The sequence below is a fragment of the Triticum aestivum genome, chromosome 5D (genome assembly GCF_018294505.1).
Source record: "Triticum aestivum cultivar Chinese Spring chromosome 5D, IWGSC CS RefSeq v2.1, whole genome shotgun sequence".
Lineage (NCBI taxonomy): Eukaryota > Viridiplantae > Streptophyta > Magnoliopsida > Poales > Poaceae > Triticum > Triticum aestivum.
This window is the reverse complement of record NC_057808.1, coordinates 258,142,761-258,214,849: the sequence shown is the minus strand read 5'-3', so window position 1 is coordinate 258,214,849 and position 72,089 is coordinate 258,142,761. Positions and strand designations below refer to the sequence as shown.

The 72,089-nt window shown below is 44.7% G+C and overlaps 1 protein-coding gene across 3 annotated transcripts; it reads right to left on the bottom strand.

The window, feature by feature from the left end:
* Window positions 1-36,175: 36,175 nt before the first annotated feature.
* Window positions 36,176-51,434, bottom strand: LOC123120601 (ABC transporter G family member 41). 3 transcript variants are annotated; one of them, XM_044540607.1, is made up of 24 exons: window positions 46,692-47,728; window positions 45,979-46,045; window positions 45,683-45,768; window positions 45,488-45,572; window positions 45,140-45,299; window positions 44,899-44,975; window positions 44,606-44,659; window positions 44,436-44,526; window positions 43,601-43,902; window positions 42,605-42,886; window positions 41,657-41,970; window positions 41,211-41,371; window positions 40,979-41,082; window positions 40,746-40,899; window positions 40,415-40,546; window positions 40,258-40,331; window positions 39,825-40,157; window positions 39,253-39,543; window positions 38,352-38,435; window positions 37,818-37,951; window positions 37,351-37,584; window positions 37,085-37,256; window positions 36,746-37,000; window positions 36,176-36,653 (listed from the first exon to the last, which is right to left on the bottom strand). In XM_044540607.1, the coding sequence occupies exons 1-24, from the start codon at window positions 47,339-47,341 to the stop codon at window positions 36,384-36,386; spliced, it is 4,566 nt and encodes a 1,521-aa protein (XP_044396542.1). In that variant the 5' UTR covers window positions 47,342-47,728; the 3' UTR covers window positions 36,176-36,383. The 3 variants fall into 3 exon arrangements, with proteins under 3 accessions (XP_044396542.1, XP_044396540.1, XP_044396541.1); XM_044540605.1 differs by lacking the exons at window positions 45,979-46,045; window positions 46,692-47,728 and adding an exon at window positions 50,891-51,434; XM_044540606.1 differs by lacking the exon at window positions 45,979-46,045 and having other exon boundaries at window positions 46,616-46,903.
* Window positions 51,435-72,089: the final 20,655 nt, after the last annotated feature.

The following is a 72,089-nucleotide window of genomic DNA, read 5'->3' as shown; positions in this document are numbered from 1 at the left end:
AGCGCCGCCACCGCTGGCGACGTTCGTGTGGAGACGCATGGCGGTCAGCTTCTCCCACGGTACGCACATTCTAGACTGAGGCCCCGTGCATGTCGGTGTAGCGCTGAATGTTAGCTGATAGACGATGTTAATCTCACTGTTTGCCGAAGTAGTTTACAGTCAATATGCTCTGCTTAAGAAGCTTCCTTGCCCTGTTCTGCACTCAATCTGCTTAGCTGAGATGGCATGCCAAGGCCGATTAGTTGCTAAAATATCCTGCCATATATGTATTGTGACGTAGATTGCCATGGTCTAGTAGCCAATCTGTTAGGTGAAATAGCTCTACACCGTTTTATACTCAATCTTTGTTGCTACGATGGCCTTCGATAGTTTGATGGCTGTGTGCTCGGCCTCATTGACTCCTGAAACAGCCTGCCATAATTTAGCACTCAAATCTGTTTGCTGAATTAGCTTTACATATATTTCGTTACTTAGATCTGCTCGTCCAAATATCTTGCCATAGCTTTAGACATCGACCTAGGTATTTTCTTCTGGACTTCATAAAAAAGCATATATGTTTTTCCTGTAATATCTAGTAGAAGCTAATTTGTATGTCTAACAGATGGATAGGACTTGGATAACTTCTGCTCGAAGATTCTCCGCTGCATATGTCGAGGGGATTGAAAACTTCATGAACTTTAGCAGAGCTGAGTACGGTGGTCCGAAATCAGATGTGCTCTGCCCGTGTAGCAGTTGTATGAATTCGGTTAGAAGACCCTAGTCAACTGTGCAAAACCATCTACACTTGTATGGGATGTCGGTCACATATACTAGGTGGGTTCATCATGGTGAAGCTGTGAACGTCAATGTTATTGACTACGTGGAAGCAGCAGATCACCATCTTGATCTGCCTGATGGTCAGGTGGAAGAGGAGGAGGTGGTGGCGGAGCCAGTGAGTTTGACCAACATTGAAACAATGCTACGAAATGCTCATGCATTCCGTGAACTTTTGTTGGTGTGGAACGACACCTATGGGATCACAAGAATCCCTACTACGGTTTCCGGGGCGCAGGGTTGCAAGAAGAGCAGGATCAGTAGTCAGCACAAGGATCGTTTACCCAGGTTTGGGCCGCGAGGATGCGTAAAACCCTAGTCCTGCTTTGGTGGGTATATTTCAGAGAGTTCTTGAGCTCTCGAACTAGCTATAGTGAGCGCGTGGTTTGAAAGAGCCGAATCCTCCTCCAGTATGCCATGGGCCTCCTTTTATAGGCGAAAGGGGCCGCCACAGTGGCATACAGGAGGTGGAAAGGCATACAGTATTGCGAGCTTATCGCTCGTATTACAGGACAAGTCGCATATAATGCGCCGCTGAGGTGTCCCCTAGCTTTATCGGGGACGGGGGCGAGGCCCGTCCCGTCCGTCGCCGCTCCTCCTTGCTTCGACACGCGCCTTGGCCAGTGATGCGTGTGACACCATGTAGGCAGGCAGGCAGCTGAGGTGGCGCGGTGGTAGGGTCTTCACGAAGATCTGCATGCTGCCACCCAGGTGCCTGCTGAGTTGGCCTGGAAGCTGCATGTTGCCACGCACGTGCCTGCCCAGCTGGTTTGGGCTGGCAGCTGCATGCGAACGGCGGTGGAGACTTGGCTGGTGCGGGTCTGGCAGTGGCCCCGCTGGCGACTTCGGCGAGAGCCTTGCCGGGGGGGGGCAACAAGGGTCTTGCCGTGGCGCGCTGTCGTCCCGGGCAAGAATCTTGCCGGGGGTCTCGTGGCTCTCCTCGGCAAGGATCTTGTCGAGGATCGTTGTCTTCTAATCCTCATCCGATCTTGAATATGTCTTCACAAAGATCTGCATGCCACCACGGAGGTGCCTCCCGAGCCCTGGCCCCACGTGGCTGATGGTGTTGGGGACGTGGGCTCAAGGGTGTCTCGCCCTGTTGGTGTTTGGGCGCGCTGCCCCGGCAAGGGTCTTGCCGGGGCTGCTGAGGCAGTCCCCGGCATGGGTCTTGCCGGGGGAAACTGCTCCGCCCCTCTGCTTCTTTGCGTTCTTGGTCTTGGCGTTGCCCTGGCTGTTTTGGGCTTCGGTTTTGCCTTGGTTCACCTCCCCTGCTCTGCTTGGTGTGGCCGTGGGCGCGGCTCCGACTGCCCGTGCACAGGTAAAGGGGTACAAAGGTGTGCCCCTTCTTTTGTACACCGACAACTTTCACCTGCAGAAGAAAAATGGTGGGCCCGCATGTTGGAAAAATGCAACGTGGCTGTCACCCTAGGAAATAAGCTGTCAGTATTCTCAGCTATGGTCACCTTTCTTCAGGTGAAGACATCTGAGCGGATGACCAACAAATCATTCGATGCGATGTTGGCTGCTTTCCGCAAAGCTTTCCTAGATGCGTTTGAGCTGCCACACACAGTAAAATGAAGAATTTCCTTCGTGCAGTTGGAATTGGATATGATATGATCCATGTTTGTAAGAATAATTGTGTTCTGTTCCGGAAGGATTATGCCAACTTAAGTGAATGCCCGAAATGCAAATCATCAAGATGGAAAGATGGCGATGCTGTGAAGAGGATTCCTCATAATGTTCTGAGACATTTTCCAATTACACCAAGATTGCAGAGGTTGTTTCATGATGCTGAAACAAGAGAGGATGTACTGTGGCATTCTAGGAACCAGGAGTACAGAGATCAGAATGTAATGAGCCATCCATCACATGGTAGTGAGTGGAAAAGCTTCAATCAGAAACACGAAAAGTTTGCTGCTGACCCAAGAAACATTAGACTTGGCTTAGCTTCAGATGGATTTAACCCATTTGGCCACCAGAGCGCCACATATAGCATGTGGCCAGTGCTTGTTATCCCTTACAACATGCCTCCAAATGTCTGCACCAAAGAATCAAACTACATGATGGCCTTGCTCATCCCAGGTCCAAAAAGTCCTGGAAAGGATTTTGATTTGTTCATGGAGCCTCTTGTGGAGGAACTTCAACAACTATGGAGGGGTGTTCTCACTCGAGTCCTATATAGCAGCCCACCAGCTGATTGTTTCTGCGTGCTGTTATAATTTGGTGCATCCATGATTATCCGGCATTGGGCACTATGTCAGGGCGAACGACACATGGTTACAATGCATGTGTTCGCTGTGACAGGAATCCGCTGTCATACGCAATACTTAGCAAGATCTGTTACATTGGAAACTATCGTTTCCTTGCCAAGGACAAGCCGCATCCTAGAAAATACCGAAGACATGTGTTCAATGCAAAGCATGAAAACTGTGATGCGCCAAAGAGGCTCACCGCCGATGAGTTGCAAGTGGAATTAGAGAAGGTCAGGCATATTACACCAGGAAACCATCCTGATAATGGTAGTGGGAAAAGGAAGTGTGGCAGGGCAGAAGAGAGATTATTGTTTACCCGCAGGTCCACTTTGTGGGACTTGCAGTATTGGAAAGATTTGGATCTGCGGCATAATCTTGATGTGATGCACATTGAGAAAAATATATGTGACAGCATTATCGGCACACTTCTTAATATTGAAGGCAAGACGAAAGATACCTTAAAATCTAGGATTGATTTGACACACCTGGGTATCAGACAGGATTTGCAGGTGCAAGATGAAGGTAAACCCCGGGATATGGCACCAGCTGTGTACGTCTTGGACAAGGTAAAAAGAAAAGAATTCTACAAGGTCATGTCACGTGTGAGATTCCCACATGGATTTGCTTCCAACCCTGAAAGGAGAGTCAGTGCAGATGGAAACAAGGTACAAGGGTTGAAAATTCATGACTGCCACGTCCTACTTCAAAGGGTTTTACCTGTTATCCTTAGAGGATTGGGCCACCCTGACTTATACAGAGCAGTTGCAGAGTTGGGACAATTCTTCAGGGAACTCTGCAGTAGAAATATCAAGATAGATGCTTTGGAGCGTCTTAGAGACAAGATACCAACTATCCTATGCGACCTTGAGAAGATATATCCTCCAGCCTTCTTTGATGTGATGGTGCATTTGGCTGTTCATCTACCTGATGAGGCACTACTTAGAGGTCGAGTACAGTATGGCTGGATGTACCCTATTGAAAGGCGGCTAGGCACTTTTCAAGGGCTATGTAATTAGGAACAGAGCTAGACCCGAGGGTTCCATTGCAGAGGCCTACATTGCTACAGAAGCGTTGACATTCTGCTCAAAATACATTGAAACAGCTGATCAGCTTAGCAAAGAGGTGGCTGAAGACAATCCCGGGCTCAATGTTTTTGATTATTCTGTTCGAGTTACAGGGAAGAGTCGACAAGAGGACAAACCTAAAGATTTGGACAAAATGGTTTGGTATGTGTTGAATAACTGTCCTGAGATACTACCTTATATCAAGTAAGTGCTAAGTACTGCAGCTTATACATCGTAATCTACTAAACTTGCAACACATTCTTATATATTTAGATGTTTGACATGATCACTATGTTGTGCAGCATCTACAAAAAGGAGTTCCTGCCGCAAAATCCAAGAAACATTGACAAACTGGTTATGGCAGGATTTGCGAAATGGTTCAAGAGCCATGTAAGCTTTTGAATTGCACCGTCAGTTTTTTAATATATTGAGTACATAAGATGATCAGCTTGTCTATTTTCTAACCATAGGTTAGGAAGATGCGGGAGGATGGGCAGGCAGTTGATGATGCCCTTTACTCACTAGCAATGGGTCCTGATACTCGGGTAAGACATTATGAATCTTGCGTTGCTGGAGATGTGCGCTACAACACCCTTGCACGAGACGAAGGCAGGAAGACACAAAACAGTGCCATCATGAGCACGGATACGTATGACAAAGAGACAACTAAAATGTATGCTAACATAATAGACATTGTTCAGTTGCAGTATATCTACAGTTTCGAGGATCATCGGTGTGTGGTTCTGTTGTGCTGTCGTTGGTATAACCTGTTTTCCAGGATCGCTAAACCCAGAGCTGATGATTATTTCAAATCCATCAATGTCAAGGCGGCGTACCAGACCAACGAGCCTTTTATTTTGGCAAATCAAGCAACACATTTTTCTTGGAAGACACATTTGCATGTAGCGATGACTGGAGAGTATTGCAAAGGTTTGAGCAGAGGAATTCGTTTAATGAAGTTGCACAACAAGATGATGCTTAGACTGCTCCTGATGTACAAGATAACACAGATGTTCCTAATATCTTTGAGAACCATCACGTCAATGACGCCGGCGAAAAGATTGCCTGTCGTGCTGTGGACATACAAGAGTTGATCCAGAAGAAGCCAACGTTCGAGGACGTTGAGGACGAAGAAGAAGATGACACCATGGGGAATTATGATTTAGACTGATACACATGGCGAAGATGTTGACACTGCTACTGAGGATGATGATTACATTGCTTTTGTTGTATTTGCCTGTCAGAAGACGTTTTTTTATCTACTATGTGAAATAGTGTTTGCTATGACAACTAAAACTTGATGAACATGTTGTTTAGTATTTTCCTGTGAGAACATCACTTGTTATGTATGCTGATTTGTGTTTGGTGTTTGTATGACGACTAAAACATGATGCCATTGTTGTTTAGTTGTACTCATATTGGGCTGTGAAACTTGAATTTGATGACATAGTTTGCTGTTGGACTGCAATTTGCTCGACGTCTTCGAATGAGAACAAAGCTGACCCGACAGGGCCTCTGCTAATTTATTTATGTATTACCAAAAGGGCCTCTGCTATTTATTTATTTATGAGCAAAAGGGGATACCCCCTGATTTCCGTTAATAGAAATCTTAGATGTTCACAACACTACGCCCAGCCTGCTACACAGGTTTCATTCATTACTAGTTTCAGCAAAGTGCTCATGTCATAGCCACTGAATACATCACGAGTGCTACATACACTGCAAATAAAGAGACAATCATCCTACAGGGCACATCGATTTTGCCCATTATCTTCACAAGCTCTTTCATGTCCTCATTGCTGTCAAGGCCGTTCAGCAGCTGTTGCTTGGCCATGATCAGAGGAACTGCATCTTTAACCTTCTGCTCTGCATCTTCCTCTTCTGCCGTTCCTTCAGTTACTTGTGCAACACCCCAACCTGCTGGTATTGGGATTCCTCGGCTAACCAAATAATCAGCGTAGTTGCACTCCCCCACATCAACAACTTCCCAGAAATACAAATCACACGAATCTTCCCTTTTCTGCACGAATCAAATTGGAAGATCATCAACCAAACTATTAAAAAATATCAGCAACTGAAAGCAGCAGAACAACACTTAAACATATTATTACCCCATGATTCGGGCATTTGTAGAAGACTCGACCAGGGTTGAGGATTGTGGTTGAGACGCGATGGATGACTCTGCATGATTTGCAGCAATGGCACCACACCAACGGCAGCGGGTTGCGATGAGCAACCGGCTGCGGTGCGCGTGCCGGCGGGGGTCTGATGAGACCCACAGGCGATGGTACGGGTGGCGACTTGGCGCATATTTGGTTGTTGCCTGCTGAAGAGCAGGTGGACGAGCAGCCAGCGGACATGGTTGCTGCGGCCAGAGCTTCTGATGCTAGGCAGAGTAAGTAGAGAAGAGGAGAAGCGAACGTTGGATATGTCAGTTTCATTACTTGCAGAGTAGCATAGCACCATATATAGTGATAGTCTAGGTTTGGATTCGAACCAGCTACAGGAGCACGTCTCTCTTTTTTCTAAAACTCAGCAACGTCTCTTTACTGGTACACTAGCTTGTTCTGTACGCCTTCTCAAGTCTTTGATTCCTCCACCTGACATCTGGGACCCACCGGAAGGGCCTCTGTATTTCGCGAAAAAAACGTGCCCCCCGCTAACAGGTCGGACCCACCAACTATCTTCGCACGCAAGGAAGTGCCTCCTTATTACGCACAAAAAAAATGAATACTCCCCCTTCCAGCTGGAACCCAGCATAGTGGGAGGCTGACTTGTGGGCCTACCAAGTTGACGGGGACGGAGGGCTTTGTCAACATAGTCAATATGAACGATTCTAGCTTCAGTTACCGTACGATGTTCATCCAACGGCAGTAGTGCTTCTTCAACCTCTGGTCTTCTTGCTCCAACCGCCCAAACCAGCGCCGGTCGTGTCGCGTGCTCCTGCCTCCCGTGGACGGCTGTGATGCCGCGGAGGCTTCACCGCCCCCTACTACTCCCACCGCTGGCCAGGGCATCCCTCTACTCACCCACACCCCCTGTTATTCTGCGGCGACGGCAGCCTCACACCGCAGCCGAACCAGTGAACCCTCGTACTCCTCTCCGCATGGGCATCCACTGCCGCGTCTTCCCCGGCTCCGCGTCGTCCCCTTCCTAGGCCTCGTCGTCGTCCACCGCCTTGGTGCTCTCGGCGCGGCGTGGTCAATGTGGTCAGCGACCGACTTCCATCGGAAGAGTACTATACGTGGAGAGGCTGACAGCTGGGTCCACGGCCACAGCCCAGTTTTTTGTGATTTGCCAAGTAAGTCACTTTGTCAGGCCTGTTGGGCTGCAAATCTTTCAAAGACGAGGAGAGCTTCATTCGGCTGGCCGAGAAAATGGCCTATCAGTAATGAGAAATGGGTTGTACATTTTTAAAACACATCAAACCGGCAATTAGTTTCAAATTTCTTTTTTTTTCATTTTGAGATTTTAAATTGCATTGATTTTTATGCGTGGACAATTTGTTGGATTTTATATTGATATACATTTATTTTTAAAATCAGTTTGAATGTGACTCAAAATTTCGGGATTTAAAACAGTTCGGACCGCACTGAATATGCAAAATTTTGTATAATTTTTTAACCGTGGTCACAATATGGGCTGTAATGCTAACAAAAAGAATATGGGCTCCAGAAAAAACCTTAAGAATTAGCAAATGGACTGTAAATTAGTAGAAATAATGGCAGATGGGTTGTATGATGTTTTCCACAGATTTGAGGTTTTCCTAAAAAAAGGTTGACGCACAAGCAGTGACTGTTGGATATCCATCCAACGACCGTCGTGCTTCTTCAATCTCTGCTCTTCCTGCTCCAGCCGCTCAAACAAGTGCCAGCGGGACTGCCTGCTCTCTCCTCCCCGCGGCCGGCTGTGCTTCCGCATAGGCCTCACCGTACTCCCATCGCTGGCCTCCGTGTTATTCTTCGGCGACGGCAGACAATCCAGTAAACCCTCGTACAGTCGTACTCCCCTCCGCGTGGGAAACAACTGCCGAGTCTTCCCTGCCTCCGTGTCGTTCCCTTCCTAGGCCTCGCCGTCGTCCACCGCCCTGGTGCTCTCGGCGTGGCCTGGTCAACGTGGTCAACGACCGACATGCATCTGAAGTGGACTGTACGTGGAGAGGCTGACAGCTGGGTCCACGGCCGCACGCAAGGAAATGCCTCCTTATTATGCGCAAAATAATGATTCCTCCACCTGACATCTGGGACCCACTGAAAGGGCCTCTGTATTTCACGAAAAAAAAACGTTACCGCCGCTGACAGCTTGGACCCACCAGCTATATCTTCGCACGCAAGGAAGTGCCTCCTTATTACGCACAAAAAAATGAATACTCCCCCTGCTAGCTGGGACCCAGTATAGTGGCAGGCTGACTTGTGGGCCTACTAAGTTGACAGGGACGGAGGGCTTTGTCAACTTAGTCAATATGCACGATTCTAGCTCCAGTGACCGTACGATGTCCATCCAACGGCCGTAGTGCTTCTTCAACCTCTGGTCTTCTTGCTCCAGCCGCCCAAACCAGCGTCGGTCGTGCCTCGTGCTCCTGCCTCCCGTGGCCAGCTGCGATGCGGCGGAGGCCTCACCGCCCCCTACTACTCCCACCGCTGGCCAGGCCATCCCTCTACTCACCCACACTCCCTGTTATTCTGCGGCGACGGCAGCCTCACACCAGCGAACCAGTGAACCCTCATACTCCTCTACGCGTGGGCATCCACTGCCGCGTCTTCCCCGGCTCCGCGTCGTCCCCTTCCTAGGCCTCGCCGTCGTCCACCGCCCTGGTGCTCTCGGCTCGGCATGGTCAACATGGTCAAGGAACGGCTTCCATCGGACGTGGACTGTACGTGGAGAGGCTGATAGCTGGGTCCACGGCCGCAGCAAGGAAGTGCCTCCTTATTACGCACAAAATAATTATTCCTCCACCTGACAGCGGGGACCCACTGGACGGGCCACCGTATTTCGCAAAAAAAACATTTCCCCCTGACTGCTGGGACCCACCAGCTACATCTTCACACGCAAGGAAGTGCGTCCGGGCAAAAAAATGATTCGCCCCCTGACTGCTGGGACCCACCAGCTACATCTTCGCACGCAAGGAAGTGCCTGACAGTCGGGACCCACCTGGTCGAAGCGTACGTAGCGTTGTCATTCTGGTCGCGAACGTGTACGTACATACTGATCGATGTAGAGGCGCGCACGTGTCGTAGTAGAGGCGCGCACGTAGCATGTACACATACGTACAGCGGCCAGTGTGCAAGAAAGAAAATACGGCCACGTACGTACATACGGGCAGGGTCTCGAACGCCTACTCGCGCATACGTACGGCCAGGGCTCGTGTACATGGCTGGGTCGGAACGGAGAAACTGCGTCGTCGTCGTGTTCATGGGGAGCCAACCGGCTGGGTCGGAACGGAATGCGTCGTCGTGTTCATCCGGAGGGCTTGGACGGAACAACCGATGGAAACGAGGCCTGGCGTATCGTAGAACGGAGGAAACGGCCTTGTGTTCAACCGGCCACGGTCAAAACGGGATCCTATTCATCGGGAGGGGTCTGGCGTATCACAAAACGGAGGAAACGGACCTCCTACAGTCGAAACGGGGGTCCTGTTGATCGGGAGGGGTGTGGTGTACCGCAAAACGGAGGAAACGGACTTGTGTTGGAGCGCTACGGTCGAAACGGGGGTCCTGTTCATCAGGAGGGGTGTGGCGTACCGCAAAACGGGACTCCACGGGATACTGTTCATCTCCACCGTCGACCCCCTCCAGCCTCCACGGGCTACTGTTCATCCACCGTCGACCTCCTCCAGCCTCGACTTGCGACTGTTCATCCACGGGCTCCTGTTCATCCAGCCTCCACAGCGCGCTACTCCACCGGCTACTGTTCAACCAGCCCTCTCCACGGGCTCCTGTTCAACCACCCCTCCACGGGCTACTGTTCATCCAGCCCTCCACCGTCTACTGTTCATCCAGCCCTCCACGGGGTGGTCCTATTCATCCAGCCCTCCACGGGGTCCTGTTCATCCAGCCCCAACCGGCTCGATCGATCGGGGTCCTGTTCATCCAGAGGCAACACCACGGGGTCCTATTCATCCACCCCCACCGGGAACTGTTCATCCAACCCCCCCCCCCAGCAACGCTCACTATTCATCCAGAGGCAGTATCGATCGGCTTCAGTTAGCAGCAGTAGCGAAGGAAACGCTCAATCGGGTTCATTTAACAGCTATCGATCGACCGCTCGGGTTCAGTAACGCGTAGCCTGCAGTGCAATCGCTCGGGTTCAGTTAGAGCCCCGCTCGGGTTCAGTTAGAGCCCAACGCCTCGCACCCACGCGCGTGCGTGTCTGAGAGAAACGCGCATCGCTCGGCCCCGACCACCCACCGTAACCGGGAACACCCCGCTATTTTCCTCGCCCTCGCTTCTACCACGTTTTTTTCCGTCATGGACGGCCCAAAGAATGTCATGCGGCTGCGTCTCCGGCCCGCCCAGGACGAAAAGCCCATTTTCTGTCATGAGTTTTTGTCATAGAAGTAGGACCCCACCACATCTATGATGATACCGGGTTTTGTCACAATTATCGTCATAGAAGTGTCATAAGTATGACAGACAAAAATTTCGTTCGGCCCAAAATGTCACGGATGTGTCTTTTTGTAGTGTATGCTTCAGTCATAGGTTCTATAAAGTATGCCATGTTGTGTACCACACCTATTGTGAACCTCACCATGAGTTTGGCAAGAGGGTACAATAGTGATCTAGGAGTGGATCACTGGACAACGGTCAAAATTATCCTTAGTGAAATAAGGAGATATTTCTCGGTTATGGAGGTGATAAAGAGTTCGTCGTAAAGAGTTACGCCAATGCAAGCTTTGACACTGATCCGGATGACTCTAAGTCTCAATCTGGATACATATTGAAAGTGGGAGCAATTAGCTAGAGTAGCTCCGTGCAGAGCATTATATACATAGAAATTTGCAAAATACATACGGCTCTGAATGTGACAGACCCATAGGCTAAGCTTCTCTCACAAGCAAAACATGATCACACCTTAGTACTCTTTGGGTGTTCACATAGCGATGTGAACTACATTATTGACTCTAGTAAAACCCTTTGGGTATTAGTCACATGGCGATGTGAACTAATCACATGGTGATGTGAACTATTGGTGTTAAATCACATGGCGATGTGAACTAGATTATTGACTCTAGTGCAAGTGGGAGACTAAAGGAAATATGCCCTAGAGGCAATAATAAAGTTGTTATTTATATTTCCTTATATCATGATAAATGTTTATTATTCATGCTAGAATTGTATTAACAGGAAACTTAGTACATGTGTGAATACATAGACAAACAGAATGTTACTAGTATGCCTCTACTTGACTAACTCGTTAATCAAAGATGGTTAAGTTTCCTAGCCATAGACATAGTTGTCATTTGATCAACGGGATCACATCATTAGAGAATGATGTGATTGACTTGACCCATCCGTTAGCTTAGCACTATGATCATTTGCTATTGCTTTCTTCATAACTTATACATGTTCCTATGACTATGAGATTATGCAGCTCTCGAATACCGGAGGAACACTTAGTGTGCTATCAAATGTCACAACGTAACTGGGTGACTATAAAGATGCTCTACAGGTGTCTCTGATGGTGTTTATTGAGTTGGCATAGATCAAGATTAGGATTTGTCACTCCGATTTTCGGAGAGGTATCTCTGGGCCGTCTCGGTAACGCACATCACTATAAGCCTTGCAAGCAATGTGACTAATGAGTTAGTTGTGCGATGATGCATTACGAAACGAGTAAAGATACTTGCCAGTAACGAGATTGAACTAGGTATTGAGATACCGACGATCGAATCTCGGGCAAGTAACATACCGATGACAAAGGGAACAACATATGTTGTTATGCGATTTGACCGATAAAGATCTTCGTAGAATATGTAGGGACCAATATGAGCATCCAGGTTCCGCTATTGGTTATTGACTGGAGATGAGTCTTGATCATGTCTACATAGTTCTAGAACCCGTAGGGTCCGCACGCTTAACATTCGGTGACGATCGGTATTATGAGTTTATGTGTTTTGATGTACCGAAGGTAGGATATGATCACGGACATGACGAGGAGTCTCGAAATGGTCGAGACATAAAAGATTGATATATTGGATGGCTATGTTCGGACACCGGAAGGGTTCCGGGTGATCTCGGATAAAACTGGAGTGCCGGAGGGTTACCGGAACCCCCCCGGGAAGTTATTGGGCCCTTAGTGGGCTTTAGGGGAGAGAGAGGGCAACAGCCAGGAGGTGGCGCCCCCCTCCGAAGGGAGTCCGAATTGGACTAGGGGAAGGGGGCGTGGCCCCTCTTTCCCTCTCCCTCCCCGTCTCCTTCCTTCCCCCTCCTAGTAGGACTAGGAAAGGAGGATCCTACTCCTACTAGGAGGAGGATTCCTCCTCCCTTGGCGCGCCCCTAGGGCCAGTCGGCCTCCTCCTCCCCTCCTTTATAAACGGGGGAGGGGGCACCCCATAGATAAACAAGTTGATCTCTTAGCCGTGTGCGGTGCCCCCCTCCATAGATTTCCACCTCGGTCATATCGTTGCAGTGCTTAGGCGAAGCCCTGCGTCGGTAACTTCATCATCACCGTCATCACACTGTCGTGCTGACGAAGCTCTCCCTCGACACTCAGCTGGATCTAGAGTTCGTGGGACGTCACCGAGCTGAAGGTGTGCAGATCGCGGAGGTGCCGTATCTTCGGTGCTAGGATTGGTCGGATCGTGAAGACGTACGACTACATCAACCGCGTTGTCATAACGCTTCCGCTTTCGGTCTACGAGGGTGCGTAGACAACACTCTCCCCTCTCGTTGCTATGCATCACCTAGATAGATCTTGCGTGTGCGTAGGAATTTTTTTGAAATTACTACGTTCCCCAAAAATTTGTGAGTAGTTACTTTTGTTCTTGAGGTCACGGGGGAAATCATGTTGCAAGTAATCATGTGAACTTGATATGTGTTCGATATTTTGATAGTATGTAATTGTGATTCCCTTAGTGGTGTCATGTGAACGTCGACTACATGACACTTCACCATATTTGGGCCTAAGGGAATGCATTGTGGAGTAGCAATTAGATGATGGGTTGCGAGAGTGACAGAAGCTTAAACCCCATTTTATGCGCTATTCCGTAAGGGACCGATTGGATCCAAAAGTTTAATGCTATGGTTAGAATTTATTCTTAATACTTTTCTCGTAGTTGCGGATGCTTGCGGGAGGGTTAATCATAATTAGGAGGCTTGTTCAAGTAAGAACAACACCTAAGCACGGTCCACCCACATATCAAATTATCAAAGTACCGAACACAAATTAAACCAACATGATGAAAGTGGCTAGATGAAATTCCCGTGTACCCTCAAGAACACTTTGATTATCATAAGAGACCGTTTTGGCCTGTCCTTTGCCTCAAAAGGATTGGGCTACCTTGCTGCACTTTTGTTACTACTATCATTACTTGCTCGTTACAAATTACCTTGCTATCAAACTACTCTGTTACTTACAATTTCAGCACTTGCAGACATTACCTTGCTGAAAACCACTTGTCATTTCCTTCTGCTGCTCATTGGGTTCGACACTCTTACTTATCGAAAAGAGCTACAATTGATCCCCTATACTTGTGGTCATCATCAACCAAAGTCCATACTTTGTTCTCATACATGGATCCTATCTCAGATTTCATGGCCTCAAGCCATTTTGCGGAATCTGGGCTCATCATCGCTTCCTCATAGTTCATAGGTTCGTCATGGTCTAGTAACTTGACTTCCAGAACAGGATTACCGTACCACTCTGGTGCGAACGTGCTCTGGTTGACCTAGGAGGTTCGGTAGTAACTTGATCCGAAGTTTCATAATCATTATCATTAGCTTCCTCACTAGTTGGTGTAGGCATCACGGGAACGGTTTTCTGTGATGAGCTACTTTCCAATTCGAGAGAAGTTACAATTACCTCATCAAGTTCTAATTTCCTCCCACTCACTTCTTTCGAGAGAAACTCCTTCTCTAGAAATGATCCATTCTTAGCAACGAATATCTTGCCTTCGGATCTGTGATAGAAGGTGTACCCAACAGTTTCTTTTGGGTATCCTATGAAGACGCACTTCTCCGATTTGGGTTCGAGCTTATCAGGCTGAAGCTTTTTCACATAATCATCGCAACCCCAAACTTTAAGAAACGACAACTTAGGTTTCTTACCAAACCACAGTTCATACAGTGTCATCTCAACGGATTTAGATGGTGCCCTATTTAAAGTGAATGCAACTGTCTCTAATGCATAAACCCAAAATGATAGTGGTAAATCGGTAAGAGACATCACAGATCGCACCATATCTAATAAAGTACAGTTACAACGTTCGGACACACCATTATGCTGTGGTGTTCCAGGTGGCGTGAGTTGTGAAACTATTCCACATTGTTTTAAATGAAGGCCAAACTCGTAACTCAAATATTCGCCTCAACGATCAGATTGTAGAAACTTTATTTTCTTGTTACGATGATTCTCCACTTCACTCTGAAATTCTTTGAACTTTTCAAATGTTTCAGACTTGTGTTTCATTAAGTAGATATACCCATATCTGCTCAAATCAGCTGTGAAGGTCAGAAAATAATGATACCCGCTGCGAGCCTCAACACTCATCGGACCGCATACATCGGTATGTATTATTTCCAATAAGTCAGTGGCTCAATCCATTGTTCCTGAGAACGGAGTCTTAGTCATCTTGCCCATGAGGCATGGTTCGCAAGCATCAAATGATTCATAATCAAGTGATTCCAAAAGTCCATCCGCACGGAGTTTCTTCATGCGCTTTACACCAATATGATCTAAATGGCAGTGCCACAAATATGTTGCACTATCATTATCAACTTTGCATCTTTTGGCATCAATATTATGAATATGTGTATCACCATGATCGAGATTCAACAAAAATAGACCACTCTTCAAGGGTGCATGACCATAAAAGATATTACTCATATAAATAGAACAACCATTATTCTCTGATTTAAATGAATAACTGTCTCGCATCAAACAAGATCAAGGTATAATGTTCATGCTCAATGCTGGAACCAAATAACAATTATTTAGGTCTAAAACTAATCCCGAAGGTAGATGTAGAGGTAGCGTGCCGACTGCGATCACATCAACCTTGGAACCATTCCCGATGCACATCGTCACCTCATCCTTAGCCAATCTTCGTTTAATCCGTAGCCCCTGTTTCGAGTTGCAAATATGAGCAACAGAACCAGTATCAAATACCCAGGCGCTACTACGAGCATTAGTAAGGTACACATCAATAACATGTATATCAAATATACCTTTGTTCACTTTGCCATCCTTCTTATCCGCCAAATACTAGGGGCAGTTCCGCTTCCAGTGACCAGTACCTTTGCAGTAGAAGCACCCAGTTTCAGGCTTGGGTCTGGACCTGGGATTCTTCCCGGGAGTGATAACTTGCTTGCCATTCTTCTTGAAGTTCCCCTTCTTTCCCTTGCCCTTTTTCTTGAAAGTAGTGGTCTTGTTAACCATCAACACTTGATGCTCTTTCTTGATTTCTACCTCCGCAGCTTTGAGCATAGCGAATAGCTCGGGAATTGTATTATCCATCCCTTGCATATTATAGTTCATCACGAAGCCTTTGTAGCTTGGTGGCATTGATTGAAAAGCTCTGTCAATAACACTATCATTCGGAAGATTAACTCCCAGCTGAGTCAAGTGGTTATGATACCCAGACATTTTGAGTATGTGTTCACTGACAGAACTATTCTCCTCCATCTTGCAGCTATAGAACTTGTTGGAGACTTCATATCTCTCAACTCGGGCATTTGCTTGAAATATTAACTTCAACTCCTGGAACATCTCATATGGTCCATGATGTTCAAAACGTCTTTGAAGTCCCGATTCTAAGCCGTAGAGCATGGCACGCTGAACTATAGAGTAGTCATCAGACCGCGTCTACATTAGCGGGAGGGGGCTTGTCACCTAGCGGTGCATCAAGGACATAATTCTTTTGTGCAGCAATGAGGACAATCCTCAAGTTACGGACCCAGTCCGTGTAGTTGCTACCATCGTCTTTCAACTTAGCTTTCTCTAGGAACGCATTAAAATTCAAGGGAACGGTAGCACGGACCATTTATCTACAACATAGATATGCAAAAACTATCAGGACTAAGTTCATGATAAATTAAGTTCAATTAATCATATTACTTAAAAACTCCCACTTAGATAGACATCCCTCGAGTCATCTAAATGATCACGTGATCCATATCAACTAAACCATGTCCGATCATCACGTGAGATGGAGTAGTGAACATCTCTATGTTGATCATATCTACTATATGATTCACGTTCGACCTTTCGGTCTCCAGTGTTCCGAGGCCATGTCTGTACATGCTAGGCTCGTCAAGTTTAGCCTGAGTATTCCGCATGTGCAAAACTGTCTTGCACCCGTTGTATGTGAACGTAGAGCTTATCACACCCGATCATCACATGGTGTCTCGGCACGACGAATTGTCGCAACAGTGCATACTCAGGGAGAACACTTATACCTTGAAATTTTAGTGAGGGATCATCTTATAATGCTACCGCCGTACTAAGCTAAATAAGATGCATAAAAGATAAACATCACATGCAATCAAAATATGTGACATGATATGGCCATCATCATCTTGTGCCTTTGATCTCCATCTCCAAAGCACCGTCATGATCTCTATCGTCACCGGCTTGACACCTTGATCTCCATCGTAGCGTCGTGGTCGTCTCGCCAACTATTGCTTCTACAACTATCGCTAATGCATAGTGATAAAGTAAAACAATTACATGGCGCTTACATTTCATACAATAAAGCGACAACCATACGGCTCCTGCCAGTTGCCGATAACTTTTACAAAACATGATCATCTCATACAACGACGTATATCACATATGTCTTGACCATATCACATCACAACATGCCCTGCAAAAACAAGTTAGACGTCCTCTACTTTGTTGTTGCAAGTTTTACGTGGCTGCTACGGGCTTCTAGTAAGAACCGTTCTTACCTACGCATCAAAACCACAACGGTGATTTATCAAGTTTGCTGTTTTAACCTTCAACAAGGACCGGCCATAGTCAAATCCGATTCAACTAAAGTTGGAGAAACAGACACCCGCCAGCCACCTTTCTGCAAAACTAGTTGCATGTCTATCGGTGGAACCGGTCTCATGAACGTGGTCATGTAAGGTTGGTCCAGGCCGCTTCATCCAACAATACCGCCGAATCAAAATAACACATTGGTGGTAAGCAGTATGACGATCACCGCCCACAACTCTTTGTGTTCTACTCGTGCATATCATCTACGCATAGACCTGACTCGGATGCCACTGTTGGGAAACGTAGCATGCAATTTCAAAAAAATTCCTACGCTCACGCAAGATCTATCTAGTAGATGCATAGCAACGAGAGGGGGAGAGTGTGTCCACGTACCCTCGTAGACCGAAAGCGGAAGCGTTTGACAACGCGGTTGATGTAGTCGAACTTCTTCTCGTTCCGACTGATCAAGCACCGAACGTACGACACCTCCGAGTTCTACACACGTTCAGCTCGATGACGTCCCTCGAACTCTTGATCCAGCAAAGTGTCGAGGGAGAGTTTCGTCAGCACGACGGCGTGGTGACGGTGATGGTGAAGTGATCCACGCAGGGCTTCGCCTAAGCACTACGACAATATGACCGGAGGAGTAAACTGTGGAGGGGGGCGCCGCACACGGCTAACAGTTGTTTCTGTGTGTTCTAGGCGCCCCTCCCCACATATATATAGGTTGGAGGGGGGAAGAGGCAGCCAGGGGGCACCCAAGTAGGCCGGATCCTACTTGGGCTCCCACCCCAATTCGTCCCCCCTTACCATCTTCTCCGGAGAAGGAAGGAAAGGGGAGAGAGGAGGGAAGGAAGGGGGAGGCCGAATTGCCTCCCCTTCCTTCTCTCTTCCCCCTTTCCTTTCCCCTTCCTATTCAGCCAGCAAAAGGGGTGTAGCAGCCATGCTGGCTGCTGTGTTTGCTGTCTTGGCCCAATAGGCCCATATAGTTTGCCGGGGGTAGCCCGGAACCCCTTCCGGTGACCCGATACGTACCCGGTACCCCCGGAACACTTCCGGTGTCCAAATACTATCGTCCTATATATGAATCTTTACCTCTCGACCATTTCGAGATTCCTGGTCATGTACGTGATCTCATCCGGGACTCCGAACAACATTCGGTCACCAAATCACATAACTCATATAATACAAATCGTCCTCGAACTTTAAGCGTGCGGACCCTACGGGTTCGAGAACTATGTAGACATGACCGAGACACCTCTCCGGTCAATAACAAATAGCGGAACCTGGATGCTCATATTGTCTCCCACATATTCTACGAAGATCTTTATCGGCCAAACCGTTATGACAACATACATTATTCCCTTTGTCATTGGTATGTTACTTGCCCGAGATTCGATCATCGGTATCTCCATACCTAGTTCAATCTCGTTACCGAAAAGTCTCTTTTAATCGTCCCGTAATGCATCATCCCGCAACTAACTCATTAGTCACATTGCTTGCAAGGCTTATTGTTGTAGGGTGGAACCCTAAGTGGAGATCTTTCACGAATTGGAGGGGGGAATCCCCAAGAACAAGAAGAACACAAGAGAGAAAACACTCAAGAACAAGTCCAATCACACATCCACTAGACTCACAATCACACAAGATCCACAAAGGTACAAGAACAACAAAGGGAAACAAGATACATGGTAGAGTTCATCCCAAATCCAAAGGAGATGAGGTCTTGATGATCCTATGATGGGGATCCTTCTCTAAGAGGAGGGCTTGATCTCCAAAAGGAGCTTCTCCAAGAGGAGGTCTTGTACTCCAATGGAGCCTTCTCTCTCAAGAGGAAACCCACAAGGGGAGGTACATGAGCTAAGCTCTATGATTTGTGTCTATTCTTAGCTCCGTTAGAAAGGAGGTGGAGGTGGTCTATTTATAGTCTAAGCCACGAAGGGGTAAGTGGGAAAGGGATACATGGCCAAAGGCCGCGGCTGCGCACACAGGCGGGGTGGTAGTACCGGACATCGGGCGGTAGTACCGCTTGTAGGCGGTAGTACCGCTTGGTGTGGGCGGTAGTACCGCTCATCCCGGACTTGGCTGATCCGCTTCTTCCGTCTTCTCTTCCATGCTTCCCTCGCGGATGGTGTAGGTGTTCCTTGGCGCTTGCACTCCTCCTCGACGTCCGTAGCGTTTCGACAATACCTATGCATGCACACGAGAGGGGTGTCAAGTAGTATACCATCCTCGAAGGGGTCAAGTGAACACATGTAAAGGAGATGATTCACCTTTATGTGTGTGAAGTAGATGTCGCACGTGTCACTTGCCAAATGGACTCTTGACATGGTGATGTCCGTAGGATGCTCCGCATCACTTATTATGATGTGCATTACCGAGAGGGCCCAAAGATACCTCTCCGATACTCGGAGTGACAAATCCTAATCTCGATTTATGCCAACCCAACAAACACCTTCGGAGATACCTGTAGAGTGTCTTTATAATCACCCAGTTACGTTGTGACATTTGATAGCACACAAGGTATTCCTCCGGTATCCGGGAGTTGCATAATCTCATAGTCAAAGGAATATGTATAAGTCATGAAGGAAGCAATAGCAATAAAACTTAATGACAAGCATGTAAATGTGAGGTAGAGATGCGAATATGTTTGACAAGAGAATAAGCATCTACCTCAAGGTCATAGCAATCATGCATAAAGCGCTCGACAAATGGTCTATGGTAGGCATAAGAATCATTCCCAACACCAAGTAAAATGAAGTGTCTAATCACATGGGACAAGTGCAAGACAATCCAAGCATAATGTGCATAGGGTGTAGTGAAGATAGTATGGCACTCGACACAATAGAAAGAGCAATTGTTCATCATGTGTGAGGCAATCAAGTCGTGCAAACTAGTGGAGTGAAGATGCAACACACTAGATGAAATCATGGCAATCATGTCATGTGAGTAAATAATAGGCATAGACAATGCACAAGACATATCACAAGCACGAACACAAAGCAAGATCATAGTATCATCATAGGCATGGGGCACAAAGCAAACATGGCAATAACAAGTGATATCTCCACCAAGCTTGCAAATACACATACAAGTACTAGAGTCGATCATCATGTGTAATGCAAAGCATGGGTCACAACTGCATGTCAAAGGCATAGGAATGAGCATATCATGCAAAGTGAACATGGCAAGATGGGTATATAACATGTAATGGACAAGAACCCATAGCCAAGTGAGGGACATGTAGAAGAGATGCGCGAAGTCTTTGCGCGAACAGAGCGGTGCGAAAGACAATCCATGGGATCCCGAGTCATCATTGCTCTCTAGAGCTCGTTTTGTCAACTCATGGGATTGTGAGGTTGACAAGTAAGCATGGGTACCTACACAACAAATACACAAGCGAAAGAAATTGTGTGTGTGGTAAATGTACACATCATCCATCATGATGTGCATGTGCATGTGTGAGTTAGCACACGATAAGCATCGCTCAAAGAAATTTGATGCATGGTATAAGAACATGTCATCCATCATGAAAGAATAGTTATTATGTATGACACGATGGGGATGCAAATTGAGCATACAATTATATGGCACATCAATAGCATTTTCATTCATGGGAAGCATATTGTGCACACAAGTATTGGGATCATGCAATGGATAGGATGGATCAAAATCTCCTATAATGTATGAGGAAACTATGGGGGTCTCCTCATGAGCAATAATGGAAACATCATATGGAGAAAATGGACAACATCCAAAACAATGCATATCCGAAGCTAGGTGGTCATGGCATGGCATATGAGATAAATGATGAAAAGGGAGCATATCAATATCATGACAAGAAAAACAAATGCCAATAACCATGGGCTTGTCATCTATGCCATAAGTGCAAATTGGGTTAATTTTAATGGCATATGCATAGTCACTACGATGAGATTGCAAGTAATACATATGGTTAATCTCATTCATAGCATATGACAAGTCAAGCGGATTGTCAAACATGATGTGACCTAAAGAATTGTCACAAGAAATCCTATGTAACATGGCATCATGACTAATAGACTCCACATGGCAATCATCAAACTCATCATAAATGGGTAAATCATCGCATGGGGAAGTCGAACTAGCATGAAGCATGACAATAGGTGGATCAACATCATGCAAGCAATCAATGTCAAGAATGTCCACTAGTGGGACTAGAGCATCACCTTCACCTATGTTACCTTGTTCATTCCACTCAAGTGGTGTAGGTGAGGTGGGAAAGACCAAATGGTGGTCAATATCATCATCTTGATGGAACCATGTGGGGGTGCATCATATTCCACCATGGTCATCGTCTTGTCAAAAGGGGGGACGTAGTCGTCATGAATCGGCGCGTCATCATAGATAGGACCTAGCACCAAATGAGAAGACACAATAGAGGGAGAGGTCAAGTTGTTAGAAATGCAAATGGCCTCACGTGCCCTATCAACTTCCTCACTCTCTCTATGTGGTGGTGGCTCACTCACTCCCTCAAGGTAGGTGCACTCAAAGTCACATATGGTGGAGTCACTCATCTCACTCAAGTGGTGGGGGTTGTGGCTCTCCTCACATGGGAAGTGTGGCAACTCATCATATATGGGGCTAGTGGTGAACTCACTCTCACTCTCAATTTGGTGGCACAAGTCACTCAAGTCATCATACGTCGCCGTGGTCGAAGGGAAAATCCCATGCTCAACCATCTCATCATCGTCGTCGTGGATGAAGGCCGAAGATGTCACATCATCACGCTCGCCTCCAAAGATGGAAGCATCATCCTTGCTCGTCACCATGTCGTTCGCCTCCAAAGCTTGGTCCTTGAATGGCTCCATAGTCGTAGTCGTTGCCGCACCATCTTGAAAAAGAGTCGAAGTAGACTCGGCATCATCAATGCCAGAAAGAGGTATGGCGGTGAAGTCGAACTTGGGAGCGTTGTCTTGGGGCTCATCGGGCTTGGACATCGTGGTGGTACTAGCCTCATGCTTGCCGTGTTGGAGCTTGGTCTTTGAGAAGTGTGCTTGGGGTCGAGAAGCCTTGGCCTTCATGAGTTCTTATTCCGCCTTGAGAGCAGCAATGTAGTTGTCGTCGAGGGACTTGTAGTTCTCGATGAAGATTGTTTTGGAGATGTCGTTGTTCAAACCCATCATGAAGTGGAACTTCATCGAAATGGGGTCATCCACGCCGGCTCGTCGCAAGGCAATCTTCATCTCCTTGAAGTACTCGTCCATGGACTTGGATCCTTGTATGGTGTTCTCCAATTGGCGTAGAAGTTGTTCCATGTAGGTTGGAGGCACGAAATCTTGCCGCAAAGCTCTCTTCTATTGGGGAACGTAGTAATTTCAAAAAAATTCTACGCACAGGCAAGATCATGGTGATGCATAGCAATGAGAGGGGAGAGTGTTGTCCACGTACCCTCATAGACCGAAAGCGGAAGCATTAGCACAACGCGGTTGATGTAGTCGTACGTCTTCACGATCTGACCGATCCAAGTACCGAACGTACGGCACCTCCGAGTTCAGCACACATTCAGCTCGATGACGTCCCTCGAACTCCGACCCAGCCGAGCTTTGAGGGAGAGTTCCATCAGCACGACGGCGTGGTGATGATGATGATGTTCTACCGATGCAGGGCTTCGCCTAAGCACCGCTATGATATTATCGAGGTGGATTATGGTGAAGGGGGCACCGCACATGGCTAAGAGATCAAGAGATTAATTGTTGTGTCTTTGGGGTGCCCCCTGCCCCCGTATATAAAGGAGCGAGGGGGGAGGCCGCCGGCCTAGGAGGAGGGCGCGCCAAGGGGGGAGTCCTACTCCCATCGGGGGAGTAGGACTCCTCCTTTCCTTGTTGGAGTAGGAGAAGGGAAGGGAGGAGGAGAAGGAAGGAAGGGGGCGCCCCACTCCCTAGTCCAATTTGGACTAGTCCATGGGGAGGGGTGCGGCCAACCTTTGGGGCCTTTCTCTCCTTTCCCGTATGGCCCATTAAGGCCCAATACGAATTCCCGTAACTCTCTGGTACTCCGAAAAATACCCGAATCACTCGGAACCTTTCCGATGTCCGAATATAGTCGTCCAATATATCGATCTTTACGTCTTGACCATTTCGAGACTCCTCGTCATGTCTCTGATCTCATACGGGACTCCGAACTCCTTCGGTACATCAAAACACATAAACTCATAATATAACCGTCATCTAACTTTAAGCGTGCGGACCCTACGGGTTCGAGAACTATGTAGACATGACCGAGACACGTCTCCGGTCAATAACCAATAGCCGAACCTGGATGCTCATATTGGCTCCCACATATTCTACGAATATCTTTATCGGTCAAACCGCATAACAACATACGTTGTTCCCTTTGTCATCGGTATGTTACTTGCCCGAGATTCGATCATCGGTATCTCAATACCTAGTTCAATCTCGTTACCGGCAAGTCTCTTTACTCGTTCCGTAATACATCATCCCGCAACTAACTCATTAGTTGCATGCTTGCAAGGTTTTAAGTGATGTGCATTACCAAGTGGGCCCAGAGATACCTCTCCGACAATCGGAGTGACAAATCCTAATCTCGAAATACGCCAACCCGACAAGTACCTTCGGAGACACCTGTAGAGCACCTTTATAATCACCCAGTTACGTTGTGACGTTTGGTAGCACACAAAGTGTTCCTCCGGTAAACGGGAGTTGCATAATCTCATAGTCATAGGAACATGTATAAGTCATGAAGAAATCATTAGCAACATACTAAACAATCGTGTGCTAAGCTAACGGAATGGGTCAAGTCAATCACATCATTCTCCTAATGATGTGATCCCGTTAATCAAATGACAACTCATGTCAATGGCTAGGAAACATAACTATCTTTGATCAACGAGCTAGTCAAGTAGAGGCATACTAGTGACACTCTGTTTGTCTATGTATTCACACATGTATCATGTTTCCGGTTAATACAATTCTAGCATGAATAATAAACATTTATCATGTTTCCTTCAGTCTCCCACTTGCACTAGAGTCAATAATCTAGATTACACAGTAATGATTCTAACACCCATGGAGCCTTGGTGCTGATCATGTTTGCTCGTGGAAGAGGCTTAGTCAACGGGTCTGCAACATTCAGATCCGTATGTATCTTGCAAATTTCTATGTCTCCCACCTGGACTAAATCCCGGATGGAATTGAAGCGTCTCTTGATGTGCTTGGTTCTCTTGTGAAATCTAGATTCCTTCGCCAAGGCAATTGCACCAGTATTGTCACAAAAGATTTTCATTGGACCCGATGCACTAGGTATGACACCTAGATCGGATATGAACTCCTTCATCCAGGCTCCTTCATTTGCTGCTTCCGAAGCAGCTATGTATTCCGCCTCACACGTAGATCCCGCCACGACGCTTTGTTTAGAACTACACCAACTGACAGCTCCACCATTCAATGTAAACATGTATCCTGTTTGCGATTTAGAATCGTCCGGATCAGTGTCAAAGCTTGCATCAACGTAACCATTTACGATGAGCTCTTTGTCACCTCCATAAACGAGAAACATATCCTTAGTCCTTTTCAGGTATTCCAGGATGTTCTTGACCGCTGTCCAGTGATCCACTCCTGGATTACTTTGGTATCTCCCTGCTAGACTTATAGCAAGGTACACATCAGGTCTGGTACGCAGCATTGCATACATGATAGAGCCTATGGCTGAAGCATAGGGAACATCTTTCATCTTCTCTCTATCTTCTGCAGTGGTCGGGCATTGAGTCTTACTCAACTTCACACCTTGTAACACAGGCAAGAACCCTTTCTTTGCTTGATCCATTTTGAACTTCTTCAAAACTTTGTCAAGGTATGTGCTTTGTGAAAGTCCAATTAAGCGTCTTGATCTATCTCTATAGATCTTGATGCCCAATATATACGCAGCTTCACCGAGGTCTTTCATTGAAAAACTCTTATTCAAGTATCCCTTTATGCTATCCAGAAATTCTATATCATTTCCAATCAGCAATATGTCATCCACATATAATATCAGAAATGCTACAGAGCTCCCACTCACTTTCTTGTAAATACAGGCTTCTCCAAAAGTCTGTACAAAACCAAATGCTTTGATCACACTATCAAAGTGTTTATTCCAACTCCGAGAGGCTTGCACCAGTCCATAAATGGATCGCTGGAGCTTGCACACTTTGTTAGCTCCCTTTGGATCAACAAAACCTTCCGGTTGCATCATATACAACTCTTCTTCCAGAAATCCATTCAGGAATGCAGTTGACATCCATTTGCCAAATTTCATAATCATAAAATGCGGCAATTGCTAACATGATTCGGACAGACTTAAGCATCGCTACGGGTGAGAAGGTCTCATCGTAGTCAATACCTTGAACTTGTCGAAAACCTTTTGCAACAAGTCGAGCTTTATAGACAGTAACATTATCGTCAGCGTCAGTCTTTTTTCTTGAAGATCCATTTATTCTCAATTGCTTGCCGATCATCGGGCAAGTCAACCAAAGTCCACACTTTGTTCTCATACATGGATCCCATCTCAGATTTCATGGCCTCAAGCCATTTCGCGGAATCTGGGCTCACCATCGCTTCTTCATAGTTCGTAGGTTCGTCATGGTCCGGGAACATAACTTCCAGAACAGGATTACCGTACCACTCTGGTGCAGATCTTGCTCTGGTTGACCTACGAGGTTCAGTAATAACTTGATCTGAAGTTTCATGATCATCATCATTAACTTCCTCACTAATTGGTGTAGGTGTCGCAGAAACCGGTTTCTGCGATGAACTACTTTCCAATAATGGAGCAGGTACAGTTACCTCATCAAGTTCTACTTTCCTCCCACTCACTTCTTTCGAGAGAAACTCCTTCTCCAGAAAAATTCTGAATTTAGCAACAAAAGTTTTGCCTTCGGATCTGTGATAGAAGGTGTACCCAACAGTCTCCTTTGGGTATCCTATGAAGACACATTTCTCCGATTTGGGTTCGAGCTTATCAGGTTGAAGCTTTTTCACATAAGCATCGCAGCCCCAAACTTTAAGAAACGACAACTTTGGTTTCTTGCCAAACCACGGTTCATAAGGCGTCGTCTCAACGGATTTTGATGGTGCCCTATTTAACGTGAATGCGGCCGTCTCTAAAGCATAACCCCAAAATGATAGCGGTAAATCAGTAAGAGACATCATAGATCGTACCATATCTAGTAGAGTACGATTACGACGTTCGGACACACCATTACGCTGTGGTGTTCCGGGTGGCGTGAGTTGCGAAACTATTCCGCATTGTTTCAAATGAAGACCAAACTCATAACTCAAATATTCTCCTCCACGATCAGATCGTAGAAACTTTATTTTCTTGTTACGATGATTTTCAACTTCACTCTGAAATTCTTTGAACTTTTCAAATGTTTCAGACTTATGTTTCATTAAGTAGATATACCCATATCTGCTCAAATTATCTGTGAAGGTGAGAAAATAACGATATCCGCCACGAGCCTCAATATTCATCGGACCACATACATCTGTATGTATGATTTCCAACAAATCTGTTGCTCTCTCCATAGTTCCGGAGAACGACGTTTTAGTCATCTTGCCCATGAGGCATGGTTCGCAAGTACCAAGTGATTCATAATCAAGTGGTTCCAAAAGTCCATCAGTATGGAGTTTCTTCATGTGCTTTACACCGATATGACCTAAACGGCAGTGCCACAAATAAGTTGCACTATCATTATCAACTCTGCATCTTTTGGCTTCAATATTATGAATATGTGTATCACTACTATCGAGATTCAACAAAAATAGACCACTCTTCAAGGGTGCTTGACCATAAAAGATATTACTCATATAAATAGAACAACCATTATTCTCTGATTTAAATGAATAACCGCCTCGCATCAAACAAGATCCAGATATAATGTTCATGCTTAACGCTGGCACCAAATAACAATTATTTAGGTCTAAAACTAATCCCGAAGGTAGATGTAGAGGTAGCGTGCCGACCGCGATAACATCGACTTTGAAACCATTTCCCACGCGCATCATCACCTCGTCCTTAGCCAATCTTCGCTTAATCCGTAGCCCATGTTTCGAGTTGCAAATATTAGCAACAGAACCAGTATCAAATACCCAGGTGCTACTGCGAGCATTAGTAAGGTACACATCAATAACATGTATATCACATATACCTTTGTTCACCTTGCCATCCTTCTTATCCGCCAAATACTTGGGGCAGTTCCGCTTCCAGTGACCAGTCTGCTTGCAGTAGAAGCACTCAGTCTCGGGCTTAGGTCCAGACTTGGGTTTCTTCTCCTGAGCAGCAACTTGCTTGCTGTTTTTCTTGAAGTTCACCTTCTTCTTCCCTTTGCCCTTTTTCTTGAAACTGGTGGTCTTATTGACCATCAACACTTGATGCTCCTTTTTGATTTCTACCTCTGCAGCCTTTAGCATTGCGAAGAGCTCGGGAATTGTCTTATCCATCCCTTGCATGTTATAGTTCATCACGAAGCTCTTGTAGCTTGGTGGCAGTGATTGGAGAATTCTGTCAATGACGCTATCATCCAGAAGATTAACTCCCAGTTGAATCATGTGATTATTATACCCAGACATTTTGAGTATATGCTCACTGACAAAACTATTCTCCTCCATCTTGCAGCTGTAGAACTTATTGGAGACTTCATATCTCTCAATCCGGGCATTTTTTTGAAATATTACCTTCAACTCCTGGAACATCTCATATGCTCCATGACGTTCAAAACGTCATTGAAGTCCCGGTTCTAAGCCGTAAAGCATGGCACATTGAACTATCGAGTAGTCATCAACACGTGACTGCCAGGCATTCACAATGTCTGCAGTTGCTGGCGCAGGTGGTACACCTAGCGGTGCTTCCAGGACGTAATTCTTCTGTGCAGCAATGAGGATAATCCTCAAGTTACGGACCCAGTCCGTGTAATTGCTACCATCATCTTTCAAATTTGCTTTCTCAAGGAACGCATTAAAATTCAACGGAACAACAGCACGGGCCATCTATCTACAATCAACATAGACAAGCAAGATACTATCAGGTACTAAGTTCATGATAAATTCAAGTTCAATTAATCATATACTTAAGAACTCCCACTTAGATAGACATCCCTCTAATCCTCTAAGTGATCACGTGATCCATATCAACTAAACCATGTCCGATCATCACGTGAGATGGAGTAGTTTCAACGGTGAACATCACTATGTTGATCATATCTACTATATGATTCACGCTCGACCTTTCGATCTCCGTGTTCCGAGGCCATATCTGTTATATGCTAGGCTCGTCAAGCTTAACCTGAGTATTTTTCCGCGTGTGCAACTGTTTTGCACCCGTTGTATTTGAACGTAGAGCCTATCACACCCGATCATCACATGGTGTCTCAGCACGAAGAACTTTCGCAATGGTGCATACTCAGGGAGAACACTTATACTTTGATAATTTAGTGAGGGATCATCTTATAATGCTTCCGTCAATCAAAGCAAGATAAGATGCATAAAAGATAAACATCACATGCAATCAATATAAGTGATATGATATGGCCATCATCATCTTGTGCTTGTGATCTCCATCTCCGAAGCACCGTCATGATCACCATCGTCACCGGCGCGACACCTTGATCTCCATCGTAGCATCGTTGTCGTCTCGCCAATCTTATGCTTCTACGACTATCGCTACCGCTTAGTGATAAAGTAAAGCATTACAGGGCGATTGCATTGCATACAATAAAGCGACAACCATATGGCTCCTGCCAGTTGCCGATAATTCGGTTACAAAACATGATCATCTCATACAATAAAATTTAGCATCATGTCTTGACCATATCACATCACAACATGCCCTGCAAAAACAAGTTAGACGTCCTCTACTTTGTTGTTGCAAGTTTTACGTGGCTGCTATTGGGCTTAGCAAGAACAGTTCTTACCTACGCATCAAAACCACAACGATAGTTTGTCAAGTTGGTGCTGTTTTAACCTTCGCAAGGATCGGGCGTAGCCACACTCGGTTCAACTAAATTTGGAGAAACTGACACCCGCCAGCCACCTATGTGCAAAGCACGTCGGTAGAACCAGTCTCGCGTAACCGTACGCGTAATGTCGGTCCGGGCCGCTTCATCCAACAATACCGCCGAACCAAAGTATGACATGCTGGTAAGCAGTATGACTTATACGCCCACAACTCACTTGTGTTCTACTCGTGCATATGACATCTACGCATAAAACCAGGCTCGGATACCAACGAGAGGGGAGAGTGTTGTCCACGTACCCTCGTAGACCGAAAGCGGAAGCGTTAGCACAACGCGGTTGATGTAGTCGTACGTCTTCATGATCCGACCGATCCAAGTACCGAACGTACGGCACCTCCGAGTTCAGCACACGTTCAGCTCGATGACGTCCCTTGAACTCCGATCTAGCCGAGCTTTGAGGGAGAGTTCCGTCAGCACGACGGCGTGGTGACGATGATGATATTCTACTGACGCAGGGCTTCGCCTAAGCACTTCTATGATATTATCGAGGTGGATTATGGTGGAGGGGGGCACCGCACACGGCTAAGAGATCAAGAGATCAATTATTGTGTCTTTGGGGTGCCCCCTGCCCCCGTATATAAAGGAGCAAGGGCGGAGGCGGCCGGCCTAGGAGGAGGGCGCGCCAAGGGGGGAGTCCTACTCCCACCGGAAGTAGGACTCCTCCTTTCCTTGTTGGAGTAGGAGAAGGGAAGGGAGAAGGAGAAGGAAGGAAGGGGGCGCCCCCCCCCCTCCCTAGTCCAATTCGGACTAGTCCATGGGGAGGGGTGCGGCCAACCTTTGGGGCCTTTCTCTCCTTTCCCGTATGGCCCATTAAGGCCCAATACGAATTCCCGTAACTCTCCGATACTCCGAAAAATACCCGAATCACTCGGAACCTTTCTGATGTCCGAATATAGTCGTCCAATATATCGATCTTTACGTCTCGACCATTTCGAGACTCCTCGTCATGTCCCTGATCTCATCCGGGACTTCGAACTCCTTCGGTACATCAAAACACATAAACTCATAATATAATCGTCATCTAACTTTAAGCGTGCGGACCCTACGGGTTCGAGAACTATGTAGACATGACCGAGACACGTCTCCGGTCAATAACCAATAGCGGAACCTGGATGCTCATATTGGCTCCCACATATTCTACGAAGATCTTTGTCGGTCAAACCGCATAACAACATACGTTGTTCCCTTTGTCATCGGTATGTTACTTGCCCGAGATTCGATCGTCGGTATCTCAATACCTAGTTCAATCTCGTTACTGGCAAGTCTCTTTACTCATTCCGTAATACATCATCCCGCAACTAACTTATTAGTTGCATTGCTTGCAAGGCTTTAAGTGTGCATTACCAAGTGGGCCCAGAGATACCTCTCCGACAATCACAGTGACAAATCCTAATCTCGAAATACGCCAACCCAACAAGTACCTTCGGAGACACCTATAAAGCACCTTTATAATCACCCAGTTACGTTGTGACGTTTGGTAGCACACAAAGTGTTCCTCCGGTAAACGGGAGTTGCATAATCTCATAGTCATAGGAACATGTATAAGTCATGAAGAAATCATTAGCAACATACTAAACGATCGTGTGCTAAGCTAACGGAATGGGTCAAGTCAATCACATCATTCTCCTAATGATGTGATCCCGTTAATCAAATGACAACTCATGTCAATGGCTAGGAAACATAACCATCTTTGATCAACGAGCTAGTCAAGTAGAGGCATACTAGTGACACTCTGTTTGTCTATGTATTCACACATGTATCATGTTTCCGGTTAATACAATTATAGCATGAATAATAAATATTTATCATGATATAAGGAAATAAATAATAATTTTATTATTGCCTCTAGGGCATATTTCCTTCATCTTCGTCTTGGGCCAACTCATGTCGTAGCCCTCCAAAGTTGTGTGAAGCCACCATGTCGAGGCGTAGTCGTGGAAGTTTCTTGAGGCGCACTTCACTTGATCTTCGGGAGGAACTTGATGTAGCGTGAGGTAGTCGTCCATTAGGCGCTCCCACTCGAGATACTCCTCGGGTTCTTGAGTCCCATAGAAAGGAATCGCATGGTTGATGTCGAGGTCATAGTAGCTCGTGGAAGTCGCGGACTTGAGCTTGGGTTGCTTCTCTTGAGCGTAGTCTTGAGGTGCTTGTTGGCGAAGATGTCGTATGTCCATAGGCGAAGATGCCTTGAAGTCGCTTGGCGAAGATGCCAAGGGAAATGGAGAAGTCGTTGAGCGGTTGTTGGTGTTGAGCTCTTGACCTTCACGTTCTTGGTGGTGATGGTGTCGATGCCGATGTGATCTTGCCGGAGATGGTAGCTTGGAAGGGTGTGCACTAGAGCGTCCTCTCGAAGATGAGGAAGATCGCTTGTAGGACTTGAGGAGGGCTTTGATCTCCTCCATTTGAGCTTGCATCTTGGCGTCGAAGTTGTTGTTCTTGGCATCGAACTCGTCGTTGTTGTTGTAGACCAAAGGTGAAATGCCTTTCCTATCCATCACAAGACTCGAGTAGAGGTGAGTAGGAAATGAGATAAACAATACCAAGTTACCTTTTCCCAAAGTTGAGGATGTATCTCGTTTCACTCAATGTGAGATGAAAGAATAGTGGAGTTGGTACCGGACTTGTTCACTCACACCTACAAGCTAAAGCTTATGGAGGATCTCGGTGAGGATAGTGGCACAAAAATTTGATGCAAAATGTTAGCAAGAGTCAATAATGTTGAAAAAGATTCACAAATTCGCAAGTGAAACAAGTAGACCAATAGCAATATGTGGCACACGGAAACACACACACGGATAGATAAATGGGGTCGTGCAACCAAGGAATGAGCTCAAAATGTGGAATCCACGGAAAACGCTCGTGTTGCACAACTCAAGAGAGACGCTAACACGATTGCTCAATAGGCGGATACGACACTTGTGCACAACCTATAAGATGCAAAAATGGATAAACTTTCTATCCCAAGTATGCTATTATGTATGGTTCCCGGTGTTTCTCTCAAGATGATCGGATATGACAATCTTATGCAATGTGGTAAGATGCTATGGCTATTGCTTACAAGCTTCTTTGCTCTTCTCTTTTGCTTAAAAGCTTTATTCTCTTTTTTTTTGGATATGGCCACAATGCGAAATGCACAAACCAAGATAGCAATTGTGTATATGCGGGAACAATCTTGTGACACAAAGGATGATATGATGATACCAAGATGATATGGTATTTATGCAACGGGAGGTGTAGATCGATGATCACTAATGTGCACAAGTAACGTTGCCGGCAATACTCAAAGGCTAGTCTCGATAGGCAAGTGATGCAAAATGGGCTAAGGGGTTAACAATGTAATGGCAAGAATGTACAATGATGGGATACCACGATACCAAGATGATATAGAGGTTACCGGTCTTGCTTACGGTTGGGGTGTCAAATTGGTGAAGTGGTCGATGTCGAAGACGACCTCGTGGCGATGAAGAGTGGCGGTGTTCTTGATGTAGATACCAAGATGATGGAGACACGTCCCTAAGTAGCCGAAACACCTTAGGAAACGGTAAAAACCGCAAACTCAAAATCTCCAAATGCAAATGTCAAATGGTGGTGGTGGAATGCGTTGGTGGTTCCGGAGTTAGCAATGCGGAAGTGGTGGTGGTGGGCGATGACGAAGCGACCGTCCCTAAGTAGCCGAAACACCTTAGGAGACTCAAGTCGCCACTCAAGCAACCACAAATGCTATAAGGAACAAAAATTAGGTTAGGTTGCGGAAAGCTATGGTGGTTTGGCAGATGATATGGTGGATGGCCTATGCAAAGATGCAAAAATGCCAAAAATTTTATGGAGTCCAATGGTGATGGAACCTATCTAGATGGATGGGGGGTGTCAATAGCTACTCAACGAGCTAAAGAACGTCAAAATCGGACTCCGGAAGCGAAAGTTATGGCCGAAATGGTGAAACTCAGAACGCTGAAACTGGGAGGGGCGGAAGTACCGCTTGTAAGCGGTAGTACCGCTTGGAATGGGCGGTAGTACCGCTCGTGTCGGGTTTTTTCACAAAATCTGGCTCTGGGAGGGGCGGTAGTGCCGCTTGGAAGGGCGGTAGTACCGCTTGGAGGTGCTAAGAGGTAGTACCGCTAGGGGGGCGGTAGTACCGCTTGTGTCGGGAAAATTCGCAAATCTGGATCGGGGCGTGATTTTGGGGCGGAAAAGGATGATTTCGGGGGCAAAATTTGACGGATTTCGTGGATGAAAGATGGGGAAACTTGGGGAAATGCTAGATCCACTTGAAACCAAGCAAATCCATGGATCAAAATCAACAAAACATCATCAAACCAACAAATCACAAAAAAAATTGGGGCTATTTTTGGTGGGGATTTTTGAAATTGGGGAAGAACACAACAAAATTAGGCTAGCAAACAAGGGGGGCTCCAATTTCGTGAGAAACCATGGCTCGTGATACCAATATGTTGTAGGGTGGAACCCTAAGTGGAGATCTTTCACGAATTGGAGGGGGGAATCCCCAAGAACAAGAAGAACACAAGAGAGAAAACACTCAAGAACAAGTCCAACACACATCCACTAGACTCACAATCACACAAGATCCACAAAGGTACAAGAACAACAAAGGGAAACAAGATACATGGTAGAGTTCATCCCAAATCCAAAGGAGATGCGGTCTTGATGATCCTATGATGGGGATCCTTCTCCAAGAGGAGGGCTTGATCTCCAAAAGGAGCTTCTCCAAGAGGAGGTCTTGTACTCCAATGGAGCCTTCTCTCTCAAGAGGAATCCCACAAGGGGAGGTACATGAGCTAAGCTCTATGATTTGTGTCTATTCTTAGCTCCGCTAGAAAGGAGGTGGAGGTGGTCTATTTATAGTCTAAGCCACGAAGGGGTAAGTGGGAAAGGGATACATGGCCAAAGGCGGCGGCTGCGCACACAGGCGGGACGGTAGTACCGGACATCGGGCGGTAGTACCACTTGTAGGCGGTAGTACCGCTTGGTGTGGGCGGTAGTACCGCTCATCCCGGACTTGGCTGATCCGCTTCTTCCGTCTTCTCTTCCATGCTTCCCTCGCGGATGGTGTAGGTGTTCCTTGGCGCTTGCACTCCTCCTCGACGTCCGTAGCGTTCCGACAATACCTATGCATGCACACGAGAGGGGTGTCAAGTAGTATACCATCCTCGAAGGGGTCAAGTGAACACGTGTAAAGGAGATGATTCACCTTTATGTGTGTGTGAAGTAGATGTCGCACGTGTCACTTGCCAAATGGACTCTTGACATGGTGATGTCCGTAGGATGCTCTGCATCACTTATTATGATGTGCATTACCGAGAGGGCCCAAAGATACCTCTCCGATACTCGGAGTGACAAATCCTAATCTCGATTTATGCCAACCCAAAAAACACCTTCGGAGATACCTGTAGAGTATCTTTATAATCACCCAGTTACGTTGTGACGTTTGATAGCACACAAGGTATTCCTCCGGTATCCGGGAGTTGCATAATCTCATAGTCAAAGGAATATGTACAAGTCATGAAGGAAGCAATAGCAATAAAACTTAACGATCATTATGCTAAGCTAACAGATGGGTCTTGTCCATCACATCATTCTCCTAATGATGTGATCCTGTTAATCAAATGACAACACATGTCTATGGTTAGGAAACTTAACCATCTTTGATCAACGAGCTAGTCTAGTAGAGGCTTACTAGGGACACGGTGTTTTGTCTATGTATCCACACATGTATCAAGTTTCCGGTTAATACAATTCTAGCATGAATAATAAACACTTATCATGATATAAGGAAATATAAATAACAACTTTATTATTGTCTCTAGGGCATATTTCCTTCATTTGGCACCGAGTTATGTCCTAATAATATCCGGCAAGCTTATGTGTGGTGCTTCGCTTTCTTCCCTGGAGGAGAAGCGTTTTACACAGCTGGGATTGCGGTTGTGTGTTGGCCAATTTGGACTCGTCGCAATAGAGCAACCTTCGAATTCAAGCCTCTAAAATCTCTTTTGAATGTATCTTTTCTGCTTGTGCTTTACTTTGCTACTGGGCAGGGCTACTGAAGCAAGAAGACACTGCAAGCATGAGAGATGGGGCCAAGATGCGGAAGGAAAATGCATCGATGATGATGAGAATCTGTGTTGCAAGTCAGCACGAAGCAGCGCACTGAGGGCGCATTTCGCTTTGGGTGATGATCGTGTTGTCTAGGCACCTGGACTATCTTCGTTTGCTTAAAGTCGTTTCTCTCCCCTGCGTGGGACTTGCCTTTTGATGCTCCTGTGTGAGCGGTTTGGTTGATGTAGGGGCTGTTAGGCCTGGATAAAAATGATACATGGTGTTGTCGGGTTTTTGTCCTATAATGGGTAATCTTGACGGCGAGTACTCACAGTGGGTTTCCCGGTGATGCTTGAACTTGCTATCTCCTCTTCTCCTCCTTTCTGGACTCTTGTATTTTCGTTATGTCGCAGTAACGGAAAGGAGTTATGCCCGGTTAAAAAAAAAATTGTAGGCTGACTGAAAAACCAATACGGACATATGGAGAAGCAAGCCATGCATATATTGAACCAAATTTATTTGTGGAGCAGCTGATGCTAATTCTTTGATATTTTGACTGGTCACTACACATCTTTGATGCATCGACGCTCAAACTGTATGGTTGATAATAGGTTCAGTAAAAACCTTTGCGGAGTAAGTAGCTGGTACCATTTCTATTCTGTTAATGAAAACTGTCTGGGTTGCGCGCTGTGGTTTTTCATTACTACAAGACCGTGAAAGTGCCTAAGAGCCTCTGTAATTACGAATTTATTTATACAGTAATAACAAACAAGACATGCTAACGTGAAAGTGCCAAAGAGCCTCTGTCAACGACAATATTCTCACTACCACTGGAATTCTGTTGCACTATGTGTCACTGACACAAAAATACATACACTGGCATTTTCTTGTTGGTAAGCAAACTCAGGCTTTAAACTTTATAGTACGCAGAGATACGTGTGTGTGGGCGCGCGCGCAAGCAATATCTTTCTATACCGTGCTACTGTTTTACTACTTTGATGAATACATGTGTGTCTATCGCCTTTGGAAATTGAGCTTTGAGATGTTGTAACCGAAGAGAACGGCAAGAAGGATGGGGAATGCCGCCAGAATAACAGCCGCCAGCGGCAGCAGATCACGCCGAAAACCAAAGTAGTCCTTCATGAATGCTGGGACCGATTTGGTCTCTCCAAATACATCAATCATCCTGTCGTCGTAATCCCCAAACTGCGTGGTGAATAAGACCCTTAGCGCCCACGACATCGGGGAGACGTAGTAGAACCATATCCACCATCTCGGTATTTGCTGCCATATGTTTATGAAGTCTTTTTAAGCACCATCATTTTTATCTCTAATTGTAATGGTATGTATACTAGAGTTTAGATGGGTTCACTTACAGGCGCAGGCACGATGAAGCCAGACATGAGGTTTTGTAGGGTGTAGAACATAGATGAAAGTACGGATGCAAATTGGATGTTGGGGGTGAACGACACCACCACCATTCCCATGTAGACGAAGCAGAGCAGTGTGCAAAACATGGTGTACATAAACCAAAAGAACTTCGCTGCTGTCCACGCATACCCTATCATCGGATATGCTATCAACATGAACAGCACCACCTGCATCAGCACATAAGGTATCTCCATGGCAACCTATCTCCAGAAAAAAGATAAGTCAACGTCTGCATGTAGTAGTGATATAATCCATCTGAAAAAACTTAATGTGATTAACAGGACCTGTGCAAAAGAGTAGGCCCAAGGAGAGTACATCCCTGCAAATCTCTCCCTGTAAACGACAGAGCGTTCCATGGAGATAAATGGCATCACCGATTGACAGTTGTTGATGCCAGCGAACAGAGTGATTCCATACATGCACCCCAATATGGTGAAGAGACTTTGCTGGTCGTTTCTACCCTCAAACAAAACAAGCAACTTCAGTCATATGCTTCTCCCATATTTGCATGAGTTAACTAAGATACATAATCAAGAGATGGTTTACATACATGTGGTTGATGTTGCCTTGCTGCCAGAACAGTGCACCAAAGAAAATGCAGGATAATGTTATGAACACAAATCGCACCAGGTTGTAGGAAGGGGTTCTCCAATACGACAAACACTGCTTCCAGAGGCAAGCTTTGAATTGCTCCCGAAACTTCTGTGGAAACCGTGTCGCAAAATGGAGGTCGGTCGTACCTGGAACTGGTACGCTTAACCGCTTTACCACCATGTCCTTGTCCCTTTGATCACCAAATTTACATACTGGTTAGCACAAATATTATGTTACGCATGGCATGGTTATCCGTGCTTATATTCTGTTCTGATCAAACTTTGGGACCCACATGCGTATTTTTGTTTTTCTCAAGTACTATGGAAGGCTGGAAGCACTACGTTCTGTTTGACATGAAACTTTTCTTTGCATAATCGATCGGGTTAGTACTATTGCTGACTGAGCTGGTTCTTTGAAACTTACTTGCACATTGATGATTCCCTGTACAATTGTGCAAAATCTGCTCCCAATTGAACTTCCATAGATGTGGAAGTAACTTCTAGCATCCATGTTGATGGGTTGTAGTTGTCCTTGATCCTGGGAACCCCAGGTATTGCCTAGAAGAATAAAGAACAAATATCATCAGTTAGTATATCACAGCAACTGGGGAGAAAATTCAGGTGGTGGACTTGGTGGTGAATTGAGTATAGCCTCCTCTAATCAAAATATAGTAGTGCAACTATGATTAATATTGTTCACCCCTCCAAGTGCTACGTAGAATGCAAATCATGAGGACTAGATAATGGATTCAGAAATATAAGTAACTTCTTGATTTTTCAGTTAAAAAAAGTATATCTCCTTAAAATAAAGAAAAGGATGAAAACAAAATATTGTTAGGTTTGTTTACTGTAAACAACAGGTTTAAACTGACTTATATCATATACAAATGGGTGATGTAAATCATATGCACATTTACTTAGTCTTTTTGTGCAAGGACGAGTTGAAATCACTAATTACCTGGAAATATTGGATGACCTCACATGAATGGTGTCCAACTGGCCCAGCATAGATCAACTCGCCACCCCTTTTCATCAGCATCAACTACATATATATTACGAGCTAATTAGTGAAATGGTACTCCACTTTATATGACTTATTCTGGTTAAGAAATTTATGATAACAATGTACAGAAAATCAAAGGAACTAAGGTTTAGGCTTTGGTTGAATTGCCCGACAATTATACATTAGAAAATACACATGTATATATTTAAAAGTAGAATTACTTTTGATACAGAACTTCAATACTTATAATGAGAACGTATGCAGCTGTTATCATATACATCTACTTAAGCGGTACTGTTAAACCCAACCAAGATAAGTGTTAATAATACAACCGAGTTCCGTGTCAGAAACCCAACCAGGAGACATATATTCTTCTCTTTTCTTCAATTAATCTGGGAATTTCTACCCCATAAACGAACGTGTCAGCTCTTTTGAACAGAATGCTTGTTAATAATACAACAGAGTTCAGTGTGATTATTTTCAAAAGTCAGAAAATTATTGTTAGCTTCTCGAAAACTTAGAAGAGGTAGACTCTGTCTTGGACTTAATTTGGGTCCTTTAAGTAGCCTGTTAGTGTGGCTTGATTTCAATTCCGGTAGATAAAGTGTCAAGGGTTCTTTCTGAGGTAGCATGCAATTCATTCCATGTCTGATGGTTAATGTCAGATCTTGGCTTTATAATTTCAAGCTGAGGTAGCAATACTTGGTAATTCATGTTACTTCTTCAATATAATCAACTTATAATCTATATTAGATTCTTTTACGCCTTGGAAATCATTATTTAATACGTTCATGTCTTGGCGCCTAGAAAGAGAATTTTGAACAAGGTCAGAAGTATATATATGTAAAGTAATTACCTCATCAAATGCCTCAAATATATCGATACTTGGTTGGTGAATGGTGCACACAACTGTTCGACCTGTATCTGCAACGTTCTTGACTGCACGCATGACAATAGCAGCTGCCCTTGCATCCAAGCCTGATGTTGGCTCATCCATGAATATGATTGAAGGGTTAGACACAAGCTCGACTGCAATAGTGAGCCGTTTCCGTTGCTCTGTCGATAGTCCATTTACCCCTGGTATTCCAACCAAAGAATCTCTAATTTCATCTAACTCAATTGTTTCAAGAACTTCATTTACAAATTCCTGCAAGGGAAAGGAACACAGGTGAGCTCACAGTTTCATTTCAACTGTTCCTAGCACGTAGGAGGCTTGGATACAAGTATGCCACCCTGTACCCTACACTTATAATATATTTTCATACTCCCTCCGCCCCAAAATAAGTGACTCAACTTTGTACTAACTTGTACCAGTGATTAACTTTAGTACAAGTTAGTACAAAGTTGAGTGACTTACTTTGGGACGGAGGAAGTATATGTTTGCGTATTTGTAGCTCTTGTTCCGTTACAGAAACAAATATAGCTCACATTTCTTGCTTTTGAATCAATTTCTGGTGGAAGGCGCAACCAGGCTGAATATGCAACTGATTCACCCACTGTGATTTGTGGGGAATGAACGTCAGTCTGTTCACAGTAGCCTGATATCCTAGCAAAAGTTTGCTGGATCTTAGGATAACCTCCTATTCTTATATCCCCTTCAATAACACCACCCGTTTTCCTTCCAGCAAGAACATCAAGGAGTGTTGTTTTTCCCGCTCCAGTAACCCCCATAAGGGCTGAGAGAACCCCTGGCTGAAATGCTCCTGTGATATTGTGCAGTAGTTGTAGTTTTCTTTCCATATAACCATGCTTCCTCATTTCCTGCAACGAGGAAATACTTAGATATTAATTACCAGCCCTTGCTATGGCTTTAAGCTCTCAGATCATGTGTTCATAGATGTTCAAGCTACATGAGCATTACCGCGGGGGTGTCTACATAGTAGTTGACGTCTTGGAATGATATTGTAAGGGGTGTGAATGGCAATACCATCCTCCCTGCACATTATAAGTTAAATCTTGATTGTATTCCATCGACAGTATTAGTTGTGTTTAGTTGCATCATGTAGAATTCAACTAACCAGTCCTATTAGGTGTCAAAGCGGTTTCTGCTTGTAACTTAGGCATCCCATTTTCCGTATCCTTATCTTGGTTTCTTTCACCAAATGTGGCAAGCTTATTGCGAGAGATAATAGCACGAGAAGATCCTGGAACTGAGAGGTTCAAAGGACATTAGAGCAGATGGCATTTCTAACAAGAGCAAACAGGATGTTTTTTCTGAATGGAAGTACTTTTTCTCCAGCATATGCTTGATTGAGTTCACAATTCATGTGATACTGTTAGAAAGAAAGTAAAGTGTTTTAAGTTACTTAGCCAATTAGCTTAATGCAATTTCAGCCATGTCGCACTTACTATTTTTAATGGTCAAGCCGATGGCAAAGCCTACATTGAACAACAAAGTAAACCCAATCAATGCTCCAACTGAGATCCAGTAGAAGTAGCTGGAGAAGTCTAGCGCTTGATCCATTAGTATCCTCTTTCCAAGTGTTGCACCAGATAACGTGATCTATAAACACAGAAATTTCAGTATCCTTTAGGATTACATGCTTTTACAATTAAGTCATACTTCGTATGCCAAAGTGTACCTCTAACCATCTTGGTGCCAAAAACTCATTTCCAGTTAAGCCTATCTCACCGTAAGACAATGGAGATAGCCAAAACCCCCATTTTAGCCAATTAGGCAAAAGTGCTGTAGCAATATGACACTGAAAATGTTAGTGGTGCTTTTTAATAGTTGAGCACGACCTACATTTGCAATAAATTATGACTCGTCACTTGTTAGCAACACAAAGTCTATGAAATAAGTGAGTGTCTTACCACGAGGAATTATGAAACCTCCAAATAGAAGCATGACTAGAAATGTCAATGTGCCACAGATTGAAGCAACCACCATCGTTTGACAGTATGAGGCAACACACCGGAACTTTGATAATGTTACTGTGTGGATGAGGAAGAGGATGAGGAGCTGAGAAAAAAACCTAAACACAAGAATAATGCATGTTAACACAAAAGGCTGCATCTAAAAACCTAGGCTTTGCGGAAACAATGAAAGAGAAGTAAATATGGTGTTAGATAAGCGAATTTGATGTTTGACTTCGGTACACCAGATCAGTGCAAAACCAGTATAAACAATGTTTTACTTGTACTCTTCACTTGGGTGATTATACTCAACATTTGAATGACTCAGAATGGGTGAATGGTGATACTGAATTACAGAAAATGTTGATGTAGTTGAATTAGTGCCAACAGCATTGCAATTTTACCTAGATGCTTCTGGGGTATAGCCAATCAGGTAGTAGGATATTGATGTCCAAGCTACTGACTCAACTAAAGAGACTGGAATCTTTAGGATAAAAGATGGTATTGCATAAGCCCATGCAGGATAGAAGTAGTAGTCTCTCTGTTTGTAGAAGACTGGCAGTCTGTTAATTGCCATGGCCAGCTCAGGGAAACCATTCACCATCAGCAGCAGAAGCGCATAGAAGAGTGAACTCATATAATAGTTAGCATGAATTCTGTCAACACCCATATGGGTGCGCAGAAATACTGTCCCAGTAATAGCAGCAATTAGTCCAAGCTGCAGCGAAAATATGAAACATGTTGAGAAAATGGTGGTCATGTTGAACCAGGTGCAAACTGACATAGCTGTAAATTCCATCCATATTATTTATAACTAAAGCTGGTCCTTGTTTAGCGACTGATCCTTTTTGGTTCTCTTGTGCCATTGCACCAGTACAAACTTTCTACTCCTAATCTATAATGCATCAGCAGAGCTCCTGCCAGTTACTTAAAAAAAATGAAAGCTGTAAAAGATACTTTAACCAAAAACACTGCAGCTGTGGTGCTGTAGTTTAGGTAATGATATAAGCACACAAGCAGTTGAAGTCCTCAAATCACACCGAGTAGGAACTGAATGCAGAATAAAATGCTGACATCCTGGGCAAGTTCCAGCTGTAGACTTCTATATGGTCCGAGAGTTCAATGTTCTCAGTGTGTAGTCCATGTAACCCTGGGTTAAGCACATAGTCCTAATTCTACAATATTTCGCAATTGAGCACACCTAGGATTGTGCATTTAGAGACTAGAACACATTTTACACTCATAAACACCTAGCACGTGACATTCGAGATAGCACTGTAAAATTAGGCACAAAATCTCCACGCATCAATCACATTTTTTTTCTCCCAAAAAGAGAGCTTCAACATGCCTACCTGAATGGCTTTTGTTATGTAGATGAAGGCATTCCTTTTCATAAGAAGGAGCTCCCGTGCAAAACATGCCTTGACGAGATCCCACTTGGATAACGAGTAGATACTGAAGGACAGTGCATTCTTATGTCCTTTTGATTCGTCATACGGCTTTGAAAGCTCCCCAGCAAGATTCTGACCACTCTGAGATGCTTTGAACTTATCACAGAATTGGTCAACTGTAACAAAATTATATCCTTCTTCGGTGCGGCTCCAGTATTGCCGTTGATCTTTTTTTGATAGGACCTATGCATACATACATTGTTAAGACTGGACTACTTTATGATGGTAAGCAAGAGTACAAAAAAGCATGGCAAACTCAGGTTATCGTAATATATGCCCTATTACTTCATATTCGTAATGTTACTTTCATTGAATGCACATCAAAACTATAGGTGTAACTCTTACACTTTGCAGAAATGTTGAAACCAGAAACATGTCTGTACAAGAGAATTGCTATTTGCATTACTCTAGGCACATAAAATGTCCAGTTCCGTTATTATATATTCAACAAATGATATGCATATGGCAAATGAAATTCAAGATGCCAGATTTGCATTCTGCTTGACTGCACTGACAGAAAGACCCGACTAGATTAAACAAGAACTAGAGAAGCGGGAATTTGAATTTCTGGTGGGGCATATCTTAATTTTATTTAGATAACAGGAGCTTTTATTACCTCAAGCCTCTGCATCATAGATGCATGCAGCCAAACTTATTACAGAGTTAGCATAACTACTCTTTAAACTAATAAGTCTATCACTGGCATGCCACCCAAATCGGGGCATGCCTTAACGTTTAGGTGAAGTCCAGGTTCCATGTGTATTGGATTTGCTTTCCTTAGTCTTGCGAAATAAGCACCATGGCTTGTCAGACAGCAGGGAGAACCATGCTTACATGAACTCAGAGATGCTATTGATGCTTATTTTGACATTTGTAAATTAGTATTTTGCTAAATACCTCTTGAAGGAAGTCAGCATCCCCTTTTCTTCCAGGGCACTTAAAGCCACAAGATTCAAAGAAACTCATAATGCAGCTCTTAGGACCATGGTATACGATTTGTCCTTCAGCCATCAAGATAATATCATCAAAAAGTTGGTAAGTCTCTGGTGCTGGTTGAAGGAGTGAGACCAGTATGGTAGACTCTGATATATGAGCGAGCTGTTGGAGACAAGAAACAATTTGGAAGGTGGTAGAACTGTCCAGCCCAGTTGATATTTCATCCATGAAGAGCGCTTTTGATGGTCCTACTATCATCTCTCCTGCTTGTAAGAAATTTTTACAAGTGAAAAGAAATTAAGCATCCAGTATCGAATTAATTTATACTCCCTCTGTAAACTAATATAATACCTTAGTGATCTAAAAGGTCTTATATTAGTTTACAGAGGGAGTATTATTTATCCTATATAGACCAAAACTGAGGTTGGGATTACATAAACTGAATATAACACATTACTAGCTACATTCTAAAAAGTAGAAATAAATCATGCTAAGTTGATTCGTTCAGGCTCATGTGCTTTCATCACAACAGAAATTTATGGTTTACCATACCCCTGTTCTTAGCTTTATTGTGGCGAGAAATTCATATCAACTCATGGTAATAATAAAGTACAGAAAGCATTGACAAAATCAATTAGCCACCACAAAAGGTGTGTACCTTCCAATATGCAGTTAAGGAATTTTAGTCAATGAATTGCACAGTTATTAATTTATTTATCTTGAAAAAATATCAGTTACAAGATTATAGTTGAGATAATAAACCATCCTGAAAATGTCATATGTATTGTAAATTCACCTGTCGTTAGTCTTTTCTTCTCACCGCCTGAAATACCTCTTCTCATGGCATCTCCTACTAGTACATCAGCGCATATGTCAAGTCCCATTATCTGTGAGCCAAGAATACATTATGCACACGAAAAACATTGTGCGCTGGAACCAATGAATTCTTCTTTGAACATTGTTTACCTTCATAATGTAGTCTGTTTGCATGCTTCTTTCTAAACCATCCACAGATATTGCCTGTAAAAAAGTGCGCAGCAATTGTAAATGTTGCAGCTAAACTGAACTTGTCTGTACAAACATGATACGATTGCTTTTCTTTTTAAGAATCAATAGAAAAGAATCCCACTGAAAAATCATGATGGCACTTGGCAGAAAGATGTTGTTTTAAGGTTTGATTCAATATTATCAGAGAAAGGTGTTCCAATGGGCACACTCAGAAATGTTACAACATTATAGCAAAATAGGTCAGTATTTACCTTCATGTATGTATCTATGTTGGGGTCAGGGATGATCCCAGCCTCCTTCTCCCTTCTAATGACTTCCTTCATGATTTCTATTTTGTACAAGAAATTGAGAGCACTTGGTTTAGTAGATAGAATGGGTAATTAATATTTCCTAAAATCAAGGTATTTATGACTTTGGCACATTTGCTTCGATTAGTTAGTTGCCTGCTGTCCCTAAAAACCTTTAGTTAACCAGGTCCCAGAAAAAAAATACCTGCTCTGCTGCCAACACCCTGGAATCTTGCAGAGAAGTCGAGTGTCTCCCTGACAGTCATCTCAGGGACATGAAGATCGTACTGACCAATGTACGCTGATGTCTTCTCTGGAACAAAATCTTGCAGCTTGACACCATTGTAGTCAATTTCTCCTGTTACCTATGCACCCACACATCCATAGTATGTGAGTTAAAGTACTGAAATGCACGGCATACAGTATTTTCTCTGTTTTCTGTGTGCAATTCCAGACCTACATAGAGCTCATAAGTGGAAGCTAAACTGCGGAGTATATGGCCATTATATGAATTGGAAGGTACACGTGTCGATGGAAAAAAGAGTGGGGATACCTTGAGACTTTTGTTGAGCTTTCCAGCAAGTGCTAGCAAAAGGGTGGTTTTGCCACAGCCTGGGGGTCCAAGGAGAAGGGTCATCCTGCATGTACACACAGATTGATGTTGCATTTGCATACCGATGATGAGGAAGGAAGGAAAGGGGGAAGGTTGATCAGCAAGTAAATGGATATATAGCAGGAGGAAGCTCACCTGGAAGGTTTGAGGATGCCGGTGACATCTTTGAGGATGTGGATCCTTTCTTGGTTACGGTTGAAGCCGAGCATGGTGGTGAGCAGCTGCAGATGGCAACGGTGGCATTTGAGCGAGCAGGTCGCGAGGCGAGTGGTAGGTTTTTGGTATCGAGCGAGAAATTCAAATCCGCGTTTCTCGCTAACCCCGGTAAATGGGCCTTTCGAGCAAATTTTTTTCTGAATTTCTTGAAAATTTTGAATTTAAATGTTCAAAGTGTGGCTAAATATTGTACCATCTCTTGTCCAACGTCATACCTTAGTACTGCAGTGGTTACGCAACCCCACGTTGAAGGTTCGTGTTCCCAGTACTGCATCTTTTCTACTGTTTTGAGTCAATTCCATTTTTACCACCTAATTTCACGTGTGTGACATAATTGCCTGATTTAGTGAAAAAATTCAATTTTCCCAAGTATGTGCCACATTTTATCTCCCCCCCCCCCCCCACACCCCCTAATTTTCCTGTTGACTGTGCATGCCACCCATTGACCCCCATTGCCGCTGCCACCCACCGCCGCCGCCAGCGGTTGCCAGGAGCATTCCTCCTTTGGTTCTGCTCCTCCCCTTGCTGTTATCTTCTGCTGTTGTGCTCCTCCCCTTGCTGTTATCTTCTGCTGCTGTGCTCCTCCCCTTGCTGTTATCTTCTGCTGCTGTGCTCCTCCCTTGCTATCCTACTTTGCTAATGTGCTTCTCCCCGGGATCAACTGACTTCTATTGTATATTGTACTTCGGTATATAATACTCCCTCCGTCTCAAAATAAGTGACTCAACTTTGTGCTAATTTTAATATAAAGTTAGTACAAACTTGAGTCATTTATTTTGGGAAAGGAGGGAGTATATACCAACATACTACTAGGTATTAGTGTTGAGTAATATAAGTTGAGTACCACAGTACCATCAGTGCTGGCCACCTCCTGCTGCTTCATGATGTCAAGCTCGCGGGCTTTGATCCAGAGCAGGCTCTCGCGGACCTTGACGCGGAGCAGCTGCGCTGCTTCAGGATGAGCCTGCGCAGCGTGATGGCAGTGAGGCACTTGGCGACGGTGAGCAGCAGGACGAGCACGAAGGGGTGGGGCTCGTAGGTGAAGGCGGCGAGCGGGTGGGTGAGGCCGCAGAGCCCGATGAAGGCCCCGAACTGGAGGCGGCCGGCGCGGGAGATCCGGGCGAAAAGCGCGGCCGCCGACGAGCCCCAGCACCCGCCCCAGCTGGTAGTAGCCTGGTACCTCCCCTGGAGCACGCCTGTCTTCCCCTCCGCCACATCCTCCACTGACTTCCCCCTCCTCCCTACTCGGTCGAGCCCCGCGAGAGGCCGTCCGGGGCGGGCACTGCCGCCGCTGACGACGTCGAAGCCTCCATGCCGGTCTCCTGACGTCTCTTGCTTGCTCTGGCCGCGGGAGATTAGGCCCGTCGGATGGCAGCGGCTGGCTCTGGTCCCTCGCGTTACCCAGGGCTTGGAGCGCGGCGCGCACGACGTCGGGAGGGAGGGAGAGGACGGAGGAGACGACCGCAGTGGGGCCCGAGAGGAGCACGAAGGTGCCCTGTTGAGCGCGTCGCCGGCGAGGAGATTGCGGAGGAGAGGCAGACCGCGCCCGGGGCCCCGCCGGCTGGTGCCTGGCGTCATACGGCCTGTGGTGGCCGCCGTGCCGGCTGGCTGTGGGCGCTATGCGGGATGAAAGTTCGATATGTTCCTAAGAATAAAAATATGCTAGAGGCCCTCCTCTGGGTCGTTGGGGTTGAGCGGCGCCGCCCCTGTTCTCAGCTGCTGATGATCTTCGGCTATGGTTCCATCGCTGTAACCAAGGCCTAGAAACTCGGCTCCAACTATGACAGGAAATTTGGCATCACCTCTTTCGAATGATGTAAAATACTCCCTCTATAAACAAATATAAATATACGAGTGTATAGACCATTATTTTAATGATCTAAACGCTCTTATATTTCTTTGCAAAGGGAGTACAACACTTAGAGACGCTTGTGGTGATGTAGACGGTCAGTCATGCGCGAACGGTCAACCTCAAATCTGAAAGCTCCACCCACCTACTCCGGTCTACCTTTGCCGCCGGCGATTTTTGCCCGAAAACACCGCCGCCGCCGCCCGTCCATCCATCCCCGACCCCATCGCCCGTCCTCGGCCACACCTCGCTCCCTTTTTCGCCGTCTCCGTCGCCAACCGATTCCGGCCAGCTCTAGCGCCGCCCCCGTCAGCTCCGGCCCCTCCCCTACCCATTCCAGTCCATCGCCGGCCATCCCTGTTGCCCGAATCCGACCATCCTCCGCGTTGGAGCAGAGGAGGCTGCCGGACACGCGTGGCGGCCAGGATCGAGGAGGTGTTCCGCAGCGACGACCGCGGTCACGCATGCTTCTCGGAGGCGCTCATGGACGTGCTACTCCGCCTCGACGCCGTCCCGGGCCACGACCCAGCCGTGCAGGAGGTGAGGCATGCTATCAGCCGTTATGTCGTCAGCCTCCAGGAGGTCTTCGACTCCATGTTCGCGGCGCCAGAGGCCGACACCGACGAGATCTGGGGTGTCGGAGAAGCGTCATATGTGCCGCCACCGGCGGCGTCCGCGGAGGAGGCGAGGAGGAGTGGCTGGGGCATAGGAGAAGCAGCAACGGCAACTAGCAATGTGCAGCAGAGGAGGAGGCGATGAGGAGCGGCAGCATTAGGGGTCTCGATTTGCTCGGTAGCCGGCGACGCACGAGCATCGATCATTTGATTGGTCTTTAGTCTCAACAATAGGTTCATTTTACATCACAAATTATATATCATCTGTTGGAGTAGGAGTTTTACATCACCAAATATACTTCATCTATTGGAGTTGAGATTTTTTTTTAAATGTAAAAAACATTTTTTGATAATGTAAATTATACAGCACTTACTTTTACATCTCCTAATATACACCGTATTTTGAAGATGCTATAAGAATAACCCAAAACAAATTAGGCTCTGTTACTGAGGCTCCATGTTGTTCCACCTATTCAGGAGAATATAGTCCCACGGCAGAATGTAATTTTGCTTTCTTTCTCCATCCTCTACGGTTGATAATAAAGGTTTAGGTAGGTGTAAGCCCGTCGTTGACGTGCCCAATTTTTTTGTTTTGCTGGGAGCTGACGAGGTGTTTTTTTTTGCTGGAAGGAGCCACATGTTTTGCTACCACCTTCTTTTGATTTTGCTGGAACCAGCCAGAAAATTGATACCGCCGTTTTTGATTTTTGCTGGAAGCAGTCTAATGTTTTGCTACCACCGTCTTCCACAATTGCTGGAATCATCACCTTTGTTTTGCTCCCCTTGCTTATTGGTTGCGAGCGACACCGTCGATGCTACAACGATGTTTTGGCAAGCTACGATGATGGCGGCGGTGAGACTGTTTTTTTTTTTCTGCATGTGGGGTGAGATGCTACCACGGTGTCCGTGGCGTGCTGGAACCGTGCCCGCGAGATGCTACAAAGGTGACCACGAACGAGTTCAGAGCTGCGACCGTGGGGGAATCGTCGGGCTGTCACCGGCGAGTTGGCCGGCGCTTTAGTAGAGGCATGCACAAGATACAGGAGGGCGGAAGAGGTGCAGGGGCGCTGGACATGGGACGCGGGGAAGACAATAGGGGAGAGAATGTGGAGACACGGCGACGGCGAACTCCGACCAACGACGAGGGGTGGCGACATGCGTGGTGGGGGCGGGGCGGTGACCACAAAGGATGACCGGGGCGTCGGGAGGGCGGGGAGCAGTTGCGTGTTGCGCGTGCGCGAAAAGAGGGAGAGAAGGGATGATGCGCGCAAGACAGTTGGGGAAGACAGAATCCGACGGCCAGGGTTGCACGAATCAGACGGCTTGCAAGCGTCCGGCCGAACCATTGGGCCGGCGTGCTGACGCCTAGTACTGGCCCCTCTTTAAGCTGTCCCGACGAGGTTTTTTCCTTGTACCTTCACCGCTGGCCGCAATAGGTTAGCTATCAGTGTCAGTGGTAGTAGTTTGCATTTAGGCCTCTTTTGATTTGGGGAAATTTTGTAAAAATTTCATAGTATAGGATTTTTATAAGAAATTTTTTTTAGAGTCCTTTGATTTGTAGGAATGTAATCCTATTCCTATGTAGGAGTTCCCCTTATCCTTCACATTTCATTGAAAAATAAATATTAGTCTAGACTTAATGAAAAAAATTCCTAGAATGTGATTCAAAGGACGTCTCCTTTTCTATTCCTATTCATAGAATTTGAGATACATGTTATCTCATTTCATATGACTTTCATGTTCCTATGATTTTCCTACCATATGAACCAAAGGAAGCCTATAATACTGAAATAACACATTTGGCTCCCGGGTGTATATGCACCTAATATGAAAAAAGATTTAGTAATTACAACAGAAATGAAAAGTTTTTTTTAAAGCAAGCTGGCCTTTTGTTTGTTGTGCTCGTATAAATAGTTTTGCCAAGGAATAATTTTTTATGGTATTTTGAGTGAAAAAAATCAACACTATAACAAGTTACTCCTTACACATTTTGTCTTCGAATTTTTTCCCTGAAGTCAATGGAAGTTTTCCCCTTGCGAAACCTTTTACGAGTACAACAGAAGGTCAAGTTTGTTTATAAAAAAGTTTCAGAATTCTTTTTATATTTTTTCCTCATACCAGGTGCGTATACACCGGAGAGCCAAATAATATTTTCCTTGAAGTACCTATCTATTATTATATGGACTATGGTACTATCTCCGTTCTGGGATTTGTAGGCCGGCTAGCAACTCAGCGAGGTTCGGTCCGCGTGCAAGAAAATTAATTAAAGAAGTATAGTGCGCCTTCTAAACTGTCTGTGACGACTGTGACCGGAGGGAGTAGTACTGCTTTGCAAATAAAATAAATGGAGGAAGGAGGGAGGATGCATGCAGCGGCGTGCAGGTTTCTTGCTGCATGCAACTGTATTAATTAGCGCTAAACTAGCTCGTCCTCTCGTCTTGTTATTAAAGTTTTGGTCAGCAGGACTTAGCCCAGACCGAGGTAGTACACAATTTTGAATTTAAAATTCATTTGAAATATCGTATTTCAAGCGGTACTTGGATGGTATTTGGCAGCATCCACGGTAAGCACGAATTGGTAAAAAAAAATCTTACTATTCGATGGCCAAAACCTCTGGTAGTAGAGAAGTGAAGAGAAGAGCAGCAAGTTCAACGAATGGATTACCGAGAACGTGGAGATGGCGGAATTGAGGAGCGTGGGGAGCGGCTTGCCATCGACGACCTGGCACTCGGCGTCGACGTGTAGGTTCCGCCATCGGACCTCCACCGTGGGCTGCCGCACGCCGACCCTGTCCATCCTGCGGCGCTGGTGCCGGAGCAGGCGGAGGTTGTCCTCGTGGATGTCGGTGATGAGGGTGTGCACCAGCTCCCGCCGGTCCGCCGCCCCCAGCCGGCGCACGTCCACCGGCTCCAACGGATGAATGGCGTTGGCATGGAGAGGGAGCGAGGTGTGGAGTCTGTCCCAGGTGGGCAGCCGCTCGATGGCCGCCCATTTCAGCTCGACCTCCTCATCGTGATGTTGCTCTCTCAGGGACGACGAGGAGGTTGAGGAGAGCGCCTCCCTTAACGACGACGACGACGACGGCGGTACAGTGCTCGCAGATGACGCCTTGTTCATCTTCTTCTCTGGGTCGTGTACTGCTGTACCGTCTTGTTCCTCCTCGCCCATCTCCACCTTGCTCATCGCCTCCTCCTAGCTGCTCAGCGTCCTCGCCACCTCGCTCTTTAATTTGTAGTGTTAAAGTTGATGAATCAGTGGGACTATTATTTAATCAACAACTGGCTTTGATTATTATTATGACGCCGTTGACTCTACCGTACTCCAAATATCTCCTTTTTCTAGTTAAATACAGTATAATTGCATGATACGAATCTCTGCTTGGTGGCTATAGCTAGCAAATCAGACATGAGTGGCAATAAAAATATCGATCTAGTGCAAGCCAAGCTTCCATCAACTAGTTAACTCAATGATGACAGAGAATCTGTACACACTTCTTCATGTCTGCTCCTGTACTGATTTCCTTGTCTTCTTCTTTTGAGTGGCATCCAACTCCCACCACTTTCACACCCTACCGCATCCTAGGATACCTGTTATACTATTCTACCATTTGAGAGTATAGTACTGAAAGGAAAGCGGGAGTACAAATTCCTAGCCGAGTGTCGTTGTTTAGTTCTCCATAAACGTTATTGGATTTCAGCTAACAAACCCATTTAGCGTCTGATTAACACACCGACGGGCACACGCGACCGTACTCGACTCCTGCTACTCCGGCGTGCGCCTCATGTCATACCCGATCGGTGAGATATCGGCCTTAAATCAAGAGTATCAACCTATTCTATATGTAGTGTGCCTCACGTTATACTTGATCGGTGAGATCTCGGGCTTAAATCAAGAGTATCAACCTATTCCCTCCTCCGTTCCTAAATATAAGTTTTTTTAGAGGTTTTAAATGGGTCACAACATACGGATGTATATAGATATATTTTAGAGTGTAGATTCACTCATTTTGCTTTGTACGTAGTTCCTTGTTGAAATCTCTAAAAAAGACTTATATTTAGGATCAGAGGGAGTATTATATATGCACAACTATTAGAGACACATGCGACTATCAAGCTAGATGCATCCATAATCCATTACTTGCATGCCTTCGACTAACAAGGAGAGGAAAAACCAAATAGATGAGACCGTTCATACGGTTTCAGGAAAGATCAGTGAACAAACTTATAATGGAAGGAAGAGGAAGGGGAAAATGTAGGTTGAACGAAAGACCAACTGTCGATGAAACCTTGCTTTTTTTCAAGTGGGAGAGATTCAATCATGATCTAGATGACGTCTACTATGACGAAGCTTTATCTCATCATGGACATGAGCTGTGTTCTGCCGGTATCTTTTAGAGCATTGATTAGAAAGGAGTTTATCTTTATTACCGGAATTGCCTTCTTTACCTAGCGCTGTGTACACTTGATAATAGGCAAAAATCACTCGGCACACGTAGATTTGGTGGTGAGATCTCACGTCCTCCCTTGTGTAACGACCATGTTAAACAGTGAATTTCTGTATATACACGATATATGTATAAACCGTGTGTGTCTTTGTAGTATGGCGTGCATGTGTGCGTGTGTGTCACGTTTGGATGGTTGGGCCGGTAGAGATTTATCTCTCTATGTACTTATCCTGCAGATACTAACGGGGATCAATCCCAATCTCCTTCAACCTTCGATCCCTGTATATCTATTCGGCCTCGTGAAAGCACAAGTGCTTCCTAGATGATTTTGATAATTAATGTTAACATATCTTTTGATCTAGCCATTGTCAGAAACCCTAGCAATTTGCTTACATCGATACCGATCTCGGTCTCATCGAGATGGCCCTACAAACTCTCTGTTGCCTGTTGCAATTATTTTGGTCTCACGGAAATGTGCAATCGATCCCACCGAGTTTGCTTGACCAACTCTCTATTTGCTCTTTGCTGAAATCGGTCTCACCGAGTTCAAACAATCGGTCTCACCGAGATGAGGTTTTGCCCTAGCCCTAGCACATCGGTCCCACCGAGTTATTCCAGTCGGTCTCACCGAGATTCCTAACATTCACATTTTGAACTGAATCGGTCTCACCGAATTCTTCTATTCGTCTGACCGAGTTGGGTCAAATGTGTGTAACGGTTGAATTTGTGTGGAGGCTATATATACCCCTTCACCCCTTCTCCATTTGTGAGAGAGCCATCAGAACGTGCCTACACTTCCACTACTCATTTTCTGAGAGAGAACCACCTGCTCATGTGTTGAGACCAAGATATTCCAATCCTTCCACAAGAATCTTGATCTCTAGCCTTCCCCAAGTTGCTTTCCCCTCAAATCATCTTTCCACCATAGCCAAATCTGAGGGAGAGAGAGAGTTGAGTGTTGGGGAGACTATCATTTGAAGCACAAGAGCAAGCAGTTCATCATCAACACACCATCTATTACCTTTTGGAGAGTGGTGTCTCCTAGTTTGGTTAGGTGTCGCTTGGGAGCCTCCGACAAGATTGTGGAGTTGAAACAATAAGTTTGTAAGGGCAAGGAGATCGCATACTCCGTGAAGATCTACTTGAGTGAGGCAAGTCCTTCGTGGGCGATGACCATGGTGGGATAGACAAGGTTGCTTCTTTGTGGACCCTTCGTGGATGGAGCCCTCTGTGGACTCGTGCAACCGTTACCCTTCGTGGGTTGAAATCTTCATCAACGTGGACGTACGATAGTACCACCTATCGGAACCACGCCAAAAATCTCCGTGTCTATATTGCGTTTGCACACTCCAATCACATCCTTTACTTTCTTGCAACTAGCATGCTTTACTCTTTCCGCTGCTCATACTCTTACCATGCTTGCTTGAAATGTATTGTGAATGCTTAAATTTGTGCTAAAACTCCACCTCAACTTAAAGAACTTAAAAACTACCATTTTTGCTTGTTGAGGGTCTAATCATCCCCCTCTAGACCCCTCTTCTCAATCCTTTTAATTGGTATCAGAGCAAAGGTCTCCATTGATTTGGTTTAATCACCATTGGAGAAAGATGGATGAGTCTACGATTGGGATTTAGGAGTATTAGACGTAGAGTGCCTATGCTTGACGGAGAGTTCTATGGTGTTTGAAAAAAATGAAATGCTTGAGATTTTCAATGAATATAATTCGAACAAGTATATTACTAGCCCTTGTGCGCCTCCTATTGATCCCTTGCATCCTACCCCCGATGAGTATCTTGACATGACCCGCAATCTTAGAACTATTGATCTTATCATAAGAGGATTGCCTAGAATTTTGCTTGTTTGCTTGCCTATATTTGAATGTGCTTATACTATATGGAGATACCTTGAGGAGAGCTTTCCAAGCTATTCCTTGAAAATCTAGATGAGATTCTTCAAAAGTCCAATGCTTTTCATAAAACGAATCCTAGTGATCCTAAATTTGGTGATTGTCTATTTGAGCTTTGTGACCTTATGCGTGCCAAAGGAGATGTTGGAGTCATTAGTAACATCATTTCACAAGTCATTAAAATTCATAAAGATACACATTGTCATGGTCAGAAATCTAATGAATCACTCTCTCTAGGTGATGATCAATCACATGATGATGTTGAACATGGATATTATGATGAGGATGATGATAGTGACTTTGATCTTGATGAGTCAATGAGACACTTTGTTCTTATGGCTAACCTTCGTGGTTACATGGCCAGAGGAAAGGAATGGGTTCTTGATAGTGGATGTACCGATCACATGACCGGAGAAAAGGACATGTTTCTTGAGCTCGCCGAAAATGATGGTCCCCGAAAGTATGTCACTTTTGGTGATAACTGAAAGGGTAAGGTAGTTGGCCTTGGTAAGGTGGCCATCTCCCATGATATCTCTATCCAAAATGTTATGCTCATTGAATCTCTTGGCTACAATTTACTTTCCGTATCTAGACTAGCCGATTTCGGTTTCAATGTTTTATTCACTGAAGTAGATTGCCAAGTGTTTCGAAGAGATAATCATAATATGGTCTTTACCGGTATACGTAGAGGTGATCTATACATTATTGACTTCACTAAAAGAGCTCAACCTAGTACTTGCTTACTTGCTAAATCTTCTAAAGGTTGGTTATGGCATAGAAGGTTAGGTCATGTGGGCATGCGAAATCTTGATAAACTTATTAAAGGTGCCCAGTCAAAAAAAACTTATTAAAGGTGATCATATCCTTGGTGTTATAGATGTCATATTTGACAAGGATAGAATTTGTAGTGCTTGTCAAGCAGGAAAACAAGTTGGAGGAGGTCATCTCGTGAAGAACATCATGACCACGAGAAGACCGCTTGAGCTACTTCATATGGATCTTTTTGGTCCCAATGCCTACAAGAGTCTCGGTGGTAACTCATTCGGATTGGTCATTGTTGACGACTTTTCAAGATTTACATGGGTGTTCTTTCTTGACGATAAATCGCAGGTCCAAAAGTTCTTCAAGAACTTTGCTAGGAAGGCCCAAAACCAATTCGAAGTGAAGATCAAGAAGGTTCGAAGCGACAACGGAACGGAGTTCAAGAACGCCAATGTGGATACCTTTCTTGACGAAGAAGGGATTTCACATGAGTTCTCGGCTACGTACACACCTCAACAAAATGGAGTTGTTGAGAGGAAGAAATGGACACTTACCAAGATGGCAATAACAATGCTTGATGAGTACAAGACGCCAAGACACTTTTGGGCGGAAGCGGTTGAGACAGCTTGTCATGCTACAAATCGACTATACCTTCACAAGCTTCTTGGCAAGACGGCATACGATCTTCTCACCGGTAACAAACCCCAAGTTGGATACTTTCGAGTATTTGGCTCAAAGTGTTACATTCTTGATAAGCATCGTCGTTCAAAATTTGCCCCTAAATCTCATGAAAGTTTCCTACTCGGTTATGGCTCAAACTCTCACACTTACCGTGTCTACAACAATTTCACCCGAAAGGTTGAAGAGACGGTAGATGTGAAGTTTGATGAATCTAACGGCTCGCAAGTAGAGCAATTGCCAATTGATGTAGGAGATAAAGATCCTTCGGAAGCAATACAAGATTTGTCCCTTGGCATGATTCTCCCAAAGGAGGTGAAGGAGAGTACCTCGTCCGTTCAAGTGGAAGCCTCAGCTTCACAACAAGGTGAACCACAAGTTAACTTGGAGGCATCCACAAGTGGAACACATCAAGACGAAGAAAACGAGGAAGTACAACAAGTTGAACCTCATCGACCTCCTTCTCCACCTCCACAAGAGAACAACAATGCCAACAACAATTAAGAAGGACATGAAGAAGAAGAAGACAATGAAGAGGTTCCACCCCGACCCAAACAAAAGCTCTCACGAGTTCGAGCAAGAGTCTCAAGAGATCATCCCGTTGAACAAATCTTTGATGATATTCAAACCGGGATAATTACTCGCTCTAAAACTCGTTTGGCTAACTTTTGTGAACATTATTCATTCATTTCTAGTATTGAACCAATGAAGGTTGAAGAAGCTCTTGAGGATTCGGATTGGGTGAACGCTATGCATGAAGAGCTACACAACTTCGAGAGGAATCAAGTGTGGACATTGGTTGAAAAGCCGGACGACAACCAAAATGTCATTGGAACCAAATGGGTGTTTCGGAATAATCAAGATGAGGATGGACAAGTTGTACGCAACAAGGCACGTCTCGTCGCTCAAGGCTACACTCAAGTCGAAGGTATGGACTATGGTGAGACTTATGCCCCCGTTGCTAGACTTGAGTCCATACGCATCTTACTTGCTTATGCCAATCACCATGATATCACTTTATACCAAATGGACATTAAAAGTGCTTTTCTAAATGGTGAAATTGAGGAGGAAGTTTATGTTAAACAACCTCCCGGCTTTGTTAATCCTAAGAAACCTAATCATGTTTACAAACTTCACAAAGCTCTTTATGGTCTTAAACAATCTCCTAGAGCATGGTATAAATGCTTGACCAAGTTTCTTATTGAAAAAGGCTTTGAAATTGGGAAGATTGATTCTACATTTTTTTACTAAAAAGGGTTAATGGTGAATTATTTGTGTGCCAAACTTACGTGGATGATATCATATTTGGTTCGACTAACCGTCATTTTAGTGAAAAGTTTGGAAGGCTAATGTTAGAGAAGTTTGAGATGTCTATGATGAGTGAACTCAAATTTTTCCTTGGCTTGCAAATCAAGCAAACTAAGGAAGGTACCTTTGTTTCTCAAACAAAGTATACCAAGTACCTTTTTAAGAAGTTCAATATGCAAGAAAGCAAAGGTATGAAAACACCCATGCCTACTAGTGGACATCTTGACTTGACTAAGGATGGCAAACCGGTTGACCAAAAGGTTTACCATTCTATGATTGGTTCATTGTTATATCTATGTGCCTCCCGTCCCGACATTATTCTAAGTGTGTGCATGTGTGCACGATATCAAACGGCCCCCAAATAATGTCATCTTAAGGTTGTGAAAATGATAGTGAGATACTTAATTCACACACCAAACTTTGGCATTTGGTATCCTAAGAGGTCATCTTTTGATCTTGTTGGCTACTCCGATTCGGACTATGCCGGTGACAAGGTTGATAGAAAGTCCACTTCGGGTACTTGTCAATTTCTTGGTAGATCCCTTGTGTCTTGGTCCTCCAAGAAACAAAACTCGGTATCCTTATCCACCGCCGAAGCGGAATACATTGCCGCCGGACCATGTTGTGCTCAGTTACTTTGGATGACCTAAACCCTTAAGGATTATGGGATACATGTTCCATTGCTTTGTGATAATGAGAGTGCTATTAAGATTTCTCACAATCCCGTGCAACATTCTCGAACCAAGCATGTTGAAGTTCGTCATCATTTCATTCGAGATCATGTTGCTAAAGGAGACATCAATCTTAAGCATGTTCGTACCGATAAGCAATTGGCGGATATATTCACCAAACCGCTTGATGAGAAAGTATTTTTTCCATTTGAGAGGTCAATTTAATATCATTGATGCCTCAAACTTGGAGTAGAAACTCCATTTGGATACATGAGCATGAGCCTTTTATGACTAATCCTTGATATTTCTCTTATGATGATGATCATATGTCTTGGATCTATACTTGTACCCTTGCATGTTATCTAACCCTGGTAGGTACTTGGATGTGCCCAAATTTATGAGATTGCAAGTCACTCACATTTTAAGCAATCTCAACATCACCAAGTTCCTATGATATGGATGTTGAATGCAAGGAAGCATGAACTTGGTGAACTCACTCGACATATCCTTTGATAATTTTTATATATCAAATTTCAATTGATATCAAGTTTCATGATTGTCATGTTGGATACACAAGTGATTTTCCTTACAAGACTAACCTATGTAGGAAGATGAACTCAAGCTACAAGTGGTGCTCCCAACTCTTGATGGACTACATCAACCATGAGTATCCAACACAAGTTCGACTACATGATCAAGATCAACACCACAACCCAAAGTATGTCACTCCATCGTAGAGAAGCTTTGACCCAAGTCATGAGTCAAAGCAACTCAACAAGATGTGAATACATGAAAATGCTTAAATGAAAAATGGTAACCCCATTTTGAGCTTAAACGATGAGTATGACCTATGATCAAGTGATCTCACTGACTCCTAAGTCAATATACTCTAACATAGGTGACTTTGTCGCCGAACCCTTCTAGATGAAGTTCTCTAGTGTTTCTTTGTTCACTTACTTTGTGTTCATGCATATATTTCTTGCTATCTTGTTCCCCTTATAAAAAAACTTCACCTAGATCTCTTTTCTTATGTATGTTTTTCTCTGTAACTTCTGTGTCTAATTCCTTGCAAATCTTTAAGTTAATTCCTTGTAAATCCTTGTGAGATTTATTTTTCCAAGTGAGTTGAGTTGACAATTTTTTTCCTCTGCATTGAACACGGACTCACCGATCCAAGCCTATTGGCTAGACCGAACTACCAGGATATCTTGTAGACAGTTCATCGGTACAAGCGGCATGGACTAACCCGGTCTGACCGATATGCATCATCCATGACACAGCCAATTCGGTGTCACCGATGGAAACAGATCGGCGTTATTGATTTCACTAATGAGAAACCTTTTTTCCATTGCATTCTACATATTTAATTTCTTCTCCAGATCCACTCAATGATTCTTATTCCTCTACTCGCATCTTAAACTACATGCTGCTTTATAGTGTATCTCAAGGACCAAACCTATTTGACTCATGCTCCAGAAGTACCCTTCTTGGAAATTGATGTCGAAGGGGGAGAGAGAGCACATCAAAGCTTATCATATGAGCCTAAGCTCTTCTATAGATGCTTGTTAACAAAAGAGGAGAGAAGTCACATGTGTTTATGAGGGGAAAGACATGTCAACTTGTTTGATCTTAGCTATTGCTAATATTCTTGTTGCTCTGAACTTTGGTTGACTACACCATTTCTTGCTCTGATTTTCTCTTACCCTACCTTCTCCCATTATCCAATATCAGATCCAGGAGGGAGAAAGAGTCCATATCTAAGGGAGAAAATCTTTGGAATTCATTGCATATCTTTAAATCTTTGGGACATGTCAGTATCTAAATAGAGTACCTAGTACTCACCCATTAGGCCATTACATGTCATCCCAGTCTTGGTACTCTTGTGGTTTCCTAAGATTGCTTTAATTAGAATGTTCTTGTGTTATATAACCATGTTTTCTCAAGTTCACCTCTTCCAAAGCTAGCTCAAGACCAGAAGGTAAGTATATGCATCACACTCATGTGCATGATGATATCTTGCCGATGTACATATTGTTTGCAAGAACGATGCATGAACATAAAGGTACACTTCCTATACACATCATTTGCTCTGATGCATATAGCCAAGATGCATGTAACTCATTGCTTGCTCTGTTATGCTTATGCATTCACATGTTCTTATATTCTATCTTTACATGATTGCATACATGTAGGGGAGCCTATGCATGTTACATGTCTTTCCAAAGCTTTACTTAATACCATGTATATCTTTAATCCTAAGCTTTGATGTATGTTGTCCTCAATTACCAAAAAGGGGAGATTGAAAGCACAAGTGCTCCCTGGGTGGTTTTGGTAATTAATGTCAACATATCTCTTGTTGGACTAATACTTTTATCTAGTATATTTCAGATGAGTTCAACAATGTCGTGGTAAGGACAAGAGGATGTGGAACCCCTTCAAAATGCTAAGGAAAAAGATTGGCAAAAGCTCAAGACTCTTCATTTCTATTTTAGTGATCCAAGATCACATTGAGTCCATAGGAAAGCCAATACTATTAAAAGGGGATGAGGTGTTGCTTAATGGTCTACTTGCTTAAAGTGCTTAGTGATATTTCTCCAAACCCCTCAATCACTTTCTCATTTCCACATATGTCAAAAACTCAAAGTCAAACTCGACCCCACTAATTTGGTCTATCCGGCGCCACCGAGTTCAGTTGACCTAGCCACTGCCAGAAACCCTAGCAATTCGGTTACACCGATAGGGATCTCGTCTCACCGAGATGGCCCTACAAACTCTCTGTTGCCTATTGCAATTATTTTGTTATCACTGAAATGTGCAATCGGTCCCACCAAGTTTGCTTGACCAACTCTCTGTTTGCTCTTTGCTGAAATCGGTCTCACCGAGTTCAAGCAATCGGTCTCACCGAGATGAGGTTTTGCCCTAGCCCTAGCACATAGGTCCCACCGAGTTATTCCAGTCGGTCCCACCGAGATTCCTAACGTTCACATTTTGAACTGAATCGATCTCACTGAGTTCTTCTATTCGGTCTGACCGAGTTGGGTCAAATGTGTATAACGGTTGGATTTTGTGTGGAGGCTATATATACCCCTCCACCCCTTCTCCATTTGTGAGAGAGCCATCAGAACGTGCCTAAATTCCACTACTCATTTTCTGAGAGAGAACCACCTACTCATGTGTTGAGACCAAGATATTCCAATCCTACCACAAGAATCTTGATCTCTAGCCTTCCCCAAGTTGCTTTCCACTCAAATCATCTTTCCACCATAGCCAAATCTGTGTGAGAGAGTTGAGTGTTGGGGAGATTATCATTTGAAGCACAAGAGCAAGGAGTTCATCATCAACACACCATCTATTATCTTTTGGAGAGTGGTGTCTCCTAGATTGGTTAGGTGTCGCTTGGGAGCCCCCGACAAGATTGTGGAGTTGAACCAAGAAGTTTGTAAGGGCAAGGAGATCGCCTACTTCATGAAGATCTACCCGAGTGAGGCAAGTCCTTCGTGGGCGATGGCCATGGTGGGATAGACAAGGTTACTTCTTCGTGGACCCTTCATGGGTGGAGCCCTCCGTGGACTAGCGCAACCGTTACCCTTCGTGGCTTGAAGTCTCCATCAACGTGGATGTACGATAACACCACCTATCGGAACCACGCCAACAATCTCCGTGTCTACATTGCGTTTGCACACTCCAATCCCATCCCTTTACTTTCTTGCAACTAGCATGCTTTACTTTTTCCGCTGCTCATACTCTTGCCATGCTTGCTTGAAATGTATTGTGAATGCTTATACTTGTGCTAAAACTCCACCTCAACTTGAAGAACTTAAAAACTGAAACTTTTGCTTGTTGAGGGTCTAATCACCCCCCTCTAGACCCCTCTTCTCGATCCTTTCAATGTGGCGCACGATGGAACCGACCCATCAGTCCTCACATCGACCCACCTGTAGCGACCCGACCTCAGACGGTCAAGTCTCTGTGCTTCAGTGTCATCCCTGGATCGGTAATGCTGACACACATAGTAGTCGAATGGATTTATAACAGAGTAGCAATCACACACTTATTACATTGATAGTCTCAAGAGAGAACTTAATACAATAAATATGGCTTAAGGCCATCTAATTAAGATAACAACGGAAGGCTTGGAAGACAAAGGGAGTCCATCAAATCCAACGGCATAGCTGAGTGCACGACAACGACCTAGCGCACCTTACTCTTCGTCTGAAAAGTCTGAAACATGATACGTTGCAGCCCAAAACGGGTCAGCACATGGAATATGCTGGCAATATAACACAGTAGAGCAATGTACAGAATAAATGCTATCACTACATGCAAAGATGGCTGGTGGAGGCTCTATGGTTAAATTGTTTTGCAAAAAGCCAATTTTTTCCTACAACAAAGGAATATGTTTTATTTAACTATCATGGTGGTTGAAACATTGAGAAGGTTCCTCCAACGAAATCCCAATTAAAAGTAATTAACATCCCAACAAATTAATTTAGAGTGATGAGATCAAATCAATAATTCAAGTACCAGATACTCAAGATGTCCATAACCGGGGACACGGCTAACCATGATTAGTTTATACACTCTGCAGAGGTTTGCGCACTTTTCCCCACAAGATTCAATCTCCTCCGTTGGATTTTCTCGCACTACATGATGTTTGAGAAACGGATGACCGAGACACAGCCTTTCAGAAACATTAACTCTTTACTCTGGGTGGACAGTTACACCTACTTTCCCCTACATCTGCTAGCCCACCACTGAAAGAGGTCATGCAAAATACTCAACTATGCTAGAGCCCATAATAGCTTGTGGCTGCACACGAAAGTTTCTAGCATGAATAATCTTATGATCCCTTTGAGCCTGGTTGGCGAACCATAGGATGATCACATGGGTACTCCGGGATATCCTAGGACAACACTGGATTCTCTAGGTGCTCGCAACCAATCCACCCAGATGTGTATTTAAGTAGCCACCTTAAGTTAACCATTAATTTACCAATCTCACATCTGTCATGGATACACTCAAACACAATCCACGTCTACGAGCATAGAATGGCAACATAAGCATAACGTAGAAGTAACTCCCAAGCGTTTGTTAATAAAAGGCAATAGGTTCTACCTCATCAACTACTTCCCAAACCCACATGTTAAGAGATCCTACTCATGCAATGTTTGAGGGGTGAAACTAATGCATAAAACTGGGTATGAAAAGAGTATGATCAATGTGTTACTTGCCTTGCTGACGATCTGCAAACCCTATAGACTGGTAATAGCACGCTTCGCACTCCGGGAATTCTATCGCAAACAAACAATAGCATACATAAGCACTCAAGCAATGATGCACGGGTAAAACTCAAATAAGAAGATCAAATCTGAAAGTCCAACTGAAGAGATTCGATCTACAAAAAGAATCAATCGAATCGGAGCTACGGAATTGAAACTACAGTCAAAAGAACTTCAAAAACAAATCTGCTTGAAACCAAATTTTAAATTCTCAGAACCTTGTTCAAGTTGATTAAACAGAAAGAGGGGTTCGAGACGAAGATTTTGGCATTGGTTTCACTGGATTTGGACAAACGATTTAGAAACGGCGAGGGTTTGAAGATCAGGGGCTAATCTGGGATAAAATAATCGCGAATAGGTCCCTGGCAGAAAAAGAAAATAAAAAGAAAAGACTAACGAACGAACGTTCGCTGTCTGAACCTAACCGGCGAACAACATTCGTTAAAACGAATGATCGGACGAACGTCCGCTAAATAAAATAAACCGACGAAAACCAAAGAAAAACCGATCTAAAGAAAAAAAAAACGCATCTAGGGTTTTTTGAAAAAAAACGAGACGGTTTTTACCTTACCGAGCAAAAAGACCGGCGGCAGTGGATAACTCCGGCTGGGCGGCGGCGGCGGCGGCGGCGACTTGGGCTGGCGGGGCGGTCGGGCCTCGCCTTTTAAAGGGGCCGACCGGGGAAGTCCGGCTCGGGCACGGCCCGTAGGTCGGTTCGTTTTTTTAAATGGACGGAGTAAAATAAATAAAAGAAATACCAATCAAAGTCCAAAAATCCTGAAATAAATTTTCACGGTCCTCTAATAATATTTCGGACAAAGTGAACATTTATTTGGGCCAAGAATGAAATTTTGAAAAATGCATATTTTTCCTAATTCAAATAAAATAGCAATAAAATCCAAATAAAATTTTTTATTTGATTTTAACATTTTCCCCCAATATTTCATTTATTTTGGAGAAGTCGTATTATCTCCTCTCATATATTTTAATTTGAAATATTTTTAGAGAGAAAAATAATTAAAATCAAAATGATCCCTGTTTCAATATTTGAGAAAATTCAAATATGAAAATAATAAAATCCCCAACTCTCTCCGTGGGTCCTTGAGTTGCTTAGGATTTTTTGGATCACACCCAAAATGCAAATAAAATATGATATGCATATGATGACCTATGTATAACATTCCAAATTGAAAATTTGGGATGTTACAAACCTACCCCCTTAAGATGAATCTCGTCCTCGAGATTCGGGTTGGCTAGAAAATAGGTGTGGGTGGTCTTTCCGTAGATCATCCTCTCGTTCCCAGGTGGCTTCATCCTCGGTATGGTAGCTCCATTGAACTTTGCAAAACTTGATAACCTTGCCGCGTGTAACTCGGTTGGCAAACTCGAGGATCTTGACTGGTTTCTCCTCGTAGGTCAGATCACTATCCAACTGAATTGCTTCCAGGGGTACTGTCTCTCTCAGAGGAATATCGACCATCTCAGCATGGCACTTCTTCAACTGGGAAACGTGAAACACATCATGAACTCCTGACAGTCCTTCAGGTAACTCCAACTTGTAGGCCACTTCTCCCATATGTTCCAAAACTCGGTATGGTCCTACAAATCTCGGGGCTAACTTTCCCTTGACTCCAAAACATTTAACTCCTCGTAGAGGTGATACACGAAGATATCCTCTGTCTCTGATTTCATAGACTACCTCGCATTTTGAATCTGCATAATTCTTCTGCCTGGACTGAGCTACCTTCAGTCTATCTCGAATCAACTTAACCTTCTCTTCAGAATCTTTGATCAAATCTGGTCCAAACAACTGACGGTCTCCGACTTCATCCCACATTAACGGTGTTCTGCACCTCCTTCCATACAAAGCTTCGAAAGGGGCCATCTTCAAACTGGCCTGGTAGCTGTTGTTGTATGAGAACTCTGCGTAAGGCAAATTGTCATCCCAACTAGATCCATAATCTAGCGCACAAGCTCTCAACATGTTCTCCAGAATCTGATTGACTCGCTCGGTCTGTCCATCTGTCTGCGGATGAAAGGCTGTACTGAACTCTAGCTTGGTACCCAAAGTCTGTTGCAGCTGATGCCAAAACTTTGAAGTAAACTGTGTTCCTCTATCTGATACGATGGTCCTCGGAACTCCGTGCAGACATACGATCCTGGTCATATATATCTTGGCCAACTTTGCACTTGTATAGGTGGTCTTTACTGGGATAAAGTGAGCTACTTTGGTCAGACGATCCACTACTACCCAGATAGAATTGTATCCCGATCGGGTCCTGGGTAATCCAGTGATAAAATCCATGCTAAGCTTGTCCCTCTTCCATTCGGGTATAGGCATAGGCTGCAGTAATCCTGCTGGCTTCTGATGTTCTGCCTTCACTCTCTGACATACATCACATATGGCTACATACTCGGCAATATCCTTCTTCATACCGATCCACCAGAAATGCTCCTTCAAATCCAAATACATCTTGGTGTTTCTGGGGTGTATCGAGTACGGCGAGTCATGAGCTTCCTGAAGTATCAACTTCCTGATCTCGGTATTATTGGGCACATAAGCACGGTCCTCAAACCACAAGATGTCGTCCTCATCCTCACGAAAACCTTTAGCTTTTCCTTTGCTCATTCTCTCCTTTATCTCGGCAATTTCCTTGTCATCCTTCTGAGCTTCTCGAATCTTTCCCAATAACGTTGACTGAACTTCCATTGTTGCAACAAAACCTCTAGGAACTATCTCCAAACGAAGCTCCCTGAGATTCTCGGCTAACTCCTTCGGCAATCCTCCGCTTACGAGGGTATTGGCATAACTCTTCCGGCTCAAAGCGTCTGCTACGACATTGGCCTTGCCTGGATGATAGTGCAGCTTCATATCATAATCCTTTATAAGCTCCAACCATCTCCTCTGCCTGAGATTCAGCTCCTTCTGTGTGAAAATGTACTTCAAACTCTTATGATCCGTGTACACATCACAACAATTTCCAATAAGAAAATTTCTCCAGGTCTTGAGTGCATGCACTATGGCTACTAACTCCAAATCATGTGTGGCATAATTCAACTCATGCGGTCGAAGCTGTCGTGAAGCGTATGAAACAACTCTTCCGTCTTGCATAAGTACTCCTCCAAGTCCTAAGCGAGAAGCGTCGCAATACACTTGGAAATCCTTGCGGATATCCGGCAGAATCAACACTGGGGCTGTAACCAAATGTTTCTTCAACTCCTGGAAACTTGCCTCACATTCATCTATCCATTTGAACTTGGTGTCCTTCTTCAAAAACTCCTTCATTGGCTTCGCAATCTTAGAAAAATTCTCAATGAATCTCCGATAGTATCCCGCGAGTCCAAGGAAACTGCGGATCTCTCTAACTGAGTTGGGTGCCACCCACTCAGTGACTGACTGAACCTTGGTGGGGTCTACTGCTATACCTTCTCCTGATATAACATGTCCAAGAAACCCTACTTCCTTCAACCAAAACTCACACTTACTGAACTTGGTGTATAACTGATGTTCCCTGAGCTTCTCGAGAACTAGGCGCAAATGCTCCTTGTGTTCCTCCTCATTCTTCGAGTATACCAAGATATCATCAATGAATACCATGACAAACTTATACAAGAACTCCATGAACACCTTATTCATCATACTCATGAAATAGGCAGGGGCATTAGTCAATCCAAATGACATAACCGTGTACTCATATAGCCCGTACCTTGTGGTGAAGGCTGTCTTTGGTATATCCTGTTCTCGGATCTTCAGCTGGCGGTATCCCGATCGCAGATCGATCTTGGAGAATACCTTAGCTCCTTGCAACTGGTCAAACAAATCATTGATCATCGGCAGTGGGTACTTGTTCTTGATCGTCACTTCATTCAACGCACGATAATCAACAACCATTCTCAACGATCCATCCTTCTTCTCAACCAAGAGGACCGGGGCTCCCCACGGTGACGAACTTCGTCGAATGTAACCTTTCTCCAATAACTCCTTAATCTCCTCCAGATCATTTGCGGGCATCTGGTATGGTCTCTTTGATATCGGTCCGGTGCCTGGCAATAGCTTTATCAAAAACTCAATGTCTCGATCTGGCGGCATGCCTGGTAACTCCTCTGGAAATACATCTGGGTAATCCTTCACTACAGGCACTTCCTCCTGAACAACTCCTGAGAGGGAATTTACTTGGGTTCTCCTTGGCGCATGCCTGGATACATACTTGATCCTTTTCCCCTCCGGTGTAGTGAGTAAAATTGACTTACTGGTGCAATCGATGTTTCCCCCATACATCGATAGCCAATCCATGCCTAGTATCCATCCAATCCTTGTGACTCCAAAATTATCAGGTCTGAGGGGAAAACATGCCTACCTATGGTCAATGGCATCTGAAAATATCCTTGGCTTGCCATATACTCCGCTCCTGGCGAGCTTACTAACATAGTTGTCCTAAGAACTTTGGTTATACTTATCCACAAATCCCCTTGAAATGTATGAATGCGATGCACCAGTATCAAAAAGAACGATTGCAGTAAATGACTTAACCAAAAACTTACCGATAACTGCATCTGGCTGCTCTTCAACCTCCTTCACGTTCACATGGTTCACTTGTCCCCTGTTGAAAGGGTTGGGCTTCTTTCCAGAGCTTCCATTGCCGTTACCATTCTTTGTTTCAGAACACTCGGTGGCGTAATGTCCAGTCTTCCCGCACTTGAAACAAGTAATGTGACTTAGATCCTTCTTGGCGGGTGTAGAGGGGTTAGAACGGTTCTGATTGCTGCCTGCTTCATTCCCGTTTCCATTCTTGGGGCCACTGTGGTTGTGTGCACTTCCTCCATTGTGGGTATGACCTCGATGGTTATGGGTATATCCTCTCGAGTTCGGGGTAAAACGGGGCTTCTGCCGAGCTCCTGAATTGTACTTCCCTTGTCCATACTTCCTTTTGCGGCTCTCAATTTGCTGCTGCTTCCCTTCAATCATAAGAGCCTTGTCTACCAACTCCTGGTAGTTATTAAATGTTGCCACCATTAACTGCATACTCATCTCATCATTCAACCCTTCCATAAACTTCTCCTGCTTAGCGGCATATGTGGCCACATCATCTGGGGCATAGCGGGCTAACTTACTAAACTCATCCACGTACTGCCCCACAGTACGGTTGCCCTGGCATAAGTTGCGAAACTCATGCTTCTTCATGCTCATAGCTTCAGTTGAGACATGAGCTGTGCGGAATGCTTGCTGAAACTGCTCCCAAGTGACATTGGCTATAGGGAAAGTGGCCGTGTAATTCCCCCACAATGAGGCTGCTGGTCCATCCAATTGATGTGCGGCAAAACACACCTTCCTAGCATCTGTGCAACCTGCGGTGGTCAACTCCCTTCCGATCCTGCGTAGCCAGTCATCAGCAACTATCGGCTCAGTGCTACTGGAAAACACCGGCGGCTGTAACCTCAGAAAACGGGCTAAGTTGTCAACTGGTGGTGGTGGTGGTGGGTTGTTGTTGTTGTTGTTGTTGCCTTGGTTCTGGACTAGTAGCTGCATCAAGGCATTCTGCTGTTGGATCAACTGAGTGAGCTCCGGTGGGAAGACAAATCCGGTGTCACGTCTCGGAGGCATCTGATTGGTTTAGAGGGGAGAGATTAGAAGAGAGTGAGGTCTAGTGAGAAAGCACTACCCATATGCACATGAGACAAACACAATCATATCACACCAAAATCAATTCAAGCAAGGCCATACAATCGGTCTAGAACTATCATTACAAAAGTGCTCGGACTACTAATATATACATGGGGGGGGGGGAATACTACTGATAATATGGTGGTCTACTAGAAATTTTGATCGGTGGAAGATTCCATGATATCCGCTCCTGCTTCATCTTCGTAATCATCATCACTACTGTCGGGGTCGGAATCGGTGTCATCGATGATGATGTAGTCCTCGGGATGGTCGCTATCTCCTCCTGGTGCGGGGTCTCCCATGAATACTCCTAGCTTCCTTGTCAGGTCGTCATTCTTCTCCACAAGTATTGCGATTTCCTCCTCATATCCGTCGCGTGTAGACTTGACTTCCTCTTCTAGCTCTGTGTTCCTGGTCATCGCCTTCTTCAAATCTATCATGCTTGCGCACATCTGGTTCTCCTGGCGACGAATGTGCTGGTTTAACTCCTGGATGAAAGTTGCAATGGACCTGTCCCTCCTGGTGCTGATCATCTCACATTGCTCGGCTCGACGCCCACATATCTGGTAGATAGTGTCCTTAAGATCCTTGTGGTAAACTTTGCCAATGCGTCCCATGGCGATGTGGGCTGCCATGCTCTTACCTAGACTCCAGGTTGGTGCATCAAAGGAAAACTCCATGGGCTCAGTGACTGGCGTGAACGTCCTTCCTGGAACTGAACTCGAATCATCCAACGCTCCTCTTCTGGTAAAGTGGCGGTGTAGGTCCCGGTGAAGCTTGGTATTCCGATGTTCAGGTACCTAGTGACTTCCTTCAAGTGTCGTCCAAAGGGTGTGTCTTCATCCGGTTGTGCAAACTTGTTCCTTCAGTCCACCATCCTAAAGAGTAGAAAATGGAGAGGAGTCATAAAAGAGTAGAGAAGAGTGACCTATGGCTCATCTAAGTGGTCGTGTCCTACATTCAGCGTGTGCTCTGATACCATCTTGTAGCGACCCGACCTCAGACGGTCAAGTCTCTGTGCTTCAGTGTCATCCCTGGATCGGTAATGCTGACACACACAGTAGTCGAATGGATTTATAACAGAGTAGCAATCACAAACTTATTACATCGATAGTCTCAAGAGAGAACTTAATATAACAAATATGGCTTAAGGCCATCTAATTAAGATAACAACGAAAGGCTTGGAAGATAAAGTGAGTCCATCAAGTCCAACGGTATAGCTGAGTGCACGACAACGACCTAGCGCACCTTACTCTTCGCCTGAAAAGTCTGCATCATGATATGTTGCAGCCCGAAACGGGCCAGCACATGGAATATGCTGGCAATATAACACAGTAGAGCAATGTACAGAATAAATGCTATCACTACATGCATATATGGCTGGTGGAGGCTCTATGGTTAAATTGTTTTGCAAAAAGCCAATTTTCTCCTACAACAAAGGAATATGTTTTATTTAACTGTCATGGTGGTTGAAACATTGAGAAGGTTCCTCCAACGAAATCCCAATTAAAAGTAATTAACATCCCAACAAATTAATTTAGAGTGATGAGATCAAATCAATAATTCAAGTACCAGATACTCAAGATGTCCATAACCGGGGACACGGCTAACCATGATTAGTTTATACACTCTGCAGACGTTTGCGCACTTTTCCCCACAAGACTCGATCTCCTCCGTTGGATTTTCTCTCACTACATGATGTTTGAGAAACGGATGACCGAGACACAGTCTTTCAAAAACATTAACTCTTTACTCTGGGTGGACAGTTACACCTACTTTCCCCTACATCTGCTAGCCCACCACTGAAAGAGGTCATGCAACATACTCAACTATGCTAGAGCCCATAATAGCTTGTGGTTGCACACGAAAGTTTCTAGCATGAATAATCTTATGACCCCTTTGAGCTTGGGTGGCGAACCATAGGATGATCACACGGGTACTCCGGGATATCCTAGGACAACACTGGATTCTCCAGGTGCCCGCAACCAATCCACCCAGATGTGTATTTAAGTAGCCACCTTAAGTTAACCATTAATTTAACAATCTCACATCTGTCATGGATACACTCAAACCCAATCCACATCTACGAGCATAGCATGGCAACATAAGCATAACATAGAAGTAACTCCCAAGGGTTTGATAATAAAAGGCACTAGGTTCTACCTCATCAACTACTTCCCAAACCCACATGTTAAGAGATCCTACTCATGCAATGTTTGAGGGGTGAAACCACTGAAAAAAATAGCGCGCTATAGCGTCGCTAATAGCACGCTATAGCATATTGAGAATTGCCTTGCTAAATATATCGGTGTACAACGTCTCGCTAATAGCATGCTATAGCACGCTAATAGCATATTTTGAGGCTGCCGCTATTTTGCTGTAGCGCGCTATTTTTTTCATTGGGTGAAACTAATGCATAAAAACTGGGTATGAAAAGAGTATGATCAATGTGTTACTTGCCTTGCTGATGATCTACAAACCCTAGAGACTCGTAGTAGCACGCTTCGCACACCGGGAATTCTATCGCAAACAAAAAATAGCATACATAAGCACTCAAGCAATGATGCACGGGTAAAACTCAAATAAGAAGATCAAATCTGAAAGTCCAACTAAAGAGATTCGATCTGCAAAAAGAATCAATCAAATCGGAGCTACGAAATTGAAACTACGGTCAAAAGTACTTCAAAAACAAATCTGCTTGAAACCAAATTTTAAATTGTCAAAACCTTGTTCAAGTTTATTAAACAGAAAGAGGGGCTCGAGATGAAGATTTTGGCGTTGGTTTCACTGGATTTGGACAAACGGTTTAGAAACAGCGAGGGTTTGAAGATCAGGGGCTAATATGCGATAAAATAATCATGGATAGGTCCCTGGCAGAAAAAGAAAATAAAAAGAAAAGACTAATGAACGAACGTTCGCTGTGTGCACCTAACCGGCGAACAACGTTCGTTAAAACGAACGATCAGACGAACGTCCGCTAAATAAAATAAACCGATGAAAACTGAAGAAAAACCGATCTAAAGAAAAAAACGCATCTAGGGTTTTCTCAAAAAAACCGAGACGGTTTTTACCTAACCGAGCGAAAAGACCGGCTGCGGCGGCTAACTCCGGCGGGGCTCCGGCGGCGGCGGCGTCAGCGGCGGCGGCGCGGTG

Excerpts from the sequence above, each read along its gene's own strand:
- LOC123120601 (XM_044540607.1), bottom strand. The coding sequence starts at position 47,341 with ATGACGCCAGGCACCAGCCGGCGGGGCCCCGGGCGCGGTCTGCCTCTC. Across the intron at positions 45,300-45,487 it reads AGCTCAACAAAAGTCTCAAG|GTAACAGGAGAAATTGACTA; the intron begins GTATCCCCACTC and ends GTGGGTGCATAG. Across the intron at positions 43,903-44,435 it reads GAAGAAAAGACTAACGACAG|GAGAGATGATAGTAGGACCA; the intron begins GTGAATTTACAA and ends TCTTACAAGCAG.